Source organism: Protopterus annectens, chromosome 6.part1 (genome assembly GCF_019279795.1).
Source record: "Protopterus annectens isolate FY-2018-M chromosome 6.part1, PAN1.0, whole genome shotgun sequence".
In the NCBI taxonomy this organism is placed as follows: domain Eukaryota; kingdom Metazoa; phylum Chordata; order Ceratodontiformes; family Protopteridae; genus Protopterus; species Protopterus annectens.
The window spans coordinates 263,299,669-263,371,757 of record NC_056738.1 but is presented as its reverse complement, the minus strand read 5'-3'; positions in this window follow the sequence as shown (position 1 = coordinate 263,371,757).

Sequence of the window (72,089 nt, the reverse complement as noted above, 5' to 3'; positions counted from 1 at the left end):
GGCATAAGATCCCCAACTCTGATACCTGCAGGGAGTGTGTTTAGGCCTGGCACACTTGGACACCTCCTGCTCCATCTGTTTAATACTAGGGACATTAGTGATAAGAGGAACAAGCTTGTTATAAAAGGCCTCTTTCTGGCTGCTGCTCCATCTGGTACTTCAGCATCAGGGACTGAAAACCCTTCTCAAATCCGAGGAGCTCAGGGAGCACTGAAAATATCCCCCTACACAGTCTAAGGTCCTTTTTTGTATTCTGAGTCTACTCATCCTACATCTCGAGTATAGCCAAGCCCGTGTGAGCTTTCAAGCAGTTCCCATCAGGGAGTTCCGCACTTCTGACACCTCTGCAGAACACCCCACTGAAGTTGTGCAAGAGGAGGCACTTGGATTCCACGCGGGAATCCCTCACAGAAGAGAGCTTTTGATGTATGGTCCCCTAGATCTCCATCTGAGGTTGTCTTTGTAGCGATCTTAGATTTCCATCTCCAGAAAGGTGGTTGGTCTTTCCAAACCCCTTTGCAGGAGGGAATCTGTATTCTTTGAAGCCCTTGGATCTGGACCATCTACATCTTGGATTACCCACTCCCTGTGGATAAGCTTATAGATCTATTCTCCTGCAGGGCATGAAAGGAACCAGAGTCAGTGGAACTGATCCCCAGACAAAACTGAGCACCCTCTTTGACAGGCAACACTGGACCAAGGGAATCCCTGTAGAAGCCATGGTTGTTGCAGCAGCCACCAAAAAGGAGCTGGCTAAGTAGAGCTTCACTGTCCATGCCCCTAATAGGGAGTCTAGGGAGTTGGACAGGTTTGGGACGTGTGCGTACACTTCACTGACCTTTGCCTTAGTCACTGAATTACCTGGCACATTTTCACTAGGTTACAGAGGGACTTATTAAAGAACTCCATAACTACCCCTGGGTCCACGTCTGCATAGGAACAAAAGTATTTTTCCTCATGACTGGGCCACCCTGCAGTCCATTACAGATGTGTTCATGAGACTAATCTCTCACGCAGCTGAAGGATGTTCATAGTGTTACCCTGCTGCAGTCATCACACTTGGGTTATCCTGTCGTCAGGCGGTCCCGCAGTCGGCCGGAATTCCAAAGTCTTGGTCCGGCGTCGATTGCTGTCGCTTCTTCCTTGACGTCAGTGCGCCAGGGATATATATAATGCAACCAATGCCATTTTCTTCAGTCTTTCTTGCCGTGCGGTGCCTGAAGCAGAAGCAGTTCGCAAGTGCCGGTCGGCCGACTCCTGATATTTTCGAATTCGAATTTCAGACCGAAGTCTTCTGTAAAGCTAAGTACCCCGTTGGGGAAACTTTTCTTGGCTCAGACCAATGTCAGAAAAAGTTAACAATTGTATTTCTTGTGGCAAGCAAATACCTCATAAGGATTTTCATTCTTATTGCATACCTTGCCTAGGCCCAGACCACGATGTCACTAGTTGTCGTTTTTGTGCTAGGTTTAACAAGCGTACTATTAAAAGATGCTTTGATTTCGCACGACACTACTTCGGTAGGAAATTTAACTACACCATGCCGTTGGAGCAACCAACTACCAGCGTGCACAAAAAACGCAAGGATAAGGACAGACAGCCCAGGCCTAAGCCAGATTCCGAGGCCTCGGCTGGTCAGGTCTCCAGTCCTCAGTGAGGCTCCGATGCAGCCTCTGACTGCCGCAGATATGAAACCCGAGACCGCTTTGGAAATTTTGGCGGAATGTACCAGGCCGAAGCAGCCATTTAGTTCAGGCCCTACCGACGACATTGCTGTAAAAGATGTCGGTGCTGCAGAAACGCCATTGGTTTCTGAAGGCGTTTTCTGACCGACTACGCTCACCATTAAAACGTATTCTAAGATGAAGACTCCTATTAAATCTAAAAAGACTGCACTTCAGTCCCCTGTTCAAGGCCCCATGCCTAAGAAACAGATTCTCAAAATGGCTGAAGATTTGATCTCTTTAATCGGGGGTTCCCAGCCCCCTCCTGACAAAAGGCCTAGACAAGAGGAAGATTATGCATCCTCTGAACAAGTGTCCATTTCTTCAGACTCCTCTGAGGACCAAGATTACTTCTCCCCTTATGAAGATTCTGATGCTGAGGATTCCTTTCCCATTCCCTCAGCTTCTCCTCCTGAAGACCACTCCTTTGGGGAAAATTTACACACTGAGGGAAAATTTTCACTGGGAAGGTCAGGACTACTCTGACTTGAAGAAAAGGATCAGAGAGTTTCTTTTACTCCCCCAACACAGACCACTTGCCATCCCACCAGTTTTAGACATTGTGGATGATGTTTACTTAGAATCCAGTTTGAACCCAGACTGTCTACCTCCTGCTCCGGCTAAGCCTGACAGATACTATAGAGTGCCTGATTCCCACAAATTTCTTTACAAAAGCCCTGTTGCTGACCCAGAGACAATCTCCCAGGGTCCCAAGGGGGCTAAGGCTTCTATGGCTAAAAATCCTGTACCTTCTGAGAGGGATTCCAGAGCATTAGACAGGTGGGGGAAAAAGGTTTACATCTCAGCCACTCTAGCTATGAGGGCACTAAATTGCCAATTTCACATGCTTAAGTATCAGCAATTTCTAATCTCTCAGTTAAAGCAAAGAATGACCACTCTCCCTCAACAATCTGAATTGAAAGAAATGCAGGAGCTGTTGCATGCCACTGAACAGGTGGGCAAACATACCTTACAATGTGGGTTTGATTCTTTGGAGGGCTCCTGCAGAGCAGCTGTCACTGGGTCTGTTATACGTAGGCATGCTTGGTTAAAGGAACAAACTCCACCTGATCATGTTAAAGCAAAACTTCTAGATGCTCCTTTACAGCAGGATGTTCTTTTTGGAGTTAAAGCAGAAAAAGTCTTAAAGAAAATGGAAGGTAAGGCAAAATCTATGCAGACAGTCAAAGATTTCCTACAGGTACAGCCCCCTCGCTTCAGCAGAAACTGGCCAACAAAAAATTGGTCCTTTCCAGCTACTGACAGACCACAGAGGGGTAAATACAGACGTCCAAGAGGCAGAGGACAACCACAAGCCCAGTACAAACCTCGCGAATGGGGCACTACAACACAGAAGGGAGGAGAAGACAGGTCCCAATCTACCAGAAGGCAAACTCAATGACTTGCACCTCATCTGGCCAAGCAACACTCTTGGCAGCCCCCTTGGGAGGAAAACTCGCACTTTTTTCATACAACTGGCACATTGTCACAAAGGACAAATGGGTCCTAAACATAATTTTACGAGGATACAGATTCCATTTTCACACCTTGCCAATGAAGAGGAATGCCAAACCTGCCACAAAATCAATGGGCAGAGGCACAAAACCAAATTACAGCTCTCATGGACATGAGAGCCATTCAACTGGTACCTACTCGAGAGCAAGGTCAAGGATTTTACTCGACACTCTTTCTAGTGCCCAGAAAGGACAATGCCTGGAGACCAATTCTGGACCTTTCAATTCTAAACACAAGTACCCAAATTCAAGATGCTAACACTACAGCAGCTTCTTACCATGTTGGGCAAGGACGCATGGCTAGTAACGTTGGACCTCAAGGAGGCATACCTGCATGTCCCTATCAGACAAAGTTGCAGAAGATACCTCCATTTCATTGCAGGTTCAACCCATTACCAATTCTCTGCACTGCCCTTTGGCTTATCTACTGCGCCCAGAGTCTTCACAAAATTCCTGGCACCAGTTAATTGAATACTGCCGACAGAGGAATTCAAATATACCCATACCTGGATGACTGCCTTATCCAAGCAGAAAGCAAGGACATTCTCTTACATCATCTGGCTTTTGTAAAGCATCTACTAAATTGCCTGGGGTACACCGTAAACAAAAAGAAGTCAAAACTAGCACCCTCACAAAATGACATTCCTGGGTGCCAGCTTGAATACAATGGCCCAGAAGGCTTATCTGATGCCAGACAAACTACAACTGACTCAATACTTCAAAACAATGGCAACAAAGACCCAATTAACTGCAAGAAAAATTCTGCAGGCCTTGGGTTTCATGGCATCTTGCATACTACTAATACCATTTGCAAAGCTGCATATGAGGAAATTACAGTGGTACCTAAAAAGCGTATGGTCTCAACACAGCCACAGCTTGGACACAATGATATCTCTCATTCCCTGCCTACAACAGGAGTTTCTATGGTGGTCACAGGCATGTCACCTCAACAAGGGTCAGCCTTTCACCTTGCCCCCAGCCAGGCAAACTACCACAACAGATGCATCAGATTACGCCTGGGGGGCAAACATGGCAGGACAAGTGCGTTCAAGGCGTATGGACTGCAGATCAAAGGAATCTGCACATCAATCAAAAAGAGATGCTAGCTGTACAGAAAGCTCTGACAGCCTTCAAGGATCTATTACATCCAGGACAACTTACAATAAAGATGGACAACACCACAGTAATGTGGTACATAAACAAGGGGGTACTCACTCCTGCCCTGTGTGCAGGCAAGCAATGATCTTATGGAACACAGTTCTGGCTTACCAAGTTCAGTTACAAGCTCAATTCCTGCCAGGACAGAAGAATACATTGGCAGACGACTTCAGCAGAAACATCATGGATCCCCACGAGTGGAAACTAGATCCGCAAGTATTTACAATAACTCAAAAATGGGGCTTTCCAGACATAGACCTGTTTGCCAGTCCTCAAAACTATCAACTAACAAAATTTTGTACAAGGACACTTCACCATCAAGCTTGGAAAGTGGACGCACTCTCAGTTGGAAAAACCTGACAGTATATGCCTTCCCTCCATTGCCTCTCCTCACAAAGGTACTTCTGAAAGTCAAAAAGGAGAGACCACGACTGATTCTCATAGCCCCAGACTGGCCACGCCAGCACTGGTACCCGCTATTGAGGAATATGGCCCACCATGGATATAACCACAAATTTCCCACTTGCTCACACAACAAAACAATCAGATTCTTCACAGCCAGCTCAAAACCTTAAATCTGGCTGCATGGCAAATCAACTAAGCATCCAGCCAGCCCCTATTTCCCAAGCAGTTATGGATGTTATTCTGGAAGCTAGGAGGCCAAACACCAGGAAGGCTTATTTGGACAAATGGAAAAGGTTTTGTGCCTGGAACCAAGTTAAAGGCCAAGACACAATTCAGCCTCTCATGCCTCACATTCTACAGTATTTAATCTTTCCCAAGCAGTTATGGATGTTATTCTGGAAGCTAGGAGGCCAAACACCAGGAAGGCTTATTCAGACAAATGGAAAAGGTTTTGTGCCTGGAACCAAGTTAAAGGCCAAGACACAATTCAGCCTCTCATGCCTCACATTCTACAGTATTTAACTGAGATGTTGCACAAAGGGCTTTCTTTCTCCTCCATTAAAATCCATGCTTCAGCTATTTCAGCCCACTACAACACGGATCCACCCTTATTTTCGCATCCACTTCTAAGGCAGTTCCTCAGAGGGGCAAAAAACATTAGACCACCCAGGAGAGCACCTACACCAACATGGGACCTCAATTTTGTTCTGGAAAAGCTAACGCTACCTCCCTTTGAACCAGCTTTCTCTGCAGATCTTCAGTTCCTATCATGGAAGACTGCCCTGCTGCTAGCAATAACTTCAGCTAAAAGAGTCTCAGAGCTACAGGCACTAATGGCAGTGGAACCTTTCCTCATTTTTCATCAAGACAGAGTTTCTCTACGAACTAATCCTTCCTTTATGCCTAAGGTGGTTTCCAGTGTGGCTTTAACTCAAACCATCCACTTACCCACCTTCTTCCCAAATCCACAGAAGAAAGATGAGCGACTCCTGCATTCCTTGGACATTCACAGGCAACTTCGTTGCTACTTGGACAAAACTAAGGCTTTCAGAAAATCTGACCAGCTCTTTGTATCCTATGCTACAGCTTCTCAAGGGAAGGCTATATCAAAGCAAACCATTTCCAAACGGATAGGTCATTGCATACGTTTCTGCTATACCCATCATGGAAAACCAGTTCCTGCTACCATTAGGCCCCACTCTACCAGGGCAACAGCTACTTCTACAGCCTTTCTCAGGGGGGTTCCAACCAAGGAGATTTTGGAAGCTGCAACTTGGAGTTCAGTACACACCTTTACCAAACACTATCACTTACCACTTTACTCTAAGACCAGGGCGGGCTTCACCACTGCAGTTCTGCAGGGCCTTCTAGCCTCCTCTAACCCTCTGATACCTCCACCCATCCTTAGCTTTGGGATTCAACCGAAGTGTGATGACTGCAGCAGGGTAACACGATGAACATAGTACAGTTTTGTACCTACCATAAATGTAGATGTTCGAGTGTACACCCTGCTGCAGTCCAGGTTACCCTCCCTCCATCCCCTCTGACCTACTGGCTAAATCTCTTCAATACCTTCCTGATGTATTTGCTTATAGCTGAAGGGATTTTGTGTTTGTGCAAAGTTTACTCAATTTGGTACTAATTACTGAACACGTTTTTGGGGGCACCTGACATCTGGGGCAAGAAAAACTGAAGAAAATGGCGTCGGTTGCATTAATATATACCCCTGGCACACTGATGTCAGGGAAGAAATGACAGCAACCGACGCCGGACCAAGACTTTGGAATTCCAGCCGACTGCGGGGACCGCCTGACGACAGGATAACCCAAGTGTGATGACTGCAGCAGGGTGTGCACTCAAACATCTACATTTATGGTAGGTACAAAACTGTATTTTCCTCATGGGTGGCTGGTTCAGGCATAGCCATTAGACATGCCTGGATGCAGTTGTGATTTTTTGTGGAGTCCTTCAAAGCATCATTCATCAATGCTCCTTTTGAAGGATCATCTTTGTTTGGGCTAGCCATTAAGAGACTTTCCCACAGTGAGCAATATGGAAAGACCTTGTCTGCTGTGGGAATCCACTTTTCTACCCCGCAGAGTCCTTTTCTAGGAATGAAGCCGCGGTGGTACAGGGAGCATTGTTGCCTCACAGCAAGAGATTCTCCTGTTCGATTCTCAGCTGGAGTACCTTCTGTGTGGAGTCTGCATGTCCTCCCCACGGTCAAGTGGCCTGCGAAAGGCATGCGTGAATGGGTGTGCCTTCGCTGAAGGTTTGGCATCGGGCTGGCAACTTGGCACCATAAAAATCGACTGTCAATCATTAGCGGACTGGAGCTCTGCTGTGGCGACCCCTAACCGGGAAAAGCCAAAAAAGACATGAGTCCTTTCTAGGAATCAACATTGTGGTAAAAAGATGTGGCTTCAGAAATGTCAAGGACCTTTCTGAGTTGTGTGGAGACTTCCCCCACAGGCAGAGGGGGAAATAGCTACAGTGGAAGATGCCCACGTGGCAGAAGGGGTCCACAGAATCAAGGGTCTGGAGATTCCTTCTGTGACACTATCAGCAGTCCTGAAAGGTTGCCTGACTGTTGTCCTCTGGTGGTAGGGGGGCACTTGTCCTTTGTACCTAAAATGGATAGCCATCACAAAAGATTCATGGGTGCAAGGATCATATCCAGAGGATATTTCATTCCCTTTTTTTTAAAAGTTCCTGAAAAAATGTCTCCCCAACGTTCCACCCAAACGGAGGGAATTATCTCTGGAGATTCAAACATTGCTAGACATGTCATCCAAGAGCCCCCCCCCCCAGACTAAAGAGGAATCCCGACTTTACTCAGTGTTCTTTAGTGCCAAAGAAAATAGGGAACCTGAGACCCATTTTGGATTTCTGTTAACTTAAACCAGTTTTTCAATAATTCCAAATTATGGATGGTCATGGATTCTAGTCTGCCTCCTGCAGAAGGATGACTGGATGTGCTCCATTGATTTTCAAGACTAGTAGTATCACATCAAAATGAACAGGTACTCTTGAAGATACCTGTGCTTCCAGCTGCGAGCCAGTCATCAATTCAGAGCCCTGCCCGTTGGTCTTACCACAGCCCCCAGGGTGTTAAAATCCATGGCAGTGATAGCAGGTCATTTAAGACTGCTCTGATTCAGAGGGTTTCTATACTTGTGACTGGCTCCTTACCACACTCAACAGGCATCTTCTGGAAAGAGCCAGGAATTGATTACTTCAGTTTTCTCACTCTGGGAATTACGATCAGTCTGGCAAAGTCACAATTTCAACTATAGTGGCTTGTCTAGATACAGTCAGTTGTCTAGCTCTTCTGCCTCAAAACAGAGTTCTTCCTTTAGAATCGCATGCTAGACAGCTTCTTTCTTATCCTGCTCTTCCAGTAAAAATGGTATTCAAAGCCCTAAGGTCGATGGCTGGCTGCTGTAAAAACTTTAATACCCACTGCTAGTCTTCATATGAGAATTCTTCAGTGGACTCTAGGACTGGAATGGTATTTTCATTGGCATCCCTTAAGACATCAGTAAAATTCTGTTTGTAGAAAATCAAGGGCATCCATTTATTCTTCCTCCCCCGAATGCTACATTGACCACAGATGCCTCCCAGTTGGGGGCATACTTGGGAACAACCCTTCAAGGCAAGTGGTCTCCAGAAGAGACCGATTTGCATATAAATGTCCTGGAGATGAGAGAGGTGCATCTAGCTTTGCAGGCCCTTCAGATCCGTCTTCCACTAGGAACTATTGTTCTAATGGGCAACATGTTAGTATTCTGGTACATTAACAAATGGGGGAACCAGATCATATCCCCTGTACCGAGAAGCAATGAGAGTTTGGCAATGGGCAGTCTGCAGTTGCTTTCTTGTAGTGATGCACATACTGGAGAAGTCCAACATCTTAGCAGACAAGCTCAGCAGAGCCATCCTAATGCCTCATAAGTAGTCTGTCAATTAATCAGTGGCAAATATGATTCACAAATGGGGTCAACTGTGCTGCAATCTATTCACCTTCTCCCCACAGCAGCAAATACAGTAGGTTCTTTGCCCTAATCCCCCCTCAGGGACATTCACTGAAATGCTCTAGTCCATGTTTGGCCCTCCAGTCTCCTTTATGCTTGACCCTCCCTTGCGTCTAATACCCAAATTTCTTCAGAAAGTGTTCCTGCTGAAGAACAAAGTAGTCTTCATTGTCCCCTACTGGCCTTGGCAGGTGTGGTTTCCCTTCCTATGGTGGTCTCTATTATGTCCTACTTGGACACTGGATCCCAGTCCAGACCTGTCGCACCTTTCAGGAATGATTCGGATATTACAAGCCTCAGGTTTACTGTATGGTTTCTCCGGTTCAAGTGATGGGACATTCCAGGCTTTCCTCCCCAGTTTGCATAATTCTTTTGTCCCACAGACCTTCAACTATGAAGATTTATAAGAGCAAATGGAAGAGGTTTTCCTTTTGGGTTCAGAGTTGGATCCTTTCACTGCAGAGCAAGCTTCTCTACCATTAAAGTTTATTTAGCAGCCATCTCCAATTACCACATTGGAGATGTTTCTCCTTCTGCTTCATGCAAGGCCTTTCTTAGATACCTTTTTACTTGTACCTCCAATTGGGAACCCCACTCCACCGTGGGATCTGACTTTGGTATTACAGACTTTGGTGCATCTACCTTTTGAACCTTTGGCTAAAGCTGACCTTATGTTTCTATTTTGGCAAACCTTCTTGTGACTCTAACTTCAGCAACACGAGTATCTGCACTCCAAGCACTCTCCCTAAAACCACTGTATTTGATTTTTCACAAAGATGGTTACCTTGTACACGAATCCTTTGCCTCTGAAACCAGCATCAGTCAAGGGATCAGATTACAAGTTTTCTTTCCTAAGTTTGTTAAAGAATATATCCTTCATCTTCTAGATGTACATATGCAACTTCGCTTTTACCTTCACTGGACTAAGGAATTTAGAAAAACTGATCAATTGATATGTAGTCCTTTCTCACCGTAATTCTTGCTTGATGGGTTCGGAGCTGATATTCTGCTCCGACTCTGCCAATACTAAAGCTCGAGAGCTTTTTAATGGCTTGAGGCTAGCCCCTATCACATGGTGCCTCACAGCAATTCCCCAGATCTCATTTGCTGTGAAAGCTTCAATGTTGTGTCTTACTGTCTCGTTGGCTAAGCAAAATGATTTTATTATAGTCTTTTTCTATTATATATATGTGTGTGTGTGTGTGTGTGTGTGTGTGTGTATATATATATATATATATATATATATATATATATATATATATATTAGTTTCTTCTTTCTTGTGCGACTGTTTTTGAAAGTTTTCAACCCCTGTCCCCCCAGGACTGTACAGCCCATTTAAGTTAGAGTGCCTTTCTTCCCTGTGTCTGTTAAAAAAAAAAAAATCACACCTTTATTAATACTGTTATCCTTTGTCTTAGTGTTTAAGAATGTCTAAAGATAAGGATCACAAGGATCATCGCCCTTGGGGTTCAAAAAATGATAGGTATGTGCAGAAAATGTCTCTTAAGACAGTCACACCAATTGTGAATATTGCCCTGGCGAAGCCCATTTACAGGAACTTTGCACCTTCTGTCATGCTTTTAGTACAAGAGTTTTGAACGAAAGGAAGAGAACTCATTGACAAGGGGTCTCATGACCAGTTCCTTCCAGGAACAGCTGGAACTTGGTCAGGCAGCTCCAAAATCTTCAAAGAGAAAATCATCTGCCCCGGCTTCAGAGCCAAAAAGGCTAAAGCCTAGGAACCAAGGAGTTCCGGTTCCAACTCTGCTTGATCTTCGGTGCAGTCGATTTCATTGGTTCCGAGACGGTCTTTGGTATCGAAGATTTTGCCCAACATCTAGACTGTATCTCCTACTTTGAGATCTCCTATTTTGGAGCGGTCTCCTTAGGTCTCCACCAGATCCTTCAGGACCCTATCAGATGACATTGCGTGGGTGGTGAAGAGGTTGATCAAATTAAGTTAACTACTTCAGATCAGCAACCTGTGGGGTATCTGATCCGATTCGGATCCGAGACGGCAGCTTTCCTAGCAAAAGATCTGAGCTCTAAGCTCCTCCCCTACCCATAATGCCCTGCTATCTCCTTCTAGCCCTCAGATCTCATTTGCTGCGGTTTTTTGAAGCATCTGAGAACGAACTAACGTTGGGTTTGTGAGTTGAAGTAGAAATTTAAACTTTTTTTGTTTCCTTTAAAATCTCTGTATTCTTAGTGTGTGTGGTACCCCTTTTCTCCCTTAATCTATTTGGGTAGTTTTATCGTTAGTTTAGTGTAGATTTTAATTTCCCTCCCCCCTTCTGTCTGTGTGTGAAGGTGTGTGCGTGTGGGCCTGTTCTCTTCAAAATGTCTGAAGGCCCGAAAGCAATTTTTTCTAAATGCTCCGAGTGTGGCCATAAGCTGTTCCCAGCGGATGGCCACACTCGGTGTGTTATTTGCCTGGGCGTGGACCATCTTTCGTCAGGCTGCACTATATCTGTGCAGCCTTCAACCCCAGGGCTTTGAGGGATAAGCAGACTAAGCTAGTTCTTGCGGGCCTTTTGCCCCTGGATTCAGCTTCATCCTCCTTCCCCCTCTGTGGCGCCAGCCACGGATGCTCCACCGATCGTTCCCGCTCCCCTGGCTGGGATTCAAACTCCCTCTTCAGCTTAGGAGGAAAGGGAATCCAGGAAAAAGGATAGGAAAGACCATAAGCGTGATAGGGACTGGCATCGTAGTCACAAGAGGCAGGCCGATTCAGCTCACTCAGCCCCGCCATCTAAGCAGCTCGCCTCCCCTCTTAAGGTCTCCGGGGTCTTCCCCCTCCAGGCTTCATTCTCCACGTTTCTCCCTGGAGCCGGAGGAGACCCGGTCACCATTGAGGTTGTCCAGGCGGCTTTCCCGGCAGCCTCATCCAGGTCAACAAGTTTATCCAACGCGGACATGGACCGGATGATGCGTCAATTTCTTCAGGTCCAGCTGCAGATGGGAGTGCTCTTGAGTCCCCCCCCTGGGGGGGAGCTCGACCCCATTTTTTGCCCCCATTGCTCCTTCTCTGACCCGCTACCGGGGTTCAGAGCTGTCGGATCCGAGTAGCTTCGGAGCCGGGGTGGTGTCGGTGCCGACAATGTTTCCTCCTCCGGCGCCGACTGTACCTTTGAGTTTGTCAGATCCATTTTCGGATCCGAGCTCTCGGGGCTGTGAGATGAGCATTAGATCTGGAGGGGTCAGTGTGCCTTCGGCTCTGTTGAGGTCTGATCGCACTACCCTTTCGGATCCAATCAGGTCACCGGCGCCGATCCATGCGCCGGATCCGAGGGGACTGCTTTTGGATCCCAGGGAGAGCAGCTCACCCTCAGCATTCGACGTGGAGAGGGTCCTTTCGAGGGATTCAAGGCCCCAGGCTCTTGCTACGGATCCACCCACCATTCCCTCTCAGACGAGCCTGTCTTCCATCATTCGGCCCCAGGGACAGCCTGCGCCTACATTCCAGATGGTTCCCATAGAGGAACAGGACATTGTTGGTGAGCCCTCCTCGGACAGCCCCCCCGAGGAGGTCCCTCACAAACGAAAGTGTGAGAGGAGGCACTTGGACTCACCCGAGTCCCTCACAGAAGACACGGACTTGGAGGAAGGGGAAGGTACCCCCAGGTCACCCCCCGAGGACGTCTCATTTGGAGACATTATAGAAATGCTTCATATTAGAGGGGGGTGGAGAGCCCAAAAGCCTTCCTCGGATGAGTCTGTCTTTCTGGAGCCATTCGCAGGCCCATCTACCTCTTGGGTGTCCCCTCCTGCCGATCCCCTGGTGGACCTCATAACTACCAGGGCATGGAAGGAGCCAGACACCGTGGAGCCAATACCCAAGAGACGGACAGGATTCTCAGCCCCCTACAGACAGGACAGTTTGGAGCAAGGGTGCCATGGTGGTGGTGGCTGCCACCAAGTAGGAATTAACACAGGAGAGTTCCTCAGTACATCCTCCAGACAAGGAGTCTTGGACGATGGACCGTCTCGGAAAGCGGATGTTTGCTTCAGCGACCTTCTCTGTAAGGTCGCTGAACTATATGGCACACGTGATACATCTCCAGGGGGACCTAATCAGAGTATGCTGGGTCACCCCCAGAGTCCATGTTGACCAAGGACAAAGGGACCTTCTCTGCTCGAATGACCACTCAAGTCTATCACAATCACCTGTATGTGGCTTCTCTCCCATGCCACGGACGGAGTGGCTAGAGCCAGCGGAGCAGGTATTGTCTTACGACGACAGGCCTGGCTCCGTCTCTGCGACTTTGCGGAACCCTTCAAGGCGTCCTTCGTGAATGCCCCCTTTGACGGTTCTACGCTTTTCGGCAAAACCGTCTGCGATACGCTACGCTACTCCAGAGTAAGAAGGACGGGAAACCATCTGCCGTCGGGATCCGCTTCTGTGATCCTTAGAGGTCCTTTTCCAGGAACCAAAGAGGACAGAAGATGATGTGGTTCCGGAAATCCCAACAATCTCGTTTCGCTCCAGATCCCTCGTCCTCCAGAGGCAGAGGAGGACAGGGTGGATGCCGGCCCAGAGGCAGAGGGGGGGGGCCAAAGAATTTCGGGTTGAGGGAACCTTTTTCCGATCGACCCGTGCAGCAACCCTGAGGGGTTGCCCGACTGCTCCTCTCTGGAGGCAGCGGGGGGGCGCTTCTTGGAGCATCTAGCACATTGGGAGTCCATTACGACAGATCGCTGGGTGCTCCGGAACATATTCAGAGGTTACTCAATTCCATTCCTAAGTACTCCTCCCCAGTCGGGGCGCCTCCCTGATGTACAACCCAATCAGAGGGAGGTAGCAGCCTTCGAAATAAGAGCTACTAAGAAAAAGAGCCATCCAGCACGTCCCCCCTGATCAGTCCGGATCAGGCTTTTACTCCAGGTTCTTTTTGGTGCCAAAAAAGACGGGGGACTTGCGGCCAATTCTCGACCTGTCCACACTGAACCTGTCAGTTGCCAAAGAGAAGTTCCGGATGGTCACCATTCAGTCCATTCTCCCACTGTTACAGGAGAACGACTGGATGTGCTCCATAGACCTCAAGAATGCGTACTGCCACGTTCTAATGGACAGGCGTTCCAGGAGGTTTCTCCGCTTACTGTTAGGAGCCAGCCATTATCAGTTCATGGTCATACCCTTCGGTCTCACCACAGACCCCAGGGTGTTCACCAAGGTCATGGCAGTTGTAGTGGCCCACCTGAGGCTTCAGAGAATACAGGTCTTTCCTTACCTGGACGACTGGCTCCTAGCCGCCCCCACCAGGCATCTACTGTGTTCAGTGAGAGACCATTTCCTACATCTCACCTGCTATCTAGGGATCACGATCAACCACAAGAAATCCTCCCTTCAGCCTACTCAGATCTTGGATTTCATAGGGGCTAGGATAGACGCAATTCAGTCCAAAGTCTTTCTGACATCGGACAGACTCCACAATCTAAACCTCCATGTTTTGGCTCTTCAGTCCTCGGCCCCTCCAGCGGGGTTAGTCCTGAGGGCTCTGGGGTCCATGGCAGCGGCCATCAACCTGTCACCGCTCGCGCGTTTGTATGAGTATTCTCCAGTGGACCTTATAGGTCCAGTGGTCCATTCTACTACATCCGTTGTCGGCCCCTATTCCTCTCAGCAGGGTTTGCAGAGAATCTCTACTTTGGTGGCTCCATTCCAAGCACCTCCGGGAAGGGCGCCCCTTCTCCATGTCCCCACCCCAAGTCACAGTGACCACGGATGCGTCTTGCCTCGGGTGGGGGGGCATTGCATGGCAGTACTGTCCAAGGCACGTGGACTCCCACAGAGACATTTTTGCATATCAATGTCCTGCAGATGAGGGCGGTGCTTCTAGCGTTGCAGGCTCTCCATGCCCTTCTTCCTCTAGGGACTATTGCAATTCAGACAGACATGTCGGTGGTCTGGTACATCAACAAGCAAGGAGGAACCAGATCTTACCCACTTTGCCAAGAGGCCATGAGAGTGTGGGAATGGACGATATCCACCAACCGCTTTCTCATAGCAATGCACATACTGGGTCGGTCAAACATTCTAGCGCACAAGCTGAGCCAAACTATCATCTCACCCTACGAGTGGTTTCTGAACCCCTTAGCGAAACAGATCTTCCTCAGATGGGGTCAACCTTGCTGCGATCTGTTCGCGTCACCTTCAAATGCAAAGTGCAGCGAGTTTTTCGCTCTGATTCCCCCACTAGGGGAAAACCCCAGAGACGCTCTGGTTCATGCTTGGCCATCCGGTCTTCTTTATGCTTATCCTCCTCTTCCGTTGATGACAAAATTCTTGCAGAAAGCTCATCGGTTGGGGAGCAGAGTTATTCTCATAGGCCCATTCTGGCCTTGTCAAACCTGGTTCCCATGCCTACGGTCTCATCTAGTGCATCCTCCCCGGATCTGATTTCTCACCCCTTGGGTTTGAGGACCCCCGACCTGGACAACCTCAAGCTCTCTGCTTGGTTGATCCAGTTCCCTTAATGGCTAGGACTCCCGGTATCTCATCCTCAGTTAAAGCTATCCTGGTGGCCGCTCATAAGCCTTCTACCAGGAAAGGCTACAAGAGTAAATGGAAACGTTTTTCTGTCTGGGCGGAGCATAGGAATTTGGATCCTTTTACGGTTCCTATTCCAGCAGTCCTTCATTTTTTATACCAAATCTTTCATCAGGGGGGCTAGTTCTTCAACTGTTAAAGTTCAACTGGCAGCAATTTCCCACTTTCACATTGGAAACAAATTTGGCCTCCTAGTGGTCCTCTAAGATCTGCAAGACCTTCCTGAAAGGTACCTTTCTTTTGAGACCCCCTGTTAAGGAAGCGGTTCCTCCATGGGATTTAACCCTAGTTCTCCAGACTCTGACTGGTCCCCCTTTTGAGCCCACAGCTTCAGTCGACCTGAAGTATGTATCTTGGAAAACTGCCTTCCTGATTGCTATTACCTCAGCTAGAAGGATATCTGAGCTTCAGGCTCTTTGTAGTAAGCCCCCATACATCATTTTTCATAAAGACAGAGTTTCCCTCAGGACTAACCCTTCTTTTCTGCCTAAAGTGGCTTCCGAAGCCAACATCAACCAGTCCATCAACCTGCCTGTCTTCTTTCCTAATTATCACAACAAAGGAGAGTATAGACTCCATTGCCTGGATGTATATAGACTGTTATGATTTTACTTGCACAGAACGGCTGTTTTTCGAAAATCGGAACAGCTTTGTCTCATTTGCTAAGTCCTGTTTGGGTAAACCAGTGACAAAGGTAACCTTAGGTGGATTTCCCAATGCATTCTTCTTGCATACAGAAGCTCTGGTCAACCTGAGCCCGTGAGGGTTCGGGCACATTCTACCCATTCTGTGGCTACTTCTGGGGCCTTCTGGTCGAGAGTCCCTTTGGATGACATTTGTTCAGCTGCTACTTGGGCTTCTTCTCATACTTTCATTACACATTGTAAATTGGATCTGATTTCCAGAGGAAGGGCATCCTTTGGCTCTGCAGTGCTCCGAAATATCCTTCCATAAGGACCTCCCAAGTTGTTGGTAGCTGGGGACTCTGTCCCACAGGTTGCTGATCAAATGAAGTTAACTACTTCATATAAAGAAGTTATGTACTCACCATAATGTTCCATCTGAGTAGGTAACTTCATTTGTCAGCAACCAACCCTCCCTCCGTCCCCCTGACCTGTAGTTCATCCTTGAAGGGTCACTGTATTTCACTTCCCAGATGAAATTAAGTTAGGATGTTCAGGTAGTTTTTTCCTTGTGTTATGGTAGTATTCTGCGATACTATGGCAAACTCGATCTGAGGGCTAGAGGGAGGTAGCAGGGCATTATGGGTAGGGGGAGTAGCTTGGAGCTCAGATCTTTTGCTAGGAAAGCTGCTGGCTCAGATCTGAATCGGATCCGATACCCCACAGGTTGCTGACAAATGAAGTTACCTACTCAGATGGACATTATGGTGAGTACATAACTTCTTTTTTTTGGATCTAGCTCTGGCTAGAAAATTGGCCCCTCCAGACCCAAAGGTCTCGGAGGTGACCCCTTTAACAATCACTGTTCCTGCTCCAACTGCTTCGTTCTTGGAGCCTATTACGTCAGGTTCCTCTGTCTTTGACCCTTCGGCTCCAGGGATTCAACCTATTTCCTCGGAGTCAATTACTGCATCCTCTGGCTCAGTCTGGAGCTGAGAGTTCTGGGAGCCGATGCTCTTGTGTCAACTCCGAGGGGGACAGTCACCCTGGGTTCTCGTCGGAACCGACCCTCCCCCTCAGAGCCTCAGCTAGACTCTGCTCGGCTCTCACTTCTGCTTTGGAGCCATTCCCTCTTGTTAGGAGTCGACCATCTGCCCCCTCGGAGCAGAGGTCTTAGGAGCAGGAGGGAAAGGCTTTCGAAGCTATAGAGAAGGCTTTATCCTTTGCCAAAGCCATTCCTTTGGAACCTATGCCCCACCAGCAGCAGGCAGCAACCTCTTCTCCCCTGCCACCACCCCCACATTGTAGGGAACCAGAGGCCCAAGTAGCCCCCATTGGAGGTGCTCCCTCTTCTGAGACCTCCCCTGATTATCCCACTGGAGAGCTCCTTTGGAAGAGACTGTAAGAGGAAACATGTCGACTCACCTGAGTCTCACGTCAGACACTGATTTAGAGGAATCAGAAGGGTCCTTTAGATCCCCCTCTGAGGGGCTGTCTCCTTCTCTGACATCCCAGAAATCCTTAAAGGGGTGATTGGAAGACCTCTAACCCTACTGAGGATGAATCAGTGCATCTTGAGGCCTTTGGCTCCCAACCTTCCACCTCTTGGGTGACACTGCCTTATGACCAACATTTGGGGATCATATAGCAGAAAGCATGGACCTCTCCATATTCAGTGGAAGCCGTCCGAAGGAGGCCAAACAAATTTATGACAGCACCTGAGGGCAAGTCTTTCCTTAGTAAGGGAGTTCCAGTTGATGCTATGGGTGGTAGCAGTGGCCACCAAGAAGGAATTATCTGAGACCACATCTAATATCCATCCTCCTGATGAGGAGTCCAGGGTGATGGATAGGTATGGGACGTGTACTTTTTCTTCAGCGGCATTTACATTAAGATCGCTGAATTACCTGACTCATTTCCCTCATCTTCAGAGGGATCTCCTCAGAGTTAGGAGATACCCTCCAGGGTTCAGTAGTTCTGGGTTCCATGTACAAGATTTCTGCGCATCTCTCCACCTTTACTTCCATAGCCAACTCCTCCATGAGGTTAATTTCATATGCGGCAAATGGAGTGAGCAGGGCAGCTGCAGCAGGGAATATCACTCAGGAGACATTCGTGGATGCGTCTTTGTAATTTTACGGAATCTTTCAGGTCTTCCTTCACTAACGTTCCCTTTGATGGTTCATCTCTCTTTGGACCCCAAGTGAAAGAGACTTTGGCTCCGGCAGATAAGGTTTTTCCTTCCAAGCTCGCACCTAGTCAGTTTCTCTCTCCCGTCCAGACTATCCCAAGGGTAATACAGGAGGGAAAATGTGGTTCCGCAAATCTCAAAAAGGTTTTCCTCAGGCACAGTCAACCCTCTCCCCAGGGGCAGAGGGGGAGGATATAATGGAAGACGCCGCCCTCTCGGCAGAGGAGGTCTGCAACATCAGGGAGACCGAAAAGCTTTCTCTGATCGTCCCTTCCATCGACCCTGAGGGGCTGCCAGACTGTGTTTCTGGAGGTAGTTGGGGGTCGTATGTCGCTGTACCCAAACGCCTGGCTAACTATCACTCAAGATTGTTGTGTACACACAATTTCCAGAGGTTACCTGCTTCCCTTTATTTCCAAATCCCCAACAAACCAGTCTCTTCCAGGTGTACCACCCATCCAGCTAGACCGTGCAACATCAAAGGTCATCTGGTTGCTGAAAAAAGTCATCCAAGAAGTCCCCACAGAGCAAGTAGGATCTGGAGCTTGCTCTCTTTTTAGTTACAAAAAAGACAGGGGACTGGAGATTAAGTCTAGATTTCAGCAGGCTCAACAAGCATGTAAGAAAATCAAAGTTCCGAATGGTCACTCTGCAGTTGATATTTCCCTTTATCGGGAAGGACAACTGGAGGTGCTGAATTGACTCCAGGATGCGTACTAAATTGGACAGACGCTCCAGGAGACACTTGCGCTTCTGGCTGGGAGCCAGTCATTTTCAGTTCAAAATGCTGCCCTTTGGCCTCACTACAGCCACCAGAGTGTTTACCAAAATGCATGGCAGTGGTAACAGCTCACCTGAGATGTCAAGGATTCCAGGTGTTTCCGTACCTAGACGACTGGCTCCTCACTGCTACCACCAAGCATCAACTCAGAAGGACCTGGGAACAAGACTCTATCCTTGTACGCCAGCCTAGGCATCACTGTCGACTTGCAAAAGTCAGTCTTATCTCTCTCGCAGCATGTTGTATATCTAGACACAGAAATAGACACAACCACCATGTCAGTAAAGCTAACACAGGAAAGAGTGGATTCTATACACAGTCAGGTCAGATCCTTACTAAATAAACGAAGAGTCCAGCCAAGAATAGTCCTTCAAGTCCTAGGGACTATGGCTTCCACCATCTTATTAGTTCCTCTTGCTCACCTACATATGAGGATTCTCCAGTGGATGCTATTTGCACAATGGTTGATGGCAAGACCTCCAATGTCTCACCAGATATTAATAAAACACATGCAAAAAGGATCTGACATGGTGGTTACACACGAAACAACTTGTCATAGGTTGTCCACTTCTCCCAAAAAGAAAGCAGTTTTCACCATGGGATGCTTCCCAGAATGGGGGGGCATTATCTGGGAATGACAGTCCGAGGTACTTGGCAGAATTACGAGAACCACTTGCACATCAATGTTCTGGAGATGAGAGCGGTGCTATATGCGTTGCAAGCACTTCACAGCTCCCTTCCCACCAGAACAATTGCGATTCAGTCAGACAACATGTTTGTCGTGTGGTACATAAGCAGGGGGGGAACCAAGTCTTACCGCTTTGCAGAGAGACCTTATGAGTTTGGAAATGGGTGATGGATACTCAACATTTCCTGATTGCAACTCATATCCTGGGGAAATCCAACGTAATAGCAGACCAACTCAGCCGAGCAATTCTGATGCCTCACGAGAGGTCCCTGAATCCAATGGTTGCGAAAGATCTTTCACAAATGGGGTCAGCCTTGCTGCGATCTATTTGCCACTCACCTAAACACCAAATGCAGCAGCTACTTTGCCCTCATTCCCCATCCGGGGATGTCACTCAGGGATGCTCTAGTTCACGGCTGGCTCCCAGGACTTCTTTATGCCTTTCCTCCTTTTCCACTCATTCCCCAAAGTAATACAGAAAGCAAGACAGTTGAGTTCCTTGATCCTCATTGCTCCTCACTGGCCTCAAGTTTGGTTTCCTTTCCTGTGGCCCTACCTTTTTGAGGAACCATGGATTCTGGACCCATCTCCAGATCTCCTGATTCATCAATCCTGACAGTTCCATCCCTCCATCCACACCCTCAAATTGACAGCATGGCTGCTCCAATTCCATGAATAGCCAGGTGTATTCCCATATCCCCAGTGGTCAAACACATCCTAATTTCATCCCTTAGACCTTCCACTCAAACTAAATTCTAGCAAATGGAAAAGGTTTTCCTGTTGAGCTACAAATCAGGCCTTAGATTCATATATGGCTCCTTTAGAATCCATTGTATCCTTCCTAACAATTTTTCATGAAGGAGCGGCAGCCACTACAGTTAAAGTTCAGTTAGCTGCCATTTCCAGTTTCCATTTTGATTTCATGGGAAATCCAATCATGCAGCACTCCCTCTGTAAAACTTTTTTAAAAGTAGTTCTTAGGCCCCCAGTAAAATAACCATTAGAACCCTGGGACTTAAACTTAGTCCTCTCTTCTTTGATGTCTGCACCCTTTGAGACATCCACGTCATCAGACATAAAATTATCATGGAAAACCTTGATGTTAAGTTGTCTATCTCGCCTTCTTTCTTGCTGGTTGGGTTCGGAGCTGATCCTCTGCTCTGACTTGGCCATCTTCAAAAGCTCGAGAGCTACTTACTGGCTCGAGGCCCCCTATATGCCATGATGCCTGGCGCTAGATACCCAGATCTCATTTGCCACTTCTTCTGCGAGGTTGCTTTTACTGGCTCAGGTCATATTTTTCAATTTTGTCATTGTATAAAAATATTTTATATTATAGTTGGTGGTTAAGATAGTGTACTTTCAGTAGTTGTAGTTAGCTATTTGTATTTAGTCTCCTTCCTTTGAAAACTCGTTTTCTTGTTAGAGAGCTTTCCCCTCCCCCTCCCCCATTTCTGTCATTAAAGGTAGCCGTTTTTAGTTGGAGGCTAATCCTTGTTTCAAATTTTTATGTAATAGTTTCTTTGTTAGAAATTGTGGTAGATTAGTAGGTCTAATTACCTTTTCTTAGATAATAGAGTGTGTGTTCTGTTAGGGTGTGGTAACTTGTGTTGAGTGTGTGTGTTTTTACTAGTTACCTATTTCCCATTGGTTACTTTTTCTCTGTAAATTGATTTTTCCGTTTACAGGTATGTCTAAAGATACGAAAGTATTTGGATTCAAGAAGTGTGACTCATGCTGTCCGAAGATGTCACTGACAGATGGTCACAGTTCTTGTCTACTGTTTGGGCGCCCTACACCTGCAGGACTCTTGTTCGGTGTGTCACGCCTTTAGTCCAAGAGTCCTGCAGGAGTGTAGGAATAAGCTAATCCTTAGGGGTTTGCTCAAACCTGAAGGGTCACCAGCTAAGGTTCAGTCAGTGAAACCCTCTAAGCCAATGAAGCTGCCGTCTCCCAAGTTCAGAGCCGCCGTCGGGTGTGGCGTCTGCTTCAATTTTGTCTCCGACTGGAACCGAAGTACCTCTCTCCCAGTCAACTTCAGTTCCGACTGGAACCGAAATACCTATCTCCCAATTGGCCCCGACTCTGGTGTTGGAACCATCAGGGAGTCAAACGCTGTAGGTCTCCATCCCTATAGTCCCTACAGTCCCTATAGGGTTGCCTCTGTTACAGTCGGAGCAAAGTCACCGATCCCACTCTTCTCGGTCTTCTAGACTATCTGACCATGATTTGGAGAGAGTGGTGAGCAGGCTCCTAAAATCGCAGGCCCTGGCTAAAATGTTATCCAGCCCCCCTCATCAGGGTTCGGCTCCGCCTGTCTCTGCAGTAGTTCCTCCTTCAACTCATCCCTCGAGTTCGGAGCTGGAGCTTGTTGGGGCTCGGATTGTGGAACCGTCGGCTCTGATACCTTCCCTTTTGGTTCCGTCATCTGCACCGATCTCATCCATGGTGCCATCCTTGGAGGGATCTGGGCACCGGGACTCCCTCGTCTGCTCCAAGGGGGCAAGTGGCAGTTGACCCTTGTCTGACCCTGTTCTCCCTCTCGGAGCTTCGGCACAGGTGAGTTTGGCTCCTACATCGGCCTCGGAGCCGTCTCTCTCGGTGCTGGGAAGGATCCCGGTCTCTTCGGAGCCGGAGCCTTCTCCGGTATCGGGAAGGGGCGCCTTCGAGGTCGAGGAGTGTGCTTGCTGCTGAGTCAGCCCCATGATCAGCCTCATCGGCTCCTCCCCCCATGGTGCCTGCATCTGCCTCTGCCCCTCCAGACCCCAAACGTGGGGAACAAGCGCTTCAGGGCACCCCATTAGATGTATCTTTCTCTTCCGAGGCCTCCCCTGATCATTCAGAGAAGCCCCCTCGAAAGAGGAAATGCAAGAGGAAGCATGTTGACTCTCATGAGTCTGTCACTTCAGATACCGACTTGGAGGATTCGGAAGGGTCCCCAAGATACCCCTCTGAGGACGTCTTTCTCAGATATCCTTGAGATACTTAGGCAGAGGGGTAACTGGACTACCCTTAACCTTTCCGAGGATGAGTCTGTATTCCTGGATGCGTATGGCTCCACCTCCTGGGTGTCTCCGCTTTTCGATCCACTGATGTCTGTGGTGGGCTCGGAAGGCGTGGTCAGCCCCAGACAGTGGAACCAACCCCCCCCAAAGACCCACAAAATTTATTACTGCACCACAAGACAAGCAATTTCTGACTAAGGGTGTTCCCATTGATGCCATGGTGGTAGCAGCGGCCACAAAAAGAGTTGGCTGAAACTTCTTCATCTGTCCATCCCCCTAATAAGGAATCTAGGACGATGGACAGATATGGGAAGCGGATGTTTGCATCAGTGACCTTCTCCATGAGGTCGCTGAACTACTTGTGCCACTTTACCCACCTTCAAAGGGATCTCATTAAAGAGCTAGGAGATACCCTTCAAGATCCATCAGCTGCAGGGGTCCAGGCTAAGGTTGCCTCCCGGCTGGCGACTCTTAATTCGGTAGAAAACTCCTCCATGCGGCTCATATCTTACACAGCCGATGGTGCGAGTAGGGCCGCAGGCACAGGCGTGGCCTTGAGGAGGCATGCCTGGATGTGGTTATGTAACTTTGCTGAACCCTTCAGGGTGTCTTTCACAAACACTCCCTTTCATGGTTCTGCTCTTTTTGGACCACAGGTGAAGGATACCCTTACCAGGTGTGAGCAGGAAGGCAAGACTGTCTGCTGTGGGAGTCCATTTTTCCACTCTCCAAGACCGTATCCCAAGGGTCAGAAGAGTGGGAAGATGTGGTTCCGGAAACCCTAGGGAGCCGTGCCTGACACACGTGGAGAGTTCCCCTCCAGGGGCAGAGGAGGGAACAACAATAGATGCCGCCCTCTGGGCAGAGGGGGGTCCACAAAATCAGGGCCAAAGAGAATCTTTATCTGACAAGCCCTTCCAGTATCCTTGAGGTGCTGCCCGGCTGTCCACCTTCGGAGGCAGTCAGAGGAAGATTATTGCTGTACCCAAAAGCCTGGCAAAGTATAACACAAGACAAATGGGTACTGTCTATCATATCCAAAGGCTACAAAATCCCTTTCTTTCGCACTCTCTACGTTCCCAACAAATCCCTTCCAGATGTTCCACCCAATGTAAGGGATCAAGCAGTTCAAGAAATTTCAAAACTGCTAAGAAAAAGAGCCATCCAGCCAGTCCCGGCAGACCAGCAAGGATCCGGAATTTACTTGAGGTTCTTTTTGGTACCAAAAAAGACAGGGAACTGGAGACCCATTCTGGATCTCAGCAGACTAAACAGGTCTGTTCAAAGAACGAAGTTCCAGATGGCCACGCTACAGTCCATTTTACCCTTTCTGGGTCAGGACAATTGGATGTGCTCCACAGATCTTCAGGACGCGTCCTACCATATCAAAATGGACAGATGCTCCAGAAGATTCCTCCGCTTCCAGCTGGGAGCCAGTCATCATCAGTTCAGAGCTCTGCCCTTTGGTCTTACCACAGCCTCCAGGGTGTTCACCAAATGTTTGGCAGTAGTTACCGCTCACCTGAGACGGCAAGGATTCCAGGTGTTTCCATATTTAGACTGGCTCCTTACTGCAACCACCAGGCATCACCTGCTGCGAGCCAGAGACTACACCATCCAAACTTGCTCCAAACTAGGTATCACAATAAATTTCGAAAAGTCTGCATTGTCACCTTGTCAATCTCTTACCTTTATAGGAGCAAACTTAAATACAAAGGACATGTCAGCGAAACTTCCATTAGACAGAGTGCTAGACATTCGCCAACATGTCCAGGTCTTATTAGGATGCAAAAAAAGTTCAGGCTAGATTCATCCTAAAGACCTTGGGTCTCATGGCAGTGGCTATCATACTAGTCCCCCTCGCTCGTTTTCATATGAGGATTCTTCAGTGGATGCTGTTCACCCAATGGTCTTTTCAGCAACTTCCAGTGTCTCACAAAATAATCACACAGACATGCAAAAACCAACTTGCTTGGTGGATGGTTTCCCTATCAGTACCCCAGGGCAGACCATTTGCTCTTCCTCCTCCTGTGGCTATGGTGACCACGGATGCCTCCCTGATCGGGGGGGGGGGGGGGAGTTTTCAGGGCAGAACAGTCCAGGGCACCTGGCAGCTTCACGAGTATCATCTGCATATTAATGTCTTGGAAATGAGGGCCGTGCTTTTGGCATTGCAAGCTCTTCACAACTCTCTTCCTACCGGGACCATTGCAATTCAGACAGACAATATGTCGGTAGTGTGGTACATCAAAAAAGCAGGCCAGAACCAGGTCCTACCCCCTATGTCGAGAAGCACTCAGACTCTGGCAGTGGGCGATCTCTTCCCAACGGTTTTTGATAGCAGCACACATCCCTGGGAAGTCCAGCGTTATAGCGGACAGGCTGAGCAGAGCAATTCTCATGCCTCACGAGTGGTCTCTCAATCAGACAGTGGCGGACCAAATCTTCCGCAAATGGGGTCAGCCTTGCTGCGACCTTTTTGCCACCCCCTTCAACAGCATGTGCAACCATTTCTTCTCTCTCCTCCCTCTTCCCGGACATTCCCCCAGAGACGCTGTAGTTCACGATTGGCCTCAGGGACTTCTTTATGTATTCCCTCCGTTCCCCCTGATTCCAAAATTGATACAGAAAGCTACCACATTGGGATGCAAGATGATCCTCATTGCCCCTTACTGCCCTCTACAAATTTGGTTCCCGTTCCTGCATCATTACCTTCTGGAGCAGCCCTGGACCCAGTTCCAGACCTCTTGATCCATCAATCGGGTGGGCTGCATCAATCCCTTCAATCTCTCCAGCTCACTGCTTGGTTGCTCCACTTCCGACCTTAGCCAGACTTCTGAACATCTCCCACTTGGTGCATGAAATCATCTTATCGCACAAGTGTCTACCACTAGAAAGACTTATGCTAGTAAGTGGAAACGTTTCTCTTTCTGGGCAGAGGCTAGGAATATAGATCCCTTTTCAGCCCCTGTGCAACATATTTTGGATTTTTTAGCGGAACGTTTTCGTGCTGGATCTTCTGCCAGGATTAGAGTTCAGTTAGCTGCAATTTCAAACTTTCATACTGGTCTCTTGGATACTAGTATTATGTCCCATAAGCTTTGTAAAGCTTTTCTCAAAGGGACTACTTTACTCTGGCCCCCAGTGAGAGATCCCCCACCTCTGCGGGATCTAAATTTGATTTTAGCTTCCCTGATACTGCCCCTCTTTGAACCGGCAGCTTCTTGTTCCTTGAAGTTTCTTTCTTGGAAAACCCTTTTTCTGGTTGCAATTACTTCAGCCTCTTTGTGTTCGCCCTCCTTATCTAGTTTTCCACAATGACAGTGTGTCTCAGGACTAATCCTTCCTTCCAAAGGTTTCTTTTGACAATACTTTGAATCAGTCTATTGATCTGCCTGTGTTTTTTCCAAATTATTCCAACAAGGTGGAATACAAATTGCATCAGTTGGATGTTCATAGACAGCTTTGCTTTTACTTGCATAGAACTAAGCAAATAAGAAAATCAGACCAGCTGTTCCTGTCTTATGCTGAGGGTAAACAAGGTCTACCTGTGTCGAAAGTAACCTCAACTAGGTGGTTGACATCTATCATTACATTTATATATCAGCTAAGGAATAGAGCTTCCTGCTAAACCGAAAGGTCACTCCACTAGAGCTCTAGCTACTTCAGTGGCTTTTCAGGCAAGATTGTCAATGGAAACTATTTGTGCGGCAGCTACATGGGCCAATCCTCATACGTTTATTTCACATTAAAAGCTGGACGTGGCCTCCCAAGAGCAGAGCTGATTTTGTTTCCACTGTTCTGAAGAGTCTGTTCCGATGAGCCACCCAGGATTGAGGTGTTAGGGACGCTGTCCCAACCAGCAAGAATGAAGGCGAGATAGACAACTTAACATTAAGAAGTTATGTACCTACCATAATGTTCCATGTTAGTTGTCTTCTTCTCGCCTTCTTTCTTACGTCCCACCCTCCACCCCCCTATCCTAGTAGACCGAGAAGAGTTCTTTGTTTTTCTCACTGACTGAGTCTTCTCTGGCTATTCCTTCTGACTAGTAGTCTCTCCAGTAGGATTTATGCATTCTAGGACAGGATTCCTGTATTGTTATTATGTCTGCAGTTAGACTTACCAAATGAGATTTGGGTATCTAGCGCCAGGCATCATGGGATATAGGGGGGCCTCGAGCCAGTAAGTAGCTCTTGAGCTTTTGAAGATGGCCGAGTCGGAGCCAAGGATTGGCTCCGAACCCAACCAGCAAGAAAGAAGGCGAGAAGAAGACAACTAACATGGAACGTTATGGTAGGTACAGAACTTCTTATTCTTGGTAGCTATAACATCTGCTAGGAGAGTTTCAGAACTACAAGCTCTAACTATCCGACCTCCTTACATTATCTTTCACAAGGATGGTCTCTCTCAGGACAAACCCTTCCTTTCTTCCTAAGGTATGCTCAGAGCACAACCTGAATACTACCATTGAGCTACCTGTTTTTTTTCCAAACCACTCTAATAAATCAGAATATAGACTACACCAACTAGATGTCCACAGGATACTCACTCTTGGGTTATCCTGCTGGCAGGCTACCCGCAGTCGGCCTGAATTCCAAAGCCCTGGTCTAGCGTTGGTTGCTGTCGCCTCTTCCCTGACAGTGTGCCAGGGGTATAAAAGATGCAGCCGACGCCATTTTCTTCAGTCTTTCTTGCCGCGCGGTGCCCGAAGCAAAAGCAGTTCGCAAGTGCCGGTCAGCCGACTCCTGAGATTTTCAAATCCGAATTTCAGAACCGAAGTCTTCATTAAAGTTAAGTACCCCGTTAGGGAAATTTTTTTTTTTCTTGCTCCAGAACCGATGTCAGAAAAAGTTAACAATAGTATTTCTTGTGGGAAGCAAATACCTCATAAGGATTTTCACTCTTACTGTATTCCTTGCCTAGGCCCTGACCACAGCGTTGCTAGCTGTCAGTTTTCTGCTAGATTTAACCAACTCACTATTAAGTGTCGGTTCGATTTTGCATTTCATTACTTTGGCCAAAGGTTTAATTATATAATGCCGTCGGGACAGCCGATGACTGGAGTTTACAAAAAAACGCAAGGATGAGGAAAAGGATAGGCATCCGAGGTCCAAAACCGACGACGAGGCCTCTGTTAGGCCAGTCGCCGGTTCTCAGTGAGGTGCTTTCGCAGCCCCTGATGCCCACTACCTCAGCGCCACAGGCTGCTTCCAACTCCCACGTGGAGCCAACTGGGCCTCTGGATACTCTAGGTATTGGACACTCGGAAATCATTCCCTCAGATGGGTCCGGAGCCACTGAGCAGGCATCGGCTTCTGAGGGTGTCTTCAGACCTACACAGTTATGTTAAACCATCTTCAGCTTCAAAGACTAAAGCAGGTCTAAAGACAAAGAAAGTACAGCATTCTCCTACTCAGACTTCCATGCCTAAAAAAGATGTTTAAAATGGCCGAAGACCTGATTACTTTGATCAGGGGTTCCCATCCCTCTCCTGATAAGAGGCCTAGGCAAGAGACAGAATATGATTCTTCTGATCAGGTTTCTATTTCCTCTGATTCCTCTTCTGAACAGGGTTATTCTATTCCTCCCTATGAGGATTCTGATGCTGAAGAATCCATTCCTTCAGCCTCTCCTCCTGAAGATTACTCTTTTGGGGAAACCCTGCATACCACGAGGGAGCAGTTCCATTGGGAGAGCCAAGATTACTCAATCTAAGAAAAGGCTCAGACTTTCTGCTACTACCTCGGCACAGACCCCTTGCTATTCCACCTGTTCTAGACATTGTAAATGATGTATTTTCAGAGTCCGGCCTGTCCCCTGACTCTTTATCCCTGCACCTGCTAAGCCTGACAGATATTACAAGGTCCCGGATTCTCATAAATTCCTATATAAAAACCCCGCTGCTGACCCAGAAACTATTTCTCAGGGTCCCAAAGGGGTTAAAGCTTCCACTGCAAAAAACCTTGTTCCCTCTGATAGGGATTCTAGGGCTCTAGACAGATGGGGGGAGTCTACACCTCTGCTCCCTTGGCCGTAAGGGCTTTAAATTGCCAGTTTCATTTGCTTAAATATCAGCAATACTGAATGTCACTGCTTACCAGGTTAGTGGCAACACATGAAGCATCAGAGACCATCCAGGTGCAACTAACCGTAGGCAAAACTGCTATACAACTGGTAGCATGTTACAGACCAGCCTCCCAATCTCAGGAACCCCATTCAGCCTTCCTGAAGACATTGGAGGATATGAATGTCTCACCAAACACCATCATATTTTGAGACTTCAACTACCCTAACATAGACTGGGTGCATTATTCTAGCCCAAACACCCTAGCCCAAAGGTTCCTGGAATTCATAAATTCAAATGCAATGGAACAGCTAGTCACCTCTCCCACAAGGGGAGATAATATACTAGACCTGATCATCACAAACATGGGGACAAAGTGCTCCACACTGGAAGTATACCCCTCACTAGTGAGATCTGACCACAAACTAATTACCCTGGATATACATATCCCACCTCCACCCCCAACATAAAAGACTACAGTGAAAAACTTCTCAAAAGCTGACTTTACACTTCTTAAAACTGAGATGGTATCCTTTAAGCCAACTGGGCCAGTGGAAACCACATCCCATAATGCAGAATCCTTCACAAATGCTTTCTACGGACATCTCCAAGAATGCATGGATCATGCAATCCCAAATAAAACCAAGACCCTCTCCACCAAGGGCAGGCGTCCTGTCTGGTGGACCCCAGCTGTAAACAAATTGTATAACAAAAGAAGGAAGCTACTGCACGACAGAGCAAAATCCCATAAAGAGAAGGCATCAGAATCCCATAAAGAGAAGGCATCTCTGATCAGCACTAGTAGAAAGCTACGTTCTCTCATAAAAACATCCAAGGCCAACTTTGAGAGAAAAATCGCTATGGACACTAAAGATAACCACAAGGCCTTCTTCTGCTATGTTAGAAACCTGGGCGGAAACCCTCAGATATGTTCAGAGTTAGTTCACAATGACAAAAAATACACTGAACCCACATATATTGCCAACATTCTGGCAGACAGGTTCAGTGCAAATTTCTCCCCTCCCTCACCCCCAAAAGAAGAAATACTTATCCCAGCTGAATGTAACCTCCCTGTCAACTCAGATGTCCAGGTGAGAACCGCCCTCGGAAAAGCTAAAAACACAGCATCAATGGGACCTGACGGTATCCCGGGTTGCTTGCTACGTGAACTCCGAGGAGCTAAACCCGCACATAAAAATGCTATTTAACCTTACCCTTACTACTGGAAATGTAGCTGAACACTGGCGTACAGCAACAGTAGTCCCACTCCACAAAGGAGGCACCTCTACAGACCCTGGTAACTACCACCCCATAAGCTTAACCAGCTTGGTCTGCAAAGCTATGGAAAGAATCATTATGGAACTCATAAACAGAGACATTGGGGACTTACAGACACTTGATCCCACCCAGTTCAGCTTTGTAAAGGGCAGATCCTGCCTTTTGAACCTGGTTGACTTTTTCGAAGCAGTCACTAGAGCCATTGACGAGGGCAAAGCAGTCCATACAGCCTACCTGGACTTGGCTAAAGCCTTCGACACAATACCCCACTCTGGCATCATAGACAAGCTCAGCAGCTTAAATGTAAATCCATATGTCACAAGATGGGTTGCAAACTGGCTAAAGGATAGAACCCATAAAGTCAAAATCACTGGAGCCATGTCAGACTCAAAGCCAGTCACAAGTGGTGTCCCACAGGGCACTGTCCTGGGACCCCTCTTGTTCGGCATTTATTTCTCAGATGTGAAAGCAAACATGAGAGGGTTGTGGCTGACAAAGTTCGCAGATGACTGCAAACTAGGTGCCATAGTTGATACACCAGCTGACACATACATCCTACAGAAAGGCCTCACTGAAACGGACAACTGGTGCCGGAGTCATGGCCTTAAACGAAATGCCAAAAAATGTATAGTCATCCCCTTTGGGAAAAACAAAGTACCCACAAATTATCACATAGACAGTAACCCACTGAGTATGGAAAAAGTAATCAGAGACCTGGGGACCCAAGTCGATAGTGACCTCTCATTTGACACCCACGTTGCCAAAGTGGTTAGAAAGACTTTCTACCTTGCCCACCTTATCATGAAGGGATTCACATCCAGATCAAAGGAGGTCATTGTACCCCTATACTCCTCCCTTATCAGGCCCATGATTGAGTACAATGCCCCATTTGATATGTACCTCACCCGGCACGTGCAACAGCTAGAGAGACCCCAAAATTACCTCACCAAGAGGATCAAGGGTCTCCAACATATGTCATATGCTGCCAGACTAAAACTCCAGCTCTATTCAGTAACATACCACCTACTCAGAGGTGATCTGTGCCTGACATACAAGGCCATGTCCAATCAGGAATTGATGGACATGCTCCACCTCAAAAAATCCAAATCCATCAGAACCACGAGAGCTAAAGATTTAAACCTCAGCACAAATATGAATAGGTCTTGCTGGAGGGACAGATTCATAACTCAGAGGCTTCCCATACTCTGGAACAGATTCCCAGTTCATGTTAGGCAGAGCCCCTCACTGACTCTTCAAGAGAAATCTTGACGAGTGGATGGGAGATCATAGGTTTACTCCAGGGGTCATCTCTGTGTCACTACTAGACAGAGGCACAGTATTCTAAATCTGTTCTGTACACTTTTGTACCATTACATGGGGTGGCGAAAGCCACATCACTATGGCTAGGCTTATAAATGCCCCAGGGCAGATAGCCTAGTACTAAACTATGAATACTGAATGTGCAGAGAACAAGGAATTGCAGGATTTATTGCATGCAGTTGAACAAGTGGGAAAACATACTTTGCAATGTGGTTATGATTCACTGGAGGCCTCTTGCAGGGCTGCTGTTACAGGTTCTGTTATTAGAAGGCATGCTTGGTTAAAGGAACAGAATCTGCCTGATCATGTTAAAGCAAAATTATTAGATGCTCCGTTACAACATCATACTTTATTTGGTACTAAAGCAGAAGAGGTGTTGAAGAAAATGGAGGATAAAGCAAAATCCATGCAGACAGTCAAGGATTTCTTACAGGTACAGCCACCCAGGTTTAGCAGGAACTGGCCTTCTAAAAATTGGCCCTTTGTGTCAGACGGACCACAAAGAGGCAGATACAGGCATCCCAGAGGCAGATCTCAGCCCCAAGGCTCATACAGGCCTAAACAATGGGGTGCTCCTACTTCCAAAAGCAGAGAGGACAAATCACAACCTTACAAGAAACAGTCCCAATGACTTTCCTCTGCCAGATCCAAGCACTTTTCTTTTGGCAGCCCCCTTAGGGGGGAAACTAGCACTTATTTCATCAAACTGGCAAATGGTTACCCAAGACAAATGGGTCTTGAACATAGTGTCCCAAGGCTACAGGTTCCATTTTCACACTCTACCAAGGTCAAAAGGTATGCCAGACCTGCCACACAATCAATGGGCAGAGACACAAAAACAAATTACAGCCCTCATGGACATGAGGGCCATTCAGCAAGTACCACAACAAGAGCAGGGGCAAGGATTTTACTCCAGACTTTTCCTAGTACCCAGAAGAGACAAAACCTGGAGACCAATACTGGACCTGTCTATACTAAATACATTTCTGGAAGTTCCAAAATTCAAGATGTTGACTCTACAGCAGCTACTGCCCATGCTGGGAAAAAAGGCCTGGCTCGTAACTTTGGACCTAAAAGAGGCATACCTGCATGTCACAATCAGACAATCTTGCAGAAGATACCTCAGATTCATAGCTGGCTCAATGCATTACCAATTCTCTGCACTGCCCTTTGGCTTATCTACTGTGCCCAGGGTCTTCACAAAATGCCTGGCACCAGTAATTGCGTTTTGCAGACAGAGGAATTCAAATATATCCCTACTTGGACGACTGTCTAATTCAAGCAGAGAACAAAGACATTCTTCTAAAGCATCTGGCATTTGTAAAAAGATTACTAATTGGCCTGGGGTACACAGTAAATGAAAAGAAAACAAAACTAGTGCCCTCTCAAGACAGAATATTCCTGGGTGCAAGCTTAAATACAACTGCCCAGATGGCTTGTCTCACACCAGAGAAACTGAATACTTCAAGAAATTGTCAACAAAAACCCATTTATCTGCAAGGAAAATCCTGCAGGCCTTGGGTTTCATGGCATCCTGCATTCTACTAATTCCATATGCCAGACTGCATATGAGGAAACTACAATGCTATCTAAAAAGTGTTTGGACTCAGCATTGCCACAGCCTGGAGACCGTAATTGCACTCATTCCCTGCCTGCAACAGGAGTTTCGATGGTGGGCAGAAGCCTGTCACCACAACAAGGGTCTGCCATTCAGTTTACCCACAGCCAGACAGACACTGACAATGGATGCATCAGATTATGCCTGGGGGCCCATATGGCAGGAAAATGTATTCAGGGCACATGGCCTGCAAACCAGATGCATCTTCACATCAATCAAAAAGATTCTAGCTGTTCAAAATGCCCTGACAGCTTTCATGGACCTGCTTCATCCAGGACAGATACTGATAAAGACAGACAACACTACGGTCATGTGGTACATAAACAGGGATGTACACATTCCTACCCCCTCTGCAGACAAGCAATGACCTTATGGGACACATCAAGTTCACCTGCAAGCACAATTCCTGCCAGGAAAAACAAGTACTCTGGCAGACAAACTAAGCAGAAACCTCATGGATCCCCACACGTGGAAACTAGATCCATAAGTCTTCAGCATGATAATAAGGAAATGGGGGTGCCCAGACAGATCTTTGCCTCCCCTCACAACTGCCAATTACAGAGATTTTGCACAAGGATTTATCACAAACAAGCATGGAGAATGGACGCCCTATCCTTCAGCTGGAAAAATCTAACAGTATATGACTTTCCTCCACTCCCTCTCCTTCCCAAGGTACTCATAAAGGTCAAACAAGAGAAGCCAAAAATGATACTGATTGCACCAGACTGGCCACGCCAGCACTGGTACCTAATCCTAAAGAGCTTGTCTCAAGGTCCAGCATGGATATTGCCTCAAACTTCTCACTTGCTGACCCAACAAAAAAATCAGATCCTGCACAGCCAGCTCAGGACCTTAAATCTGGTAGCATGGCAGATAATGTAGCCATTCAAAACACCCCTCTTTCAAAAGCTGTTATGAATGTTATCTTGGAGGCCAGGAGGCCCAGCACCAGAAAATCTTATGCAGAAAAATGGAAAAGATTCTGTGCTTGGAACCAGGAACAAGGCATTGACACGTATGTACCAAATATTCCTCAGATTCTACAATACCTAACTGAGATGCTGGACAAAGGCCTTTCCTTTTCATCAATTAGGATTCATGCCTCTGCCATTTCAGCCCATTACAATACGGAACCACCTATCTTTTCTCATCCTTTAATAAGGCAGTACCTCAGAAGGGCCAAAAACATCAGGCCTCCAAGGAGAGCACCAATTCCGGCATGGGACCTCAATTATGTCTTTGAAAAACTCACACTGCCTCCCTTTGAGCCAGCCTCAACAGCTGATATAAAATTCTTATCCTGGAAAACAGCTCTGCTCCTAGCAATAACCTCTGCAAGACTTGTCTGAGAGTTACAAGCACTCATGGCTGTGGAACCTTTTATCATTTTTCATCCAAACAGGGTTTCTCTGAGGACAAACCCAACATTTATGCCTAAGGTGGTGTCCAGTGTGGCACTCAACCAAACCATTCACTTGCCTACCTTTTATCCAAATCCACAGAACAAGGGTGAGAAAATTCTGCATTCTTTGGATATACACAGGCAGCTACGCTTCTACTTGGACAGAACTAAAGCTTTCAGAAAGACTGAGCAACTTTTAATGTCATATGCTGCAGGATCACAAGGAAAGGCTATCTCAAAACAGACCATTTCTAAATGGATAGGTCATTGCATCCATTTCTGCTATTCTCAGCATGGCAAATCAGTGCCTTAAGGCCATTAGGCCTCATTCTACCAGAGCAGCAGCCTTCCTCAGAGGAGTACCAGTGAAAGACATCTTAGAAGCTGCAACTTGGAGTTCAGTGCACACTTTTATAAAGCACTACCACTTACCTCTTTACTCTAAATCCAGAGCAGGCTTTGCCACTGCAGTGATGCCAGGGCCTCATAGCCTCTCCTAATCCTATTTAGCTCAGCCACCCATTCTCAGCTTTGGGATTCAACCCAAGAGTAATGACTGCAACAGTGAAACACGATGAACATAGTACAGTTGTGTACATACCATAAATTTAGGTGTTTGAGTGTATTCACTGTTGCAGTTCAGGTTACCCTCCCTCAGTCCCCCTTTCTTTTGCTGGGGTTTATCTGTACTTCTCTATTCTATACAACCTATGTGGTGTATTTGCTTACTGCATGTATGTTTATTGGCATAATATATTTAGCCTACCCTTTTGGGGGCACCTGACATCTGGGGCAAGAAAAACTGAAGAAAATGGCATCTGCTGCATCTTTTATATCCCTGGCGCACTGACGTCAGGGAAGAGGCGACAGCAACCGACGCCTGACCAGGACTTTGGAATTCAGGCCAACTGCGGGTAGCCTGCCAGCAGGATAACCCAAGAGTAATGACTGCAACAGTGAATACACTCTAACATCTACATTTATGGTACGTACACAACTGTACTTTTTATATGCACAGGAGTAAAGAAGTCAGGAAATCTGATCAGCTTTTTGTTTCCTTTTCTGACAAAAGGAAAGGCTTGCCTGTTTCTAAAATTACTCTTTCGAAATAGCTTTCGAATTGCATATCCTTTGCTTATCAACAAGCTGGTAGACAATTACCTGTAAAAGCTAAAGGTCACGCTACTAGGGCTGTAGCTACTTCATGTGCCTTTAGATCTAGGCTACTAATTGATACTATACTATTTGTGCAGCAGCTACTTGGGCAAGACCACATACATTTGTCACTCATTACAAATTGGATTTGGCCTCCTGGGACAGGTCATCCTTTGGGTCCACTGTGCTGGAGTCTCTTCGTTTGAGCCACCCTGGTGCTAGGGACGCTGTCCCATCCAGCAAGAATTACGGCGAGATAGGACTACATATAACATAAAGAAGTTATGTACTTACCATAACGTTCCATGTTTGTAGTCCATCTCACCTGTATTCTTGCGTCCCTCCATCCACCCCCCTTCCTGTTTCTGGGGGATCTGGTGGACCCCTTTTTGGTGTTGCCTGACATTGTTCTTTATTGTCCACCTGGATTGGATTATATTTCTAATCCTTTGCTGTATTTATACAGCTTCTTTCTTATTCTTACGTGATAGGTATTTATTGCTTTCTTGCAAACTAGATCTGGGGAATTGCTGTGAGGCACCGTGGGATAGGGGCTAGCCTCAAGCCATTAAAAAGCTCTCTAGCTTTATCGGCCGAGTTGGAGCCGAATATCTGCTCCAAACCCATCCAGCAAGAATATAGCCACGATGGACTACAGACATGGAACGTTATGGTAAGTACATAACTTTTTTGTCTCCTTTTCTGGTAGTAATGTGGGAAGAGCAGTTTCAAATACTACCGTAGCCAAATAGTTATCAGATTGTATTTCCTATGTTTATTCCTTGAGAAGTCAAACCATGCCAAGACAACCAAAAGCTCCATTCATCTAGGTCAATGGCTACATTAGCTGCCTTTTGGGGTTAAGCCTCCATTAGTGACATTTGTGTAGCTGCCACATGCTCTAATGTTCATACTTTTATTTCTCATCACAGATTGGATATAATCTCCAGAAACAGAGCTGTATTCGGTTCTGCGGTTCTCCAGAACATCCTTCTGTGAGGGCCACTTTACTTGGCTGGGGACTCTGTCCCATTCATTGGGGAATGAATGAAAATGACATCAGACACAAGTCATGTACTCACTATTGCTATGCATCTGTATTGTCCATTTTAATTCTTCCTCAACTTCCCCCATCCATGTCTTTGGGAAAAACTTAAGTGTTGATAGGAACCATAGTTCCTGTTTGAGCTACTGATCTTTCAATTATCATTTTTCTGTCTTATTTAAGTTATACCACTTTTTAGTGATACTGTATAATAGCAAACTCTATCTGCGGTAACACAGTAGTCAGGGGCATTATGGGTAAGGGAAGAGCTTGAGAGTCAAGATTCTAGAATCTGGAGAAGGTGGCAGAGTAGGATCCGACCCTTTTGTTGAAGAATGAAAATGGACGACACAGATCCATAATTAATGGTGAGCACATATTTTTGTTGAGTACAAAAGTTATTCCAGGCTGGGTCAAGTCCCGGTCTACTAGGGCTTTGGCTTCAGCTGTAGCTATTTGGAAGTGGTTTGATTCTAGAAGGTGCTATCTGGTCCTTTGTGCATGTTTACAAAGCATCATAAGTAGCTTCACTCCTGAGTCCAGGTCAGGAGTTGCTAGGACCATTCTCCAGGGACTCCCTAGACTCTGGTTCCACTTCCCAAATGTACTAAATTAGGGTAATTGGCCCATATAGCCAAGGCCATTGTAGCAATGATCAATATGAACTTAGTACATTTATGTAAGTAAATTTATCAAAACAGTAGATGTAGTCTTATCTCGGCTTCTTTCTTAGCAGGTTTGGTTCGGATCCAGTCCTCTGATCTGACTAGGCCTTATACACCAGCTTGTGGTCTTTCACTAGCTCTTGGCTATCCCCTATCCCATCATGCACTAGGAGAGCTTGCCAGATCTCATTTGCCACCAAAACAGATCGGATGCTCTTCTCACTCTGGCGGAGTATAATTTCTTTTTTTTGGAAAAAATTGTGTTCTCTAGTGTTTTCTAGTAACCGGTTGGACTTGCTGTTGGTTTTACGCTGCTTTGTGTTAAACTGCTGTTGACCGTCATTTTTTTCGTAAGGCTTTCTTTCCCCTATTCTGACTTAAAACTAGTTAGGCTTTCCTTTTCTCCCTTTTTTGATTTACTGGTTGGTTCGTTTGACTTGGAGAACTACCTAGACCAGTTTAAGTTGAGGGTCACCCCCTTCCTTTTCTCACTGCTCAGGTCATAGCAAATTTAAGTTAGAGGGCTGTGCCATCCTCTCCCTTCTATTAGTTAGGTTTAACTATTTTGATGTGATGTCCTAGCTCGCTTCATTCTGTACTGGTTGGGGTTCGGAACTGATCCTCTGTTCCAAATCTGCCTTATACAAATCGAGACCTACTAGCTTGTGGCTGATACCCTATCCCATGATGCTGTAGGAAACCCCCAGATCTTGTTTGCTGCTAAAACAAGATCAAGTACTTCATACTGGGTCTGGCGAAGTAAAATATTTTCTAATTTTGTATAGTAAATATTGCTATTTTTTCTGATTTTGGAGTTAGTAAGTTACCCTTTTAGCAGTTATGCTGTGCTCGCTGCCTTTGTTTTTTTGATTGTTGGCCATTATTCTCAAGGCCTTTTCCTACCCTATCCCAGCTTAAGTACATTTCTACCTAGAAGGTTTTTCCCTTACCGTGTGCATTTAAAATAATTCTTTTCAAGCTAGTTAATGTTTAATTTTAGTTTTATCTTTAAGCTAGCTCATTTAAGTTAGACATCTGCTTAGCCCATTTACATTGGGCAGCTTTTCCCTTACTGTGTGTAAAAAAAAAAAAAAAAAAAAAGTGCATATATATATATATATATATATATATATCTGGGGAGATAGAGAGAGACACGCATATACAATGTTTATTTAGCCCTTTTATGTAGTAGTTGTGTTTTTTTCTGCTGTACCAATTTTCTAGCTTTTTTTTCTTTTTTTTTTTTTGCAAATCCTTAAGATGGCAAAACAGCCCAAAGATGTTAAATCCTCATGGTTTAAAAAGTGTACAAAATGCAGTCAAACATCTGTGACTGATGGGTCATACTGTGTGCATGTACTGCCTTGGAGCAATACACCTTCAAGAATCTTGTGCCATTTAGCCACAGGGTTCTTGAAAGGAAGAATACATTGATCCTTAGGGGGTTATTAAAAACTCCCTTTTCAGAAGCTATAAGAGAAGGTCAGGGTCCTTCCAAACAGACCCCTTCCCCATCTTCTAAATCTGAAAGATCCAGTAAAAGATCTTCATCAGAGGCTCAGTCTGAGCAGACTAAAGTTTCCAAATACTTCATAGGACCCAAAGCCTGTCGGGCCCGAGAAGCTTTCCACCTCAGCTCCTTCAGTGTCAGAACTGTTGGTGTTTCAAGTTCAGAGCCAGTCCCCCGAACTGGAATCGGTTTCTCCAAAATTGAGATCTCCAATTTTACAAGCTTCCAGATCTCCTGCCCCCTCCATTTGAATCCTCCAGGAGCCTTTCAGCTGATGATGCAGATTGCGTGGTGCAGAGACTTTGAGGGCCCTGGTGCTTGCAAACCTTTTCTTGGATCCGACCTAGAGGGTTTCGGAACTAACCCAGTCTACCCTGTCACCTTCCATTTCTCCGATCTGACCCTGTACTTCGGAGCCAGAATGTCGAACTGGTTGTAGTGGAACTGTCTCAACAGAAACCTGTTCCAGGATCTTCGGTTCCGACTACCGCTCAGATGTCCTCTGTTCAGTCTGAATTTGAGAAGTCTAGGAAGCCGATGCTCTCCGGTCGTGTCCAGGGAGGAAAGTCAGACCCAACAATTGTCTGATCTGAACTTGCCTCTTGGGGCTTCGGCGTGGATGAGCTCTGCACCTACATCAGCCTTTGAGCTAACTCCCTTGGTTCTGGGGATGTCTTCTGGTTCTTCAGATCAGTGCCGGGGGGGGCGTTCAAGGTGGAGCTCCACTATCAGCTCCGGGCATTCTTCCCCCAAAGGCCCTGGTATCTGTCTCAGCACCACTGCATCCTCAGACATGCGGAGACCCTAGGCTTCAGGGTGCCCCATTGGGTGAACCCCTCTTCCAAAACTGTTCCAGAATACCCTTCTGAAGAGGCCCTTCGTAAGATAATGTAAGAAGCAGTCAGACTCCCCAGAGGAGTCCGTCACTTCTGACACAGACCTTGATGAGTCATAAGGGTCCCCACAGTCACCTTCTGAGGATGTCTCATTTGCAGACATAGAAATACTTAAGCCTATCACCCCTTCTGAGGAGTCTGTGTACCTGAAGGCCTTAGGGTCTCACCCTTCCGCCACCTGGGTGTGTCTGCCTTTTGATGAAATGATGGATCTAGTTTGTCGAAAGGTGTTGGAGTCTCCAGACTCGGAGCCTGTTCCCCAGAGACCAAATAAGTTTATAACATTGCCTGCTGATAAAAACCAAACAAATGGTGTCCCAGTAGATGCTGTGGTGGCAGCGGCCAATAAAAAGGAACCATCAGACGTCCTTGTCCATCTGCCGAACTAAGTCTTGTACAATGGACATACGGAAAGCACACCTTTTCAGCGACCGTTGCACTCAGATCGCTGAATTATCTCACCCATTTTAAAAGACTTCAGAGATCTTAAGGAGCTGGGAGATGCCCTCTAGGGTTCAGTAGCTGAAGGGGTAGCTGAAAAAGTTCTCAGCTCTCCACCTTAAATTCAGTGGTAAAGTCCTTTATGAGACTCTCTTCTTAATGCAGCTGATGGCATGAGTAGTGCAACGGTTCAGGAATTTCCCTAAGGAGGCATTCCTAGATGCACCTGAGTGACTTTGCAGAACCCTTCAAATCTTTTAACGCCCCCTTCGATGGCTTGTCCTTTAGGGCCTAAAGTCACACACACTAATCAGGTGTAAACAAGAAGGAAAAACTGTAGGAAGCTGTTTACCTTACCTTCTAGACCTTACCCAAAAGGGAGGGAAAATTTGGTTCCAAAAATCCCAGAGAGCTTTCCAAGACATGTGATGATTCTCCCTCCAAAGGCAGAGGGGTGAGCAGTAATGGAAGACACTGACCACCCGGCAGAGGGGGGTCCTCAAAATCAGGGAATCTTTCCTAGTTGTAAGCCCTTCCAGCTCTCAAGGCCCATCTATCTGCCTCTGGAGGCAGTCAGGGGGTCTATTATCTTTATACCCAGAAGCCTGGCTAAAAATAACCAAAGACTAGGGGGGTACAAAGCATCATATCCAGAGGTTACTCCATACCCTTTTCCTTCCCCATCCCAAACATAAAATGCATCATGGACATTCCACCCAGTCAAAGGGAACAGGCAACTCTAGAAATACAAAAGTTTCTAGAAAGTCATGCAAACAGTCCTCCCAGACCAAATAGGATCCAGAACTTACTCAAGGTTCTTTTTAGTTCCAAAGATAACAGGCGACCGGAGACCCATCCTGGATCTCAAATTAAACAAGTCTGTCAGAAAATCAAAGTTCTGGATGGTAACACTGCAGTTGATACTCCCTTTTCTGGGACAAAACAATTTGGATGTGCTATATAAACCTCCAGGATGCGTTCTTCCACATAAAGATGGACAGTCAATCCAAGAGTCATTTGCGCTTTCATCTGGGAGCCAGTCGCTACCAGTTTCAAGCTCTTTCATTTGGTCTCACTACAGCCCCCATTGTGTTCATTAAGTGTATGGCAGTAGTCACGGCTCACTTGAGAATGCTTAGGATTCATTGCATTTCCATACCTAGACGACTGGTTCCTAACCAAAAATCTGCCTTATTGCAATCTCAACATATCGTTTTTATAGGAGCAGACTTGGATACTACAAATATGCTGGCAAAGCTTCCCCCAGAGTACAAGTCCTTTGGCATCGGTTCATAAACCTAATTTTCAAGAGGAAGGTTCAAGCAAGAACAGTCCTGAAAGCTAGGCATGTAAAGGCCCCAGGGCCACTAGGCTAATGACCCTGGGGCTTTTACATGCCTAGCCAAGAGTTTATCCCCAAAAAGAAACCTCTGTCAGCACCCGTCACCCCTATCAGTGAGGGACAAAGGTGGAGCCCTTGGGACAAATTTGTGGTTTCTCATCCACTCATCAAAGCTGTGCTCTGACATGTATGGGAAGTCTATTCCAGAGATGGGGCAGCCTCTAGGGGACAAACCTCTCTCCAGCAGGTTTTGTTGATGTTGCATATTAGATTTAGGCCTCTCGAGCAGGTAATGCATGAGGAGTTAGACACTGATATGGAACATCTCTAGTAGGGCAGGGTCTGATATTGTCATGTAGGCGAGACAGATTGCCTCTTAGCAGTATGTATGATACCGAGTAAAGTGTTAGTGATTTGATCCTGTCTGCATAGGACAAGTGTTGGAGGCCATGGATTCTTTGTGAGGTATTTCTGTGGTCTTTCCAGTTGGTGCAGGTGTTTGGAGAGTTACATACCAAATGGGCCATTATACTCGGTTATGGGTCTGAGGGAGGAGTACAGAGAGGTAATAACATCCTTTTTTTGGATGCAGTCCCTTTACTTATGAAATGAACCAAGTAAAAGGCTTTTCTGACCACTGCCGCCACATGATGGTCGAATGTGAGATTCAAGTTCAGCAGGCAAGATCTGCCCTTGACAAATCTGAACTGGGGTGAGGTCAAGTGCTTGAAGATTGCCTATGTCCTTGTTTGAGATCCATAATAAGTTCTGTGGGTTTTAGAGATCAGACTTGTTAAGCTAATGGGGCAATAGTTTCCTGGTTCAGTAGTAGCACCACCTTTGTGTAAAGAAATGACGCTTGTAATTAAGCTGTGGGTTGAATAGGGTGCTTAATGGCAAAGCTAGTTTTTGCTGGAGATGGTACAGAATACAGCCTGGGATATTATCAGGTCCCGTGGAAGTTGTGATGTTACGTTGTCTATCTCGCCTTCGTTCTTGCTGGTTGGGATCAGAGCCGATCCTCGGCTCCGACTCTGCCATATTCAGTAGCTCAAGAGCTGTTTACTGGCTCAAGGCAACCCCTTATCCCATAATGCCTAGCGATAGCTACCCAGATCTTGTTTGCCACTTCAGCTGCGAGGTGTCGTTTTTCTGACTCAGGCTCGTATAAAGTTTTTTTTGTATAACTTTCTTCAGTAGAATTCAACCCTTCTAGTATTTTATTGTTAGCGATAATCTTGTTTTGTGATAGTTGTTTAGCTCATAGTATCCCTCATTTTTTCTTGTAGAACTCTCTTAACTTGGAGAGTTCTCCCCCACCCCTCCCCCCTACCTCTTCTTGTCAGGTTAGCCATCTAAGTTAGGGGTCTTTTAAAACCCCAGGATTCACCGGCCAAGAGCTCACAGCCTGTGAAATCCCCTAAACCCACTAAGCCGTCGGCTCCAAGTTCAGAGCAGTCTTCGGTTCAGGGTTTACCTTCCACGTCGGTTCAAACTGTTGCAGAAAAGAGGAAATCCCCGGATGCAAAAAAAACCCTCAACAGCCTCAGTAAGAAGCTGAGATACCTCATAAAATCCTCAAAAGCTAGTTATGAAAATAAAATTGCCAAAGATTCCAAAGACAACCACAAGGCATTCTGTAGTTATGTCAAGAATCTAAATGGCAATGCTCAGATCAGCTCTGAGCTACAACAGAATGGCATTAAATATACTGATCGCAAGGATATTGCCAATATCTTGGCAGATCGATTTAGTGCCAACTTCACGCCCCTCACCCCCTAAAGGGCCCATCTCAATACCAAAAGATTGCCAAATTCTGATAATCACAGCCAGACAGGTAGAAACAGCACTCTCCAAAGCTAAGAATACAGCATCCATGGGGCCAGATGATATCCCAGGCTGTGTACTACATGAACTACAAAATGAACTGGCACCCCACCTAAGTGTCATGTTTAATCATAGCCTCACCTCAGGCTTCGTGCCCACTGAGTGGCACACAGCTACAGTTATCCCGCTCCACAAGGGAGGATCCACCTTGGATCCCGGGAACTACCGTCCCATCAGTCTGACAAGCCTGATCTGCAAGGGCATGGAACGCATTATTATGGAACTTATAAACAAAGACATTGACAACCTCCAGACACTGGACCCCACCCAGTTTGGGTTTGTGAAGTGCCGATCTTGTCTCCTGAATCTGATTGACTACTTCAAATCGGTCTCCAGAGCTGTGGACGAGGGTAAGGATGTCCACACAGCCTATCTGGACCTCGCCAAGGCCTTCGACACCATTCCCCACTCTGGAATCATAGATAAACTTACTAAGCTGGGCATAAATCCCTACATCACTCGTTCAGTTGCCAACTGGCTTACTGACAGAACCCAGACTGTAAAAGTAGCCGACTCCAAATCCAGCTCCAGACAAGTGACAAGTGGAGTACCTCAGGGTTCAGTCCTGGGACCACTCTTGTTTGACATCTACTTCGCTGAAGTACAGGCCAACACTAAGGGACTCTGGCTAAAAAAGTTTGCAGATGACTGCAAACTGGGAGCCATTATTGAATCCCCAAATTATGTGGATATTCTACAAAAGGGCCTTACAGAAACAGATGCCTGGTGCCAGAGCCATGGGCTCAAGATTAATGCCAAGAAATGTATAGTCATCCCCTTTGGAAAAAAAACATGTACCCATGAACTACCACATAGGTGGCAGGACACTAAACATCGAAAGTGTGATGAGAGACTTAGGGACACAAGTGGACAGTGGTCTCACTTGCGATAATCACATCGCCACAACAGTCAGGAAATCCTTCTGTGGCACACCTCATCACTAAGGGCCTTTCATCCAGAAAAAAGGAGGTCATTGTCCCACTGTACTCATCCCTCATTAGACCCATTATAGAGTATAATGCCCCATTTGGTATGTTCATAGGTTCATACTAGGCTATCTGCCCTAGGGCATTTATAAGCCTAGCCAGAGTGTGTATGGCTTTCGCAACCCATTTTAAATTAATTTTGCTATGCCCTTTTTCGAGGTTAGTATACTGTGCCTCTGTCTAACAGTGACACAGAAGTGATACCCGGGGTAAACCTATGATCTCCCATCCACTCATCAACATTCCTCTTGAAGAGAGTCAATGAGGGACTCTGCCTAACCCGGACTGGGATTTTATTCCAGAGTGAAGGGAGCCTCTGGGTTATGAATCTGTCCCTCCAGCATGTCCTATTTATTTCAGTGCTGAGGTTCAAGTCCCTCGGCGTGGCTCGATGGGATTTGGATTTTCTGAGGTGCAGCATGTCCATTAATTCCGGGTTGGACATGGCTTTATACGTCAGGCACAGATCGCCTCTGAGCAGGCGGTATGCCACTGAGTAGATCTGGAGTTTCTTTAACCGGGCAGCATACGGCATCTGTTTGAGCCCCTTGATCCTCTTGGTGAGGTACTTTTGGGGTCTTTCAGTTGCTGCAGGTGTCTGGTAAGGTACATCCCAAAGGGGCATTGTACTCAATTATGGGCCTGATGAGGGATGAGTAAAGAGGCACGATGACCTCCCCTGATCTAGATGTGAATCCCTTCATGATTAGGTGGGCTATATAAAATGTTTTTCTAACCACTTTGGCCACGTGGTTGTCAAATGAGAGATTGCTATCAACTTGGGTCCCCAGGTCCCTAATTACTTCTTCTGTACTTAATGGATTACCACCTATGTGGTAATTTGTGGGCACTTTGTTTTTGCCAAAGGGGATGACTATACACTTTTTGGCATTTAGCTTGAGGCCATGGCTCTGGCACCAGTTGTCTGTTTCTATGAGTCCCTTTTGGAGGATGCTTGTGTCAGCTTGAGAGTCTATTATGGCACCCAGTTTGCAGTCATCTGCGAACTTGGTCAGCCACAGTCCTTCCATGTTGGCCTGTACCTCCGAGAAATATATACCGAACAAGAGAGGTCCCAGGACTGAGCCTTGTGGGACACCACTTGTAACTGGTTTGGAGTCTGACATGGCTCCAGCTATTCTAACCATGTGGGTTCTGTCCTTGAGCCAGTTTGCAACCCATCTAGTGACATAGGGGTTTATATTTAAGCTGGTGAGCTTATCTATAATGCCAGAGTGGGGTATTGTATCGAAGGCTTTTGCGAGGTCCAGGTAGGCTGTGTGGACCACCTTCCCCTTGTCAATGGCCTTGGTGGCTGTTTCAAAGAAATCGACCAGGTTTAAGAGGCAGGATCTGCCCTTAACAAAGCCAAACTGGGTAGGATCCAGTGTCTGTAGGTCCCCAATATCTTTATTTATAAGGTCCATGATGATCCTTTCCATAGCTTTGCAGACCAAGCTAGTGAGACTTATAGGACGATAGTTTCCAGGATCCGTTGAGGCACCACCTTTGTGGAGAGGGACCACTGTTGCCATTTTGGACTAATTCTGAGCATATCTGGGAATTCCCACCCAGGTTCTTAACATAACTAAAGAAAGCCTTGTGATTATCCTTAGTGTCCTGTGCAATTTTTCTCTCAAAGCTGGCCTTAGACGATTTTATGAGTGCCCGTAGTTTTTTGCTAATACTGATCAGAGATGCCTTCCCTTTTTGGGATTTTGCTCTATCATGTAGTAGCTTCCTCCTTCTATTGTATAGTTTGTTTATGGCTGGGGTCCACCAGACAGGACGTCTGCCTTTGGAGGATTGGGTCTTGTTTTATTTGGGATTGCATGATGCATGCATTCCTGAAGGTGTTCATAGAATGCGTTTATAAAAGATTTTGCGGTCTGGGCCGTATTATCCACAGGCCCGGGGGCTTTGAAGGATTCCATCTCGGTTTTGAGGAGTGTGAAATTTGCTTTAGAGAAGTTTTTCACTGTGGTTTTCTGGGCATGGGGTGGGGTCGGGATGTGAATATCCAGTGAGATTAGTTTATTCCCCATGTTGGTGATCAGGTCCAGTATGTTTTCCCCTCTTGTGGGAGTGGTAACAAGTTGTTCCATAGCATTTGAGTTTATAAATTCTAGGAACCTTTGGGCTAGGGTGTTGGAGCTAGAGTAATGCTCCCAGTCTATGGTTGGGTAGTTGAAGTCACCCAATATAATGCTGTTTGGAGAGACCTTCATATTTTCCAGTATTGTCAGGAAGGCCGAGTGGGGTTCCTGGGTTTGGGAGGGTGGTCTGTAGCAGGCTATAAACTGGAAGGCAGTTTTACCCACTGTTAGTTGCACATGGATAGTCTCTGATGCTTCGTGCTGTGCCACCAACCTGGAGATGTGGGTATCTTTGACGAATATTGATACTCCCCCTCCTTTTGTGGTTCGGTCCAAGTTTTGAGTCCGAAAAGCATGGTATGAGGTATAACCTGGTAGTGCTGGGGTGCTCTCCAGAGCCTTGAACCAGGTTTCTGTTACTGCACAGATATCGATGTTCTCCATGCTAAGGAGAGTTTCGAGTGCGTGCATCTTGAGGTTTAGACTTCTGGCGTTGAGTAGCATTACTCTTAGTTTCTTATCCCTTGTGATACCTATGGAGGTGGGTTTGTCTTTTGAGCCTTGCCTAAAAAAGGCACTATATGGGTAGCAAGAGCCTTTGCCAATATCTGAAAGCCCAGGGGTGACAGGTGCAAGCCGTTCCTAGCGAAGCATCGTGGCTTGTCGAGCATGTCATCCCAGGCTGACAGGCATTGGATCCCCTTTGAATGACACCAATACTTAAGCCAATTGTTGAAATTGATCATCTTGTCTTCATACTGTGGCATCATTCTTGGTGAGGGTAAGATGCTACTCAAGGTCAGGGTCATGCCAGCCTGGGCTACATGCTCAGAGAGCTCCTCTGTCTCTTTTCATGTAGTCCAGGGAGGTACGTCTCAGGTCATTCACACCAGCATGGACAATGACCGAGTCATATTTGTACTTGCCTTGGAGTGACCTGAGTGCTTGTGTTATGTGGCGGATCCTAGCGCCTGACAGGCAGCTCACCGTGACCCTCTCCTTGTTCAGCCTGGTGAGTGGGACGTCAGTGTGCCTGATGATAGTCACCTATTACAAGTGTATCAGGTGTGTTGTTTAGCCTTAAGGGCTGTGACTGTTTGGCACACTGGCTTTGTGAGCTATGTGTTGCACGTGTTTTGTTTTGGGGTAGCGGTTGCTTGGGTGTCTGCTTTGGAGGTCTCTGCTGCTTAGGCTGATTTTTATTTAGAGCCTCCAAGTATGTTTTTGTGTGTTTATGTGTTTGGCTTGCTGTCGTGGTAGGTCTATGTGAGACTGGAATTTTAGTGAGTGTGGTTTCCTTCTCCTCCTGACTGGTTACGCCAGTACTGAGTTGAGAGAGCTTAGCCTCCAGTTTGGCTATATGGTTGCATCTCTCACATGTGTTGGAATTTGTTGGGAGGAGGAGAGGGTTGTCTGTGTACATGAGGCAGTTGTAACATTGCCTCAAGATTCCCAGATTCACCAGCTGGACTGGAGAGGAGATTGACAACTGACCTTTGGACATGCTAGAATAGTATTGGGAAATTCTTTATAATTGAAAAAAATGGCCAATGGGGAGCAAGGTACTCCAGGGGGAGTTTGTGAGGGTGTAGTGCTTTTAATTTTTTAGTGCTGACTTATATAATTGCTTTAGTGAGCAAGTGCCAGGTAACAATTGCAAAAATGACAAACAGTAACTTTCTTTCAAGTGAAACAGGGAAATAAGTACAGTAAGCAATGCAGATATCACTAGGGGATCCACAGAAGCGCTGAAAAGCCGCATTTTAGGTGGAATTAGCTTTTCAGGGAAATAACAAGCATACAAATAAAACTAGATTCAGCAGGCCTGGATCTAGTCTATGCTACAGCAAACAAGGTGTACCAATTACAGTAAGAAATAGTTAAAATATGCAGGCACTATAAGCCTTTAACCAGAAATTCCCAGCTCAGAAGGGCAGAGTCCAGCCTCTTCTCCCACAAGAGTGCAGACCATGAACCTTCTTAATGTAAAATAACTGGCCTGAAGCCCAGGTGCTTAAACCAGAACTAATACACTTTTAGAATAACAGACACTGAGCCCTCAATCAGCAGTTCCCAACTTAGAAGGATGTAAGCTACCTGTCCTGCAACCACAGTGCAGCCCACAAACCTTCCTAATGTAAAACAACTGGTCTAAAGCCCAAGTGCTTAAACTAAAAGGCTTAGAATAAGTTACACCAAGCAGTAATAAATCCAATTGAGTACTTTTAAGATGATGCAAAGCAAAATAAAGTAGGAAAAAACAAAAATAAAGTAAAAGCAGATAATTTTTTTTTTTTTTTTTTAGTGGAAAGAGAGAAAGGAGTAGCCAAAACTAAGCTGATTGGCCTTCTCAAATGTTCTCCCTGTACTGGGTAGAATGAGGTAATGACACTAGACTGGGAGGAGGGTCCCAGATCAAATTTACACTAGGGGCGGGCAACTGCAAAGCCACCAACTATAAAAACACTATACCAGCAGGCAGGGAGGGTGGGAAACAAACTGCAGAAATGTTTCACAACTGAACAGAACAGAAAGTTGAAACCTGAGACAGCTTTTAAGAAAGAAATCTCAAAAGAACCAATGAGGTGCTTAGTCTAAGCTGCAGTCCAGGTGACCTCAGTCAGCCAATGACCTCAAACAATTCTCTCTCACTGAAATGCCTGATGGCTTTGGCCAAACCAATGTCTCTGAATATGTGCTCAGAAAACACAGCCTCCACAAACACTAGGCCCAAATACAAGCCTGAATATGGAAATGCTACAAATATCCCCACTACTTAGAACAAACTACAGAAATGTTTCACAGCTGAAAAGCAGCAGTGAGCCTTTAAATGAAAGTTTTAAACAGCTAAAGGAGCCTCTAGAAAAAAAGAGTTTACTGTAACCAGTTATCAGAAACAACCCAACAGATGCTTAATAAAAGTGGACAATTTCCAGTTAATACCTCACACAGTGAAACTAGCTAGAAAAATACACAGTACACAAAGTGCTATAAATAACAAAGAAATAAAGAACAAAATAAACAAAAAACAGGATACTTAATGTTATATATTATAGCTCCAAGTTTCCTCAGTGTCCTTCCTTCGATCAGTTCACTGATGTACCTCACAAGACATCTACAACAGCTGGAAAGGCCACAGAAATACCTCACTAAAAGAATCACAGGCCTAAAGCAGATGCCATATGCTGACCGTCTAAAAAAAAAAAAAAAAAACTCTGGCATATCGTCTACTCGGAGGCGATCTCTGCTTAACATGCAAGGCCATGTCAAACCCTGAGCTACTGGACATGCTCCACTTAAAGAAATCCCAATCCCTCAGAGCCACATGCTCCAGGGATCTAAACCTTATCACAATGAACAAAACATGCTGGAGGGATAGGTTCCTGACCCAGAGACTCCCCATACTCTGGAATAGACTGCCCATACATGTCAAGCAGAGCACCTCATTGGCCCTCTTCAAAAGGAACCTTGATTGGGTAGGAGATAGGAAATTCACCCCCGGGATCATGTCAGTCGCCCTGCTAGGCATGGACCCAGGGAAGTAAATATTGTGGGAAATAATTTCCAGGGAATTGTTTTGGCTAGGCTTGCATAGGCCTTAGGGCCGATAGCCTAGTGCCAACCTATGAACCTAAGCTGACACCGACAAGACAATCTCCCCGTCGGCTCCATCAGAGGCTTCGGAGCCACAAGAGGATAAGGTCCCCCTCACTTGAATCGGTGCATTCGGCTCCACAGTCACTGATCGTCTCACTCCTCTGTCCTCTAGGCTATCGGGCCATGATGTGGAGAGAGTGGTCAGTAGGTTGCTGAAGTCGCAGGCACTAGCCAAGTTGTTGTCCAGCCCTCCTCAACAGGTATCAGCTCCATCTACTTCTATGGATGTTCCTCCTCCGACTCCAATGAGTTCGGAGCCGGAGTTCATTGGGGTTCGAGTAGTCAAACTGTGTCTGCTCCTATAACACTATCTCCTTCGGTTCCGACGTCAGCTCAGATTCCCTCGGTGGTGCCGTCCATCGAGGGATCTGGACGCTTGGGTTCCTACATTGGCTCCTACATCGGCCTCGGAGCAGTCTCCCTCGGTGCGGAGAAAGATTCCTATTCGGAACCGGAGCTTTCTCTGCATCGTGGCAGGGAAGCCTTCGATGTCATGCGGAGTGTGCTGGCCACTGAGTCAGCTCCACTTTCAGCCCCACCAGCTTCGTCCCCTGTAGTCCTGTGCCAACCTCTGCTCCTCCTCCAGGCCCCAAGCATAGGGAACCGATGCTCCAGGACACCCCATTGGGTGTTTCCTCCTTTTCCGAGGCCTCCCCTGATCTCTCAGAGGAGCCCCCTCAGAAGAAGTGCAAGAGGAATCACATTGACTCCCCTGAGTCTGTCACTTCTGATACAGACTTAGATGAATCGGAAGGATCCCCGAGATCCCCCTCTGAGGATGTCTCCTTTTTGGACATCCTGGAGATACTCAAGCAGAGGGGGAACTGGAATCCCCTAGCCCCTTCTGAGGATGGGTCTGTATTTCTGGATGTGTTCGGTTCCCGACCTTCCACCTCTTGGGTGTCTCCGCTTTTCGATCCACTTATGACTGTGGTGGCTTGAAAGGCTTGGTCAGCTGCGGATACAGTGGAACCAACTCTGAGACCACCTGGTAAATTTATTACAGCACCCCAGGATAAACAGTTCCTTACAAAAGGTGTCCCTGTTGATGCTATGGTGGTAGCAGCAGCCACAAAAAGTTAGCGGAGACCTCTTTGTCTGTCCATCCTCCGAGTCTAGGATGATGGACAGATATGGGAAGCAAATGTTTGCTTCAGCAACCTTCTCTGAGGTAACTGAACTGCTTGTGTCATTTTACTCGCCTTCAAAGGGATCCTCTTAAAGAGCTCGGAAATACCCTCCAAGATCCAACAGCTGAGGGAGTGCAAGCTAAGGTGGCTTCCCAGCTAGCGATGCTTAATTCTGTTAACTCCTCCAGGAGTCTCATTTCCTATGCAGCCGATGTTTCAAGTAGAGCCCCTGGTACCAGGGTGGCCCTTAGGAGGCACGCCTGGATGCGGCTGTGTAACTTTGCAGAAACCTTTCGAGCATCCTTCACCAACACTCCCTTTGATGGTTCCTTTCTTTTTGGACCACAGGTGAAAGACACTTTGACTAGGTGTGAGAAAGAAGGCAAGACTCTCTCTGCCATGGGAGTCTGTTTTTCTACTCCCTTTAGACCCTACCCCAAAGGTCAGAAGAGTGGTAAGGTGTGGTTCTGTAAATCTCAGGGAGCCTTGCCTGACACACATAGTGATTTTTCCTCCAGAGGCAGAGGGGGAAACAATAATAGACACCACCCTCGTGGCAGAGGAGTCCGCAGAACCAGGGCAATAGAGAATCCTTCTCTGGTCAGCCCTTTTCAGCATCCCTGAAGGGTTGCCTGGCTGCTCATCTCTGGAGGCAGTCGGGGGAAGACTTTCGCTGTACCCAAAAGCCTGGCGAAGTTTAACACAAGACAGATGGGTACGGTCCGTTATATCCGGAGGTAACAAAATCCCCTTCCTTCAACCGCCCTTGCAGTCAAGGAAGACCCTCCCAGTAATAGAAGTTTCAAAACTGGTAGAAAAAAGAGCCATCCAGAAAGTCCCGGCAGACCAGCATGGATCTGGAACTTACTCAAGGTTCTTTTTTAGTACCAAAAAAGACGGGACTGGAGACCGATTCTGGATCTCGGCAAACTAAACAGGTCTGTACAAAGAACGAAGTTTCGGATGGTCACGCTACAGTCCATTCTGCCCTTTCTGGGTCAGGACAATTGGATGTGCTCTATAGATCTTCAGGACGCGTGCTACCATATAAAGATGGACAGGCGCTCCAGAAGATATCTTCGCTTCCGGCTGGGGGCCAGTCATTATCAGTTCAGAGCTCTGCCCTTTGGTCTCACCACAGCCCCCAGGGTGTCCACCAAATGTATGGCAGTGGTCACTGCTCACCTGAGGCATCAAGGATTCCAGGTGTTTCCATATCTAGAATGACTCCTTACTGCTACCACCAGGCATCAACTCATACAAGCATGGGACTACACAATCTCAATCTGCTCACAGCTTGGCATCACAATAAATTTTGAAAAATCTGCCTTGTTGCCCAGTCAATCTATCACTTATACAGGAGCAGACTTGGACACAAGGGATATGTTTGCAAGGCTACCACCAGAAAGGGTGTCCGCAATTCGTCAATAGGTACAGGTTCTGATGCAGAGCAAAAGGATCCAAGTCAAGTACGTCCTTCAAACTCTGGGCTCCATGGCAGCAGCCATTCTCCTAATTCCACTGGCATGCTTTCATATGAGGATTCTTCAGTGGCTTCTGTTCACACAGTGGTCTTTCCAAGAGCTACCCATGACACACGAGATCATGATCACGGACGCATGCAAAAGGCATCTTTCTTGGTGGATGGTCTCCCCACTAGTTACTCAGGACAGACCTTTCATACAACCCCCTCTGGTAGCCACAGTGACAGACGCCTCCCTGATGGGGGGGGGGGGGCATTATCTGGGCAGGACAGTCCAAGGCACGTGGCAACCTCACGAGTACCATCTGCATATAAATGTCCTGGAAATGAGAGACGTGCTTCTGGCGTTGCAAGCACTTCAAGGCTCTCTTCCTCCTGGGACCATTGCTATCCAAACGGACAGCATGTCAGTGGTGTGGTACATCAACAAGCAGGGCGTAACCAGGTCCTACCCCCTATGTTGAGAAGCACATAGGCTTTGGCAGTGGGTGATTTCCTCCCAACTTTTTCTGATTGCGACTCACATCCCTGGGAGATCTAACGTCATAGCAGACAGGCTCAGCAGAGCTATTCTAATGCCTCACGAGTGGTCTCTGAATCAGGATATGGCGAATCTTGTTTTTCGCAAATGGGGACAGCCTTGCTGTGATCTTTGCCACCCCCTTCAACAGCAAATGCAGCAACTACTTCTCCCTTCTCCCGCTTCCGGGTCACACCGAGATGCTGTAGTCCACGATTGGCCCCAGAGACTTCTTTATGCCTTTCCTCCATTCCCTCTGATACCCAAACTTATACAGAAAGCAATATCGTTGGGTTACAAAATGATCCTCATTGCTCCCTACTGGCCTCGACAGATATGGTTTCCGTTCCTGCACCGTTACCTTCTCGATCAACTCTGGACCCAATTCCAGACCTCCTGGTTCATCAATCAGGTGCGTTACATCAGTCCCTAAAAACCCTCCAGCTCGTAGCTTGGTTGCTCCACTTCCAACCTTAGCCAGGCTCCCCAGCATTTCCCCAGCAGTCCGAGACATTATCGTGTCCTCTCATAAGTCTACAACAAGGAAAACTTATGCTAGCAAATGGAAACGTTTTTCTTGTTGGGCAGAGACTAGGAATGTGGATCCCTTCTCAGCCCCAGTCCACAAAATATTGGAATTCCTAGCTCTGCTGTTTCATTCCAGGTCCGCTGCTTCTACTATCAGGGTACAAATGGCGGCCATTTCTAACTTTCATGTTGGTTTTTCGAACTTTAGCATTGTCTCATAAGCTATGCAAAGCTTTCTTGAGAGGGGCGACTCTTCTTAGGCCTCAAGTGAGAGATCCCACCTCCCCCTTGGGACCTTAATTTAGTCCTATCCTCCTTAATTCTGCCCCCTTTTGAACCGGCAGCTTCTTGCTCTGTCAAGTTCCTGTCTTGGAAGACTCTCTTTCTTGTAGCTATTACTTCAGCCAGACGCATCTCCGAACTTCAGGAGCTGTGTTCATCGTCCTTACTTGGTTTTTCATAAGGACTGGGTTACTCTGAGGACAAATCCCTCCTTTCTCCCTAAAGTCTGCTCCGAAGGTAACTTAAACTAATCTATAGATCTTCCTGTTTTTTCCCTAATCATACCAACAAAGCAGAATACAAACTACACCAATTGGATGTTCATAGGCAATTGCACTTTTACCTGCACAGAACTAAAGAAGTAAGGAAATCGGACCAACTATTCATCTTACGCCTTGGGCAAACAAGGTCTCCCAGTTTCCAAGGTAACCTTGTCCAGATGGTTGTCACACACTATTACTTTCATTTATCAGTTAAGGAACAAACCGTTGCCTATTAAACCGAAAGGTCATTCTACTAGGGTCTTGACCACCTCTGTAGCCTTCCAGTCTAGGTTGCCCATGTATTCTATCTGTGCAGCTGCCACGTGGGCAAACCCTCATACCTTTATTTCTCATTACAAGTTGGATATGGTCTCCAGGAGCAGAGCTGACTTTGGTTCCACTGTTCTGAAGAGTCTGTTCCACTGAGCCACCCAGGATATTGGGTGCTAGGGATGCTGTCCCAACCAGCAAGAATGAAGGCGAGATAGACAACTTAACATTAAGAAGTTATGTACCTACCATAATGTTCCATGTTAGTTGTCTTCATCTCGCCTTCCTTCTTGCGTCCCACCCTCCATCCCCCTGTCCTAGTGGACTGAGAGGAGTTTTCTGTTCTGTTTCACTGGCTGTGTTCTCTTGTGTCCTTTTTTGACTTAAGAGAATATAGCAGGTATAGTCAACTGTTTCTTGACTGAATTATTATGTTATGTCTGGTTTATCTATTTCAAACGAGATCTGGGTAGCTATCACTAGGCATTATGGGATAAGGGGTAGCCTCGAGCCATTAAACAGCTCTCGAGCTATTGAAGATGGCTGAGTCAGAGCCGAGGATTGGCTCTGATCCCAACCAGCAAGAAGGAAGGTGAGATGAAGACAACTAACATGGAATGTTATGGTAGGTACATAACTTATTCTTTGCCTTGGGTAGGGCCTTTAACACTTGATCTACAGAGATGTGAGGTGTGGGATGATTATCAGGAATGTCAGCTGAGCCTTTGGGGGATGATAAGGGGGTGAAGATCCGCTAGCAGGTTTGCTAAGTCAGCAGGATCAGTGTAAGTGGTACCATTAAGTAGTAATTTGGAACAAACTTTGGCTTTGCTATGGAGGCTCCTAATGTAATTGAGAGGCTTGTGGTTTCCCTTTCAGAGGCTAGTTTCAACTCATAATTGGCTTTGGAGATGTTCATCGTGTTTCACTGTTGTAGTCATCACTCTAGGGTTGTTCTTGCTGGCAGGCAGCCCTCAGTTGACCAGAATCCCAAAGTCTGGGTCCGGCGTCGGCTGTGCACTCACCCTCCCTGACGTCAGTGTGCCAGGGGTACAAAGCTCCCAGCCAACGCCATGTTCTCCAGTCTTTCTTGCCACGCGGTGGAAGCAGTTTGCAAGTGCCGGTCGGCTGACTCCTGTTATTTTTGGTGTTTCATACCGAAGACATTCTTCTTTTCAAAGCTAAGTACCCCGTTGGGGAAACTTTTTTCTTGCTCCAGACTGATGTCAGAAAAAGTTAATAATTGTATTCCATGTGGGAAGCAAATACCTCATAAGGATTTTCACTCTTACTGTATTCCTTGTCTAGGCCCTGACCACGACGTAGCTAGTTGACAGTTTTGTGCTAGATTTAATCAACGTACTATTAAATGGAGATACGATTTTGCCTTTCATTACTTTGGGAGGCGATTTAATTACAACATGTCATCGGACACACTTCCAACTACCGGAGTTCATAAAAGGCGCAAGGATAAGGATAGGCCTCCGAGGTCCAAATCAGATGACAGTTTACAACCAGAGCCAGCTGCCGGTTCGGCCGTCGTCAGTGAGCGCTTTCGCAGCCCCTGTCTTCGGCCATTATAGAACCGCTTGCCGAAACGGACTCCCACGAGGAGCCAACTAGGCCTTCGGATACTCCAGGTGCAGGACCTTCGGATAATGCTCCCTCAGATGGGTCCAGAGCCGCTGTGCAGGTACCGGCTTCCGAGGGGGTTTTCAGGCCTACGCAGCTTCAGGTAAAGGCAAAGACAAAGACTCCTAAAACAAAGACTCAAGCCCAGGCCTCCTCTGATCCGGGACCTAAATCTCAAAAACAAATGCTTAAAATGGCGGAGGACTTGCTAACTATGATTAGGGGTTCCCATCCCCCTCCAGACAAAAGTATCCATTTCTTCAGTGTCTTCCACGGAACAGGATTATATTTTCCCTTCTTATGAGGATTCTGATGCTGAGGAATCCATTCCTTCAGCTTCTCCTCCTGAAGATTATTCTTTTGGGGAAAGTTTACATGACATGAGGGAACATTTTCACTGGGAAGGACAGGAGTACTCTGAATCTGAGAAGGCTTAGGGATTTCCTTCTTCCCCAACACAGACCCCTGGCTATTCCTCCTATTTTGGATATTGTGGATGATGTCTTTTCTGAGTCTAATTTAACCCCAGATTCCTTTCCTCCGGCCCCTGCTAAGCCTGATAGAAACTGGTGGGAGTCAGGGACTCTAATATCTATTTAAAAATCCTACTGCTGATCCAGAAACCATTTCTCAGGGTCCTAAGGTTGTTAAGGCTGCCACTGCTAAGAACTCTATTCCGTCAGATAAGGATTCTAGAGCTTTGGAGAGATGGGGCAAAAAAGTGTACACTTTTGCTACTTTATCTATTAGGGCTTTAAATTGTCAATTTCATATGTTGAAATATCAGCAATACCTTTTGTCTGTTATGAAACAAAAACTGTGTACCATTTCTGCATGTGCAGACAATAAGGAATTACAAGATTTGATGCATGCTACTGAGCAGGTGGGGAAACGTACCTTGCACTGTGGTTTTGATGCTTTGGAGGACTCTTGCAGGGTGGCTGCCACTGGCACGGTCATTAGAAGGCATGCTTGGTTAAAGGAACAAAATTTGCCTGATCAAGTAAAAGCAAAATTACTGGATGCTCCTGTTCAACATAATGTTTTGTTTGGGTCTAAGGCTAAAGAGGTTATAAAGAAAATGGAGGATAAGGCAAAATCCATGCAAACGGTTAAGGATTTCTTACAAGTTCAGCCTCCTAGATTTAGCAGAAATTGGCCAGCTAAAAATTGGTCCTTTCCCAGCTCGGACAGGCCTCAGAGGGGTAGATATAGGTGCCCCAGAGGGAGAGCCGCCCCAGAGGGAGAGCCCAAGCACAGACCTTTTATAGACCCTAGACAGTGGAGTGCTTCCACCCCCAGGGGTGGAGAAGATAGGTCTCAACCTTATAGGAAACAGGCTCAATGACTCCCCCTGCATGGCTCCAGGAACCTCTCTCCTGGAAGCTCCTCTGGGAGGAAAACTTTCTCTTTTTCACCGAAATTGGACTTACATAACCCAAGACAAGTGGGTTCTGGATGTAGTTTTAAGAGGTTACAAATTCCACTTTCACACCTTACCAAAACCAAACGGATGGCCAGACCTACCAAAGACTCAATGGGCAGAGGCATTAAAACAGGTGAGGTCCCTCATGGCTGTGAGGGCCATAGAACTGGTTCCAAATTCAGAGACGGGACAAGGCTCTTATTCAAGACTCTCTAGTTCCCAGAAAGCAAAATACTTGGAGACCCATCCTGGATCTGTCAGTCTTAAATACTTTCCTGGAGATACCAAAGTTCAAGATGCTTACTCTGCAGCAGCTCCTGCCAATGTTGAGCAAAAATGCATGGATGGTGACATTGGACTTAAAGGAGGCTTACCTACACATTCCTATCAGACAGGAGTGCAGAAGATACCTCAGGTTCAAGGCAGGCTCGAAACGTTACCAATTCTCTGTGCTGCCTTTTGGCTTGTCTACTGCGCCCAGGGTCTTCACCAAGTGCCTGGCACCAGTAGTAGCTTACTGCAGACTCAAGGGAATTCAAATTTACCCTTATCTGGACGACTGCCTTATTCAAGCAGACAGCAAGGACATTTTACTCCAGCACCTGGAATTTGTTCAGAATCTACTCAAGTATCTGGGATTCACTGTGAACATAAAGTCAAATTTGGCACCCACTCAACAGATAACTTTCCTGGGTGCTCTTTTAAACACAGCCCAGATGGCATTCCTGATGCCAGAAAAACAGCTACAGCTGGCTTCAACTTTCAAAAGCCTGGCATTAATGTCTCTGCTAACTGCAAGGAAATTCCTGCAGGCTTTGGGTTACATGGCTTCCTGCAACCTACTCGTACCATATGCAAGACTGCATATGAGGAGGATACAATGGTACCTAAAAAGCGTATGGTCCCAGCATTGTCAGTCTGGAAACAGTGATTGCTGCCTTGCCTGCAAAAGGAATTCCATTGGTGGGCCACTGCATGTCTTCAAAACAAAGGGAAAGCCTTCAGTCTACCTCCAGCCTACCAAGTGATTACCACGGATGTCTCGAATTATGCATGGGGAGCCCATTTACAGGGGAAAGGCCTGCAAGGTTTTTGGACAGAGGATCAGAAGCATCTACATATCAATTTAAAAGAGATGTTAGCTGTGCAGAATGCCCTCTTGGCTTTCAGGGATCTTTTACAGCAGGGCAGCTACTGATACAGACAGACAACACCACAGTTATGTGCTACATAAGCAAGGGGGTTCACACTCCTACCCCATTTGCAGACTAGCCATGACTCTGGAACACAGCACTAGCTTGCAAGGTGGATCTACAAGCTCAATTCTTGCCAGGGAAACAAAACACTCTGGCAGACAGCCTGAGCAGGAACCTGTCAGACCCACACGAGTGGATGCTAGACACCCAAATATTCAAGATGATTACAGAAGCCTGGGGCTGCCCGGACATAGATCTATTTGCATCTCCCCACAACTACCAGTTAGACTTTTTGCACAAGGACATATCACAAGCTCGCATGGAAAGTGGATGCTCTCCCATTCAGTTGGAGGAACCTCTCGGGGTATGCCTTTCCACCACTACCTCTTCTACCAAGGGTGTTATTAAAAATAAAACAGGACAAACCAAAGCTGATCTTACTAGCCCCGAATTGGCCTCGACAGTTTTGGTACTCAACACTGATAAATCTATCCCAGGAACCTCCTTGGATTCTACCTCAGATTCCAAATCTTTTGTCTCAACATCAGGGCCAGGTCCTGCACTCTCATATCAAAACTCTCAGCCTGGCAGCCTGGCGTATTCAGGGTCTATAATTAATCCTACCCTTTCCAAACAGGTCATGGATGTTATCTTAGAAGCCAGAAGGCCTAGCACTAGGAAATCTTATGAAGGTAAATGGAAGAGATTTTGCACCTGGATGCATGCTCAGGAATCAGATCCTCACATTCCAAATATTCCATTGATTTTACATTACCTAACAGGTATGTTGCATAAGGGTTTATCTTTTTCCTCCATGAAAATACATGCCTCAGCGATCTCTGCACATTATAATACAGATCCTCCAATTTTTTCACATCCACTTCTGAAACTATCTCAGAGGAGCAAATAATTTAAGGCCCCCTAGGACTCCACCCATTCCTGCCTGGGACCTCAGTTATGTCCTGGAAAAACTTACTCTGCCTCCTTTTGAGCCTGCTGCCACATCTGATATAAAGTATTTGTTATGGAAGACTGTTATCCTACTGGCTTTAACTTCAGCCAGGAGAGTCTCAGAGTTACAAGCGCTCATGGCTGTGGAACCTTACATTATTTTTCATCAAGACAGAGTTTCTTTGAGGACTAACCCTACTTTCATGCCTAAAATGGTTTCTAAAGTGGCTTTAAACCAAACTATTCACCTGCCAACTTTTTTCCCTAATCCACAAAATAAGGGGGAGAGGATCTTGCATTCTTTGGACGTGCACAGGCAGCTTCGCTTTTACCTGGACAGAACCAAGGATATCAGGAAAACAGAACTGTTTGTTTCTTATGCAGCAAATTCCCAAGGCAAATCTATTTCAAAACAGACCATTTCTAAATGGATTGCTCATGGAATCAGATTTTGTTACTCATCATGGAAAGCAAATCCCAGGAAAAATTAGGACTCACTCTACCAGAGCTGCTGCTACTTCAGCTACCTTTCTCAGGGGAGTCCCTACCAAAGATAGTTTAGAAGCTGCAACTTGGAGTTCAGTGCATACTTTCTCTAAGCACTATAATCTCCCTCTTTATTCTAAGTCTAGGGAAAGCTTTGCTTCTGCAGTCTTGCAAGGCCTTCTAGCTGCCCCTTCTACTCAATAACCACCTCCCGTTATCTCAGCTTTTGGGATTCAACCCTACAGTGATGACTGCAACAGTGAAACACGATGAACATAGTACAGTTGTGTACACTTACCATAAATGTAGATGTTCGAGCGTCTTCACTGTTGCAGTCTGGGTTACCCACCCTCCTATCCCCTTATACCTTTATTGGTGTGGTTCCCTGCATCACCCTTCTTCTGAGGTGTATTTGCTACAGGGTATGGGGTTTGTTGTATGTTACATTTTTGTTTTACTTTTATCCTTTACTTTTGGGCACCTGACATCTGGGGCAAGAAAAACTGGAACATGGTGTTGGCTGGGAGCTTTGTACCCCTGGCGCACTGACGTCAGGGAGGGTGAGTGCACAGCCGACGCCGGACCCAGACTTTGGGATTCTGGCCGACAGAGGGCTGCCTGCCGGCAGGAAGAACCCCACAGTGATGACTGCAACAGTGAAGACACTCAAACATTTACATTTATGGTAAGTGTACACAACTGTACTTTTTTCACTAGTGCTGTAATTTGCTTGAGGGGGAGGGAGATTTTCTGTTTTGGGATTTGTTGATAGAGGATGTCCACCAGAAGGTTTGTGTTTCCTTGAGGAACAGGTCTTATTTCTGTTGGGTATGGCTGAGTCCATGCAGTTGTACAGGTGCTTGTATACTGCACTGACGCACTGTTCAGCATAGTTGTCTGCATCCTCTGAGAGGAGCGGTGGTGTGAAGCTGCTGATACCCTCCTTTAGGAGGGTGTAGTCAGCTTTTGAGAAGTTTTTTTAGCCTGGTTATGGCTGGTTGGAGGGGTTGGGTCGGATAGAAACTTCGAATAAGACTGATCTCACCAGGGAAGAACATACTATGGGAGTGGTGCTGTAGTCACTCATGTTGGTGAGAACTAAGTCCAGTATGTTATCTCCCCGTGTGGGGGGGGGGTGAGACCAGCTAGTCTAGTGCGTTAGATTTGAAGTCAAGGAATCACTTGTTCAGTGCATTAGTGCAGGAATAGTTCACCCAGTTTATGGTGGAGTAGTTGGAAGTCACCAAGGATCATTGTGTTAGGGGGTACCTTGATGGAGTCAAGTAGGTCCAGGTAGGAGAAATGGGTGTCCTGAGATATGGAGGGGGGGTGTCTAGCTGGCTATAACATCGATGGGTGTCTTGCCAATGCTGGTGTAAACCAGTAAGGAGGTGTGCCTGTCTTTAGTGAAGATAGATTCCACCACCCATAGTCTTTCTGGCCTCATTTTGGGGTCGGAAAGTGTGGGATGAGGTATAGCCTGGTAAGGCAGGGGGTGCTGTTCACAGCCCTGAACCAAGTTTCCATGACTGCACAGATGACAGCATCTTCCAGTGAGAGGAGAGCCCTCCAGTGAGTGCATTTTCAGATTAAGGCTCCTAGCATTTACCAGCATGACCTTCAATTTTTCTTTTTGACAGATCTTTCATGTTGAAAGATTTCTTTGAAACATAGCCTAAAAAAGGCACAATGGGGGAGGCAAGAGCCTTGGCCAAGTTCTGGAACCCCAGGGGTGACAAGTGAAGGCCATCTTTGGCAAAGCATCGAGGCTGGTCATCCAGGTCATCCCAGGCAGACATATAGTGGATCCCCTTAGAAAGACACCAGAAACTAAGCCAGTTGTTGAAAGTCAGTCATTTTTTGTTGGTATCATGGCATCATTCTTGAAGGCAGGATGTTGCTCAGGGCCAGGGTCACACCAGCCTGGAGCACAGTCTGAGAGCTCAATCATGTCTCTTCATATAGTCCAGGGAAGTACATCTTAAGTCACTCGCACCATCATGGACAAAGACAGTCATACTTGTACCTGTTGTGAAGAGAGAGTGCGTGCATGATGTGGTGGATTCTAGTGCCTGACAGCTGACCGTGACCACCACCTTGTTGAGTCTGGTGAGGGGGGACATCAATGTGTTTCACTATTGAGTCACCAGTGACCAATATGTTTGGTTTATTGTTGTGCCTTATGGGCTGCGTTGTGTGTGTTTTGGGGTTCTGTGTTTAGGTAAGTTTTTATTGAGGACCCCTGCATAGGTGGCTCTGTGACTCTGATATGGGTGTTGTGGTATTTGTGATGGCAATCTCCTCTTTGTCACGAGTACTGAATGTGGTGTGAGAGCATGGATTCCAGTTTACTGATATAGATACATCTCTTGAAAATACAAGAATTATGTGCTAGGAGAAGGGGACTGTCCTTGAACATGAGGCAGTTGGTACACACTCAGTATGCCCTTGTTGACCAGACTGAAAGGGAAACTGATGGAAATTGTCCAGACATAGTGCTCTAATTATTTGGTGGACTTGGGGAGAGCAAGGTTTGTCCACAAAAACCTTAAATGTAAAATAACTGTCCTGAAGCACAAGTGCTAAAACCAAAACTAAGATGCTTAGAATAGCATGTAAATTAATCAGGCTTACTAACCAGCTGTACTAAGTGCATTTGCGCAATAAAGAGCACACAGAACAGCAAACTAAGGTAATGAAGAAGATAGTAAGTTACAATAAGAGCAGCTGAATAAAGAATATATATATATTTTTAATAGCAATGCACATCCCAGGGAAATCCATGTGATAGCGGTCAAACTCAGCAGGGCGATTCTGATGCCTCACGAGTGGCCCCTAAAACAAGAGTTAGCAGAAATTATTTTCTGAAAATGGGGCCAACCTTGCTGTGATCTTTGTTACATTCATGAATGCCAAATGCAGCAGCTATCTTGCCCTAATCCCGCCTCAGGGGGAATCAGCAAGGGATGCACTTGTACACTATTGGCCCTTGGGTCTTCTCAATGACTTCCCTCCCTTCCCATTGGTACCCATAGTTCTTCAAAAAGCCAGAGACTTGGGAAGGACCTTGATATTTGTCACCCCTTACTGACTAGTCAAATCTGGTTTCCCTTCCTTTGGTCATATCTCCAGGAGGTGCCGTGGATTCTAGACCCAGTTCCAGACCTCCTGACTCATGTATCAGGGATGCTCCACCCATCCCTTCAAACCTTCAAGTTGACAGCTTGGCTGCTCTGATTCCAAGCATAGCTAGGCTACTTGACCTTTCCCCTTCAGTGAAATACATCTTGATTTAGTCTCATAAGGCTTCAACGAGAATTATACATTAGCAAATGGAAGATATTTTTCTCTTGGGCTTTGAATAATCATACTGACCCTTTCTCTGCCCCTGTATTTTCCATACTGGAGTTCTTGGCAAAGCTATTTCATGAGGGTGCAGCTGTAGCTACTATTAGTTCAATTAGCAGCGATATCAAACTTCCATGTAGGTGAATCAGGACTAAATGTGATGTCCCACAGACTTTGCAAAGCGTTCCTGAGGGGTACCATTTTATTAAGACCATCCATTAAAGCAACCCTAGCACCATGAAACCTGAATTTTGTCTTATCCCGATTGATTCTTCCCCCTTTTGAACCTGCATCATCCTGTGATCTAAAATTTTTAACTTGGAAGACGAATAGTTATCACTTCAGGTAGGAGAGAGAGTTTTGGAGTTACAGACATATGCTGTTCCATAAAGACAGTGTCTCTACGAACAAACCCATCCTTTCTAGCTAAAGTATGTTCAGAATCTAGCTTAAACTGTTTTTTTCCCAACTATGGCAGTAAGGCAGAATATATGCTACATAAACTAGATATACATAGACTATTACGTTTCTCCTTTCATAGAACAAAGGTCTTTAGAAAGACTGACCAATTGTTTCTTAGACTACAAGAAAGGTGCTGCAGTTACTAAGGTCACATTCTCCAGATGGCTGTTAGGTTGTATTACATTTACCTACAAATCGCAGAACAAAGAACTTCACGACAATTAAAAGGTCATTCTACAAGAGCTTTAGCAACGTCATCTGCCTTAAGGGTGAAACTGATAATTGATACCATTTTTGCTGCAGCAACATGTGTAAGGCATCATACTTTTATTGCTCATTACAAAGTTGATTTGGCCTCCAGGGACAGGGCCTCTTTTGGGTCCACTGTTCTGAAGAATATTCACCCTTGAGCCACCCAAGAAAGATGGTGCTAGGGACACTGTCCCAACCAGTAAAGAATGAAGATGAGATAGGACAACACCACATAAAGAAGTTGTGTTCTCATCATAATGTTCCATGTGTGCTGTCCATCCTGCCCTCATTCTTGCATCCCACCCTCCTTAACCCCCCCCCAGCCGTCCCCCGTCCACTCCTGGAGGACCGAGTGGATTCAATTGGTGACTAATGTTCTCTGACCCTCTTCATAGCTCTTAAGGTAGTATATACATCTGTTGTACCAGCAAGCAAGATCTGGGGAGTTTCCTAGATCATCATGGGATGGCGTATCAGCTACAAGCTAGTAGAAGGCCTTGTGCTTTTAAGTCTGAGTCAGAACCGAGGATTGGTTCTGAACCCCAACCAGTACAGAATGAAGATGAGATGAACAACACACGATGTTATGTTGAGTACATAACTTCTTTTTAAGTTTGGATATATGTATAGTTTGTTGGCTGTTTCCTTTCTTTTTACTAATCAGCAGTAATGTCTTCTAAGGATTCTAAACCCTCAGGGTTTAAAAAGTGTGAAAAATGTGGACAAAAAATGTCCCTTAACAGAAAGGCATACAGTTTTTGTCTATTGTTAAGGAGCTGTTCACCTCCAAGTCCTGTGCAATTTGTCATTCCTTCAGCCACAGGGCTTTGTTGGAACTAAAAACAAGCTGATTTTTAAGAGGAGTTTAAAAAAAAAAAAAAAAAACCCTCCGAAGTTGTTCAGGAAGGTCCGGGTCCTTTAAAGTCTGGCCAATCACCTTCTCCAAAGTCTGACAATTCTGAAGTCTTCATCTTCTAGCGCTCCGTCAGAGCAATCCAAAAAAGTGCCTAAAGTATCCTGTCTGGATCCGAAGGCTGTTGGTTCAGAGAATCTTTCCACTTCAGCCCCATCAGTCTTGGTGTCAGTGGAATTTCAGTTACAGAGCCAGTCCCGTGAATTGGAACTGGTATCTCCAACTCTGAAGTCACCATTACTTCAGCCTTCTAAATCTCCGGCCCCCTTGACTCTATCTTCCAGGGGCCTGTCTGACAATGGATCGAGTGGTGCAGAGACTCTTAAGTACACTGGCGCTCGACAAACTTGTTGGATCCAACTCTGAGGGCTTCGGATCTGACCAAACCCTCCCCTTCTTTAGCAATTCCTCCAAGCTGACCTCTGAGCCAGAATGTCCAGAGCTAATCTTGGTGGAACAGTCAGAACAGAGATCACGGGATCAACTGATCCGAACAATGCTCCAACGTCCTCTGTTCTATCACAGCTCTAGTTTAGGAGCTGATGCTCTCCAGTCAGGTCTGGGGAGGGGAGTCTCATCCGACAGTTGTCAGATCTGAACTTCTCTCTCTGGGCATCGACTTGGGTGAGCTCTGTTCCTACATCAGCCTCAGAGCCATCCCCCTTGGTTCTGGGGATTCACTCTAGTTCCTCAGATTCGGAGGTTTCTTCGAATCGTAGGCAGGGGCCTTCAAGATTGCTGTCGCCATAGTCAGTTCCACTGTCAGGTCTGGACATTCTTCCCCCAAAGGCACTGGTGTCTCTCTCTCTCTAGCCTTGCATCCACTGGGATGTGGAAAATCCTAAGCCTCGGGATGCCCCACAGGGTGCCCCCTCTCTTCCAAAACCTCTCCAGAGTACCCCTCAAGAGGTCATGCAAGAGGAAGCATTTATACTCCCCAGACATTTCTGTCACTTGGATATGGACCTTGATAATGCCTAAGGGTCCCCACGGTCGACTCTTGTTGGAAATACTTAGAGGTGGCTGGAAGTCCACCAACCCTTCAGCGGAGGAATCTGTGTACCTGAAGGCTTTTGGATTTCACCTTTCCTCCACTTGCGTGTTTCCTCCTTTCAATAAACTTGTGGATTTAGTTTCTCAAAAGGAATGGGAGTTTCCAGATTCTGTGAAACCAATTCCTCTGAGGACATATAAGCTCATTACCTCCCCATCTGAGAAAAATTTCCTAACAAAGGGAGTCCCATTAGACGCTATGGTAGTGGCAGCAGCCACGAAGAAAACTTTCAGAGGCTTCTGTCCATCCACTGAACAAGGAGTCTCGCATGATACACATGTAAAGAGCATTTTTTCTTCAGTGACCTTTGCTCTTAGGTTGCTGAATTACCCGACTCATTTCACAAGGTTACAGAAGAGATCTCTTGAAAGAGCTAGGACATGTACTCTCTAAGGTTCAGTAGCTGAAGGGGGGGGGGGCAGAAAGTTTCCTGTCAGCTCTCTACTTTAACTTCTGTGGTCATCTTCTCCATGAGACTAATTTCTTATGCAGCTGATGGAGCAAGCAGAGCAGCGGGTTCAGAAATTTCCTTAAGGAGACATTCCTGGATACACTAGTGACTTTGCAGAACCCTTTAAATCTTCCTTTGTGAATGCCCCATTTGGTTGGCTAATCCTTGTTCGGGCTTGGTCATGGACACACTAACTAGGTGTGAAGGAAATACTTTCTCTGCTGTAGTCTGTTTTTCCCTACCTACCAGACCTTACTCCAAAGTTCAGAAAGGTAGTGGGAAAATGTGGTTTCAAAAATCTGAGAGTTTTCCAGGATACACGTGGTAATTCTTCCCCCAGGGGCAGAGGGGGAACTGCGAATGGCAGATGCTGACTATGTGGCAGAGAGGGTCCGCAGAATCAGGGTGACCAGGAATCTTTCTTTGGCAAGCCCTTTCAGTGCTCCTGAATGGAGGCCTGCTTGTCCATCTCTGGAGGCAGTTGGGGGCTGCTTATCTTTGTAACCACTAGACTGGCTGACAATATCAAAAGACATGTAGGTACAAAGCATCATATCCAGAGGTTACTCCATACCCATTTTCCTCCCTCTTCCATATATAAAAAAGATCCCAGACATCCCACCCCGGTCAAAAGGTACAGGCAACTCTAGAAATTCAAAAGTTGCTAGACGTGTCATCAATGCAGTCCTTGAAGACCAAACAGGATCTGGAACATCCTCAAGATTCTGTTTATTTCCAAAGAGAGCAGGAGACTGGAGAACAGTTATGTATCTCAGCAACCTAAACAAATCTGTAAGGAAGTCAAAGTTCCGGATGGTAATACTGCAGTCTATACTTCCATTCTTGGGACAAGACAATTGGATGTGCTCAAGACCTCCAGGATGCGTACTACCATATAAAAATGGACAGGCAATCCAGGGGACACCTGCTCATTTGGTTTTGAGCCAGCCATTACCAGTTTTGGGCTCTGCCTTTTGGCCTCACTACAGCCCCCTCCCCCTTGTTCAAATGTATTGGCAGTAGTCGCAGCTCACTTGAGACGCCTAGGATTACGAATGTTTCCATACCTAGACAACTGTCTCCGAACTGCTACCACCAAGCATCTGCTAACAAAAATGAGAGACTCCACCTTGCATCTCTGCTCTCAGCTAGGGATCACAGTAAACTATGAAAAATCTGCCTTGCTGCCCTCTGAGTATCGTTTTTATAGGAGCAGAACTAGATACAACAAAGATGATGGCCAAACTCCCACCAGAAAGGGTACAAGTTCTACAATGTAGTTTTAAATCTTACCAAGAAAAGAGAGCAAGCAAGGATGGTCCTAAAAGTCTTTGGTACCATGGAAGCAGCAATAACCTTGATCCCATTAGCATGTCTGCACATGAGAATTTTCAATTGGCTACTGTCATCTCAGTGGTCAATGCAGGAACTACCTATGGCCCACAAGATATTGATAACAGAATCTTGCAGAAAAGACCTTTGTTAGTGGCTTTACTCCACTCAGGTGATGCTAGGTCGACCCTTTGTACTTCTCCCACCATTAACCACAGTGACCCCGGATGCTTTTCAGGGTGGGAGGGGGGCATTTTCTGGGAAAGACTGTCCAAGACACTTGGCAGGATCACGAGGCCCATTTACACATCAATGTCCTATTGATAAGAGCAGTGCTTCTGGCATTGCAAGCATTCCAGGACACTTCCACGGGGAACTATTCAGACATGTCAATTTTATGGTACATAAATGAAGAGGAATCAGATCTTACCCCATTTGCTGGGAGGCCCTGAGTATGGCAGTGGGTGACCTCCAATGCTTTGATAGCAGTGCACATCCCAGGGAAATCCAATGTGATAAGACGGACTCAGCAGAGCAATTCTGATGCCTCATGAGTGGTCCCTAAAACAGGAAGTAGTGGAAAAGATTTTCTGCAAATGGGGCCACCTTGCTGCAACCTTTTTGCCACATCCATGAATGCCAAATGCAGCAGCTACTTTGCCCTTCTCCCCACCCTCCGGGGGAGTTACCAAGGGATTCATTTGTACACGATTAGCACTCGGGTCTCCTCTATGCCTTTCCTCCCTTTCCATTGATGCCCAAAGTTCTTCAGAAAGCCAATTGCTTGGGAAGGGACTTGATACTCATAGCCCCATACTGGCCTCATCAAATCTGGTTCTCCTTCCTGTGGCTTCATCTTCAGGAGGAGCCTTGGATTTTGGATCCAGTTCCAGGCCTTCTGACTCTTGCATCAGGAACACTTTATCCCTCTCTTCAATCCCTCAAGTTGATAGCTTGGCTTCTCCGATTCCAACCATAGCCAGGCTCCCTAACCTTCAGTAAAACAAGTCTTTATTTCTTCTCATAAGGCTTCAACAAGAAAGATATATACAAAGCAAATGGAAAAGATTTTTTTCATGAGTTTCAAATCACATTGATCCTTTTTCTGCCCCAGTAGCTTCTATTTTAGAATTCTTGGTAAAACTATTCATTGAAGGGGCATCCGCAAATTCTATGAGTTCAGTTAGCGGCGATATCCAATTTTCATTTAGGTGAATCAGGCCTCAATATGTCACACAGGCTATGCAAAGCCTGCCTTAAAGGTACCTTTTTATTAAGACCACCTATTAGAGACCCTCCAGCACCATGGGACTTAAATTTTGTCTTATCCCATTTCGTTTTTCCCCTGTTTGAGCCAGTATCATCCTGCAATCTCAATTTTTTCTTAGAAAAGTATTCTTTTGATAACTATTACTTCTGCAAGAAGGGTGTCAGAGCTGCAAGCCTTGTCAAAGCCCCAACATGATTTTCCACAGACTTACAAACCCCTCTTTTTTTTACCCAAAGTATGTTCAGACTCTAATTTGAACCAATCCATAAAGCTACCAGTGTTTTTACCTAAGTATGAGAATAAGGCAGAACACATGTTGCACCAACTAGGAGTACATAGACAATTACACTTCATACATAGGACAAAGGACTTCAGAAAATCTGACCAACTATTTGCCTCCCTTTCATATTCAAGGAAAGGTGCTCCAGTTCCTAAACTGACACTTTTCAAAATGGCTCTGATTGTATTACCTTCATTTACAAATCTCAAAACAAAGATCTTTCCCATAAAATAAAAGGTCATTCTACAAGGGCAATTGCAACCTCTCCTGGCTTTATGGCTAGACTGCCCATTGATACCATTTGTGCTGCAGTTGGGCAAGTCCACATACCTTTATCACTCATTGCAAAGTCGATTTGGCCTGCAGGAGCAAGGCCTCCTTTGGTTCCAAAGTTCTGAAAAATATTCTCCTTTGAGCCACCCAAGAAAGACACTATCCCAACCTGCTAAGAATGAAGGTGAGATAGAACAACATCGCATAAAGAAGTTATGTAATCACTGTAATGTTCCATGCGTGTTGTCCATCTCACCTTCATTCTTGCATCCCACCCTCCTTCCCCCAACCTTTTGCTCCTGGAAGACCGAGTTGATACAGTTGGCTACTAGTGTTCTCTGACCACCTTGAGTCCTTAGTTTGGAATTCCTTTGTATAGCTGCAAATAAGATCTGGGGAGCTCTGCTAGTGCATGATGGGATAGGGGGTAGCCGTGATCTAGTGAAAGACCTTGAGCTGGTGTATCCAAGCCCAACCTAAGAATGAAGGAGAGATGGACAAAACACAAGGAACATTATGGTGAGTACATAACTTCTTTTTCTAATGATTAACTCTGTAGCAGGTATGTGTGTGGGTGTGCCTTCTCTGAAGGTTTGGTGCCAGGCTGGCAACTCGACCCTAAAAATCCACTGCCAATCATTGGCAGACCACTAATCTGCTGTGGCAACCCTTAACTGGGAAAAGCCAAAAGAAGTTCTGTAGTAGCCACCCCCTCCCTCCACCCCTTTATTTTTGGTGTGTTTTTTATGCCAGAATGTGGACATTTATTTAATTTTTTGTTCCTAGCATTGTCCTTTCAGGTAAGCTCTGAAGGGCTTGGTGCTGAAACTTGTCTTTCTAGTCAGTTCAGCTCAGCTCAAACTGCCTGACAGTTTGGACACATGAAAGGTGCCCTGAAGCATTGGAAGTTGGCCAGCTGTTGCATCCTTGGCATATAGCTAAGGCTACTCTGTAGCAATCATTTAAATACTTTGTGTTGTAAGTTAACTTGCACAACTGTACTTTTCCGATTCCTTGTCAAAAAACTTAGTGAATTGCAAACTATACATTATTTTCTACTTCCAACATGAGGAAACAAATACCTGACAGAGGTCATCTACTAGGGGCATAGTCACCACAAAATTTCTTTGAGTGGTCCACCCAGACTGTTCAGGAAGTAAGTCATCTGATCTTTAGTCTGCATGTTTGCTCAGCAGTGCAACATAGGAACTCGGACATGTTTCGCTTCATACATTTTGCAGGGTGTAGTGCTGCCAGCTGCTATTGCTTAGCTGTGGTTAGTACTGCAACAAGAACATGCAGATGTTCGTGTTTCACTGCTGCAGTCATTACACTTGGGTTATCCTGCCGTCAGGCGGTCCCGCAGTTGGCCAGAGTTCCAAAGTCTTGGTCCGGCGTCAGTTGCTGTCGCTTCTTCCCTGATGTCAGTGCGCCAGGGGTATACAAGATGCAGCCAACGCCATTTTCTTCTTGCCATGCGGTGCTCGAAGCAAAAGCAGTTCGCAAGTGCCAGTCGGCCGACTCCTGAGATTTACTAATTCGAATTTGAGAACCGAAGTCTTCAGTAAAGCTAAGTACCCCATTGGGGAAACTTTTTCTTGCCTCAGACCGATGTCAGTAAAAGTTAATTGCATTTCTTGTGGGAAGCAAATACCTCATAAGGATTTTCATTCTTACTGCATTCCATGCCTAGGCCCAGACCACGACGTCACTAGCTGTCGGTTTTGTGCTAGATTTAACAAGCACACTATTAAACGTCTGTTTGATTTTGCTTGCCATTATTTTGGCCGAAGGTTCAATTATACCATGCCGTCGGAACAACTGACCGCAATACACAAAAAACGCAAGATAAGGACCGGCATCCGAGGTCCAAAACCGGCGATGAAGCCTCTTCTAGGCCAGTCGCTGGTTTTCAGTGAGGCACTTTCGCAGCCCCTGACACCTGCTACCTCAGAGCCACAGGCTGCCTTCGACTCCCACGTGGAGATTTCTAGGCCTCTGGAAACTCAAGGTATTGGGCCGACGGAAATTAATCCCTCAGATGGGTCTGGAGCCGCTGAGCAGGCATCAGCTTCTGGGGGTGTTTTCAGACCTTCACAGCTTACCATCAAAACAACACCCAAGTCTAAAACTCCATTAAAGACAAAGAAACCAGTACAGCATTTACCTGGACAGGCCTCCATGCCTAAAAAACAGATGCTCAAAATGGCCGAAGACCTAATTACGCTGATCAGGGGGTTCCCATCCC